Below are 60,948 nucleotides of genomic sequence, written 5' to 3'. Positions count from 1 at the left end.
TCTGGCTGCATGATTTTATCATCTCAGAAAAAAGCTGAACACTTGGACTTGCACAAAGGTCCCTGGGTTTTTCTGTACTGGTTTCTTAACAGTTCTGATGGGTAACCAAAATATATATAATTCCAGAATCAAAACACTGAAACAAGTCTCCAGCTTCAAAACTTCTCCAAAAGGGACAGCTTAAGTCTTGGCTGATGCTTGGCAGCATGACGAGCCTGGAATAAAAATGTGTGCATAGACCTCAATGTTCCTGAACACCTCCCTCCTCTGAAAAAGGATTTCTGTGAGGCATTTTGCTTTATCAAGATTGATAAATCTCTCTACAGTGACCTGTATGGAGGTTGTAGTGAAGGGGGAGGCTAGCCTCTTCTTCCAAGTAAAAGTGGTAAGATGAGAGGTAATGGTCTCAAATTGCACAAGGGAGAGTCCAGGAGGGATGTTAGGAAACATTTCTTCTCTGAAAGAGCGGTGAGGCAGTGGCACAGGCTGCCCAGGGAGGTGGTGGAGTCACCATCCCTGAGGATGTTCAAGAGCGTGTGGATGTGGCACTGAGGGACGTGGGCAATGGGCATGGTGTGATGGATTGGTGGTGGATCTTAGAGGTCTTTTCCAACCCTTGATTCTATTATTCTATAGAAGCATTAATTCAAATATACTGTCTCCAAGAAAGCACTCTGGCCAACCTCCAGCTCATAAAGAAATGATTAGAAAATAACAGACTTTTTAATTTAGTTTAATATTCTCATTCCATTTGGGGCTGAACATGCTGAAGTAACATATCTCCTTAATTTTGATTAGGTACAAGCACACATTTCGATTGTTTCAGATAATGACTGCACAGCCCGATGGAACTCAGCTCTGGAATAGTAGTTTCCACATCTGAAATTATAATGTAATTTCTGTTAAATGCAACACTGCTGTGCAAAGTGTTTTCTTACAACCTGGAGCATATGCAAAATAGTTAGTAAGCAGCCTGAGAGCTGACAAGGATGCCTCAATGCATTACTAATGCCCTTTCCTCCCCTCCTTCCCACCTAACCATTAGAGCATATACAAATGCGGGGTTGAATGCCTTGAGATGGTATTGCAGGAGCAGATTGAGCTGTTTGACAAACCCAACAAGCCAAAGGTCAGTGATTCTGCTGGATACTGCTTTATAGAATCATGGAATCATTTGAGTTGGAAGGAACCTTTAAAAGCCATCTGGTCCAACTCCCCTAGAATGAACAAGGATACCTATGGCTACATCAGGTTGCTCTGTGCCTGCTTCAGTCTGATTTTTAATGTCTCCAGGGATAGGGCATTCATCACCTCCCTGAGCAACCTGTGCCAGTGCTTCACCACCCTCACTGTAAAAAACTTCTTCCTTTTATCCAGTCTAAATCTCCCCTGTTCTACTTTTAAACTACTTCCCCTTGTACTATCACAACATGCCCTGCTAGAGAGTCTGTCCCCTTCTTTCTTACAGCCCCCTTTAGATACTGAAAGGCTGCTCTCAGGTCTCCCAGAAGCCTTTTCTTCTTCAGGATGAACAGCCCCAGGTCTCTCAGAGGTGTTCCATCCCTTGGATCATTTTTATGGCTCTCCTCTGGATGCACTTCAACAAGTCCATGTCTCTCTTGTACTGAGGACTCCCCATCTAGACGCAGTACTCCAGGTGAGGTCTTGCCAGTCCAAGGCAGAAAGGCAGGATCACCTCCCTCACTCTGCTGGCCACACCTCTTTGGATGCAGCCCAGCATATGGTTGGCCTTCTGTGCTGCAAGGGCACATTGCTGGCTTATGTTCCACCTGCCATCCACCAGTTTACCCCTCGAGTACTTTTTGTCAGGGCTGTGCTCCATCCTTACATTCCCCAGCTTGAATGCTTCATCAAGTCTCTGCTGTTCTACAGAAATGGAATCGATTAGACTCTACAAAGATACAATTGGCTTTCAATGACATTGCATCCATATGCAGATGAGACTGGGCTGTATGACTCTGTCCTACTTGCCATAGGTCAGGTAAACAGATCACTTGAAGATGGATGAGACTTCTTTCCTTGCAATGCTGGGGTCTGGAGTCTACAGAACTGGCTGATGCCAGATGAAATGGAGCTGTATATGTGGCAATTATTTCACTAGAGCCTTTCCACTACTGGATGAATATAAAAATTCCAAACAGAAAACTGTTGCTTACCAAAATCCGAACCTGAGTGAAAGTTTAATAGCCCATCACTTCTAAAGCAGAAGAGGTTTCCATCACGTATGTGAAAGCACAGCAAGGCTAATTTTGATCTACAATGGATGTAAGAGCGGAAAACAATTTTGCTTGCCCCTTTTGGCAATGCAAGAATGGAAAAGCAGCGATGCACCAGCACAGCACTGGGTAAGAACCCAATGGACAAGACCTTTAATGCGTATTTTGCAATTTATCACAGTTATTTAAAATTCTTTTTTGAGATTTTTCTAGCTCAGCTTCAGAATATATTATTGCTGCCGTCCATATAAATCAAGCAAATGAACATCAGCTTGCAAGCCCTCTTACACAGTTGTATTTTTGTACAGCTTAACTTAGCACTCAGCTGCTCACTGACTGCTTTTCCAGCAAGCACCACAAGTACCAAAACTTACTAGAATATCATGACTTTGTTTTCCTTTCCAATGACCACAAAATCATTGCATAACCTTTCTGTGTAAAGGACAGCCATATGCTAATATCCTGTATGTGTAGCTACTTCTTAGCACACAGTGCATTAAATTGCATCACGGAAGATTTACAGGACCCACAGTATGCCTGTTTGCATTTCTCCAAGGCTAAATATCCCAACAAAGCAGTTTAGTGCCTAATTATCATCAGCATTCAGTGGGAGGTAGAAGCAGCCTCATTTTATATGCACAGCACATCTGTGCCATCTGCATGAGGTTGGTTGGTGACAGTCTCAGGAAAACCTCTGGCCTTCTGACTCAGCATCTGGAGGTGAGACAAGTTGCCCTCAGGTGTCTGAGTGGCACCAGACAACAATTTCAGTGCCCAAATTGCTCTCTAGGTGGATAGTTATCACACGTTCATTGAAAATATCTAACTTTGCTGCTATTAAAGTCTTTGCAGAAGATATGAGACCTCCATAGGCCTCCTGCGGTCTGACACAGGCTGAGGCCTCACCCCACCAGGCTGTGATGCATTGCTGGTTCTGATACATTTCTTCAGGGATATATGCTTTTTAGTGTATACAGCGGATTAGTGGAGTATATTTGCTTTCACGGTATTTGTGTTCCTACATAACTTGCTTGTAATTCTGATGGTTCGGCCTACAGAAGCACTGCGTGCTTTCAATACGTTTCTCACATGGATGGTTAAGCTTTCTTCAGTACTCACAGACTACCTCTCTGTAGCACCGATACAGAGCTGCTAGATGAAATTATACCATTGTTTTAGCCTCTCTTTTCTTCCATTTATGTATTTATTTATTTGCATTTACACCACGCAGTATTTGGCATAAGGACTGCTTCTTCCCATGTTCAGATGGAGACACCCTAAATCCACCTGTAGCAATAAAAAATACTTCTGAACTGTGAGAGAGCTGGCTACCTATGTGCCAGGAAGAATTACAGCCAAATGTCATTCTCTTTCCTTACAGAGAAAAGTTAAAGATATCTCACATGAAATGTTATCTTACTAAGTAATACCCGCCATCACAGCCAAATCTACAGGGAGGTTCTGGGTCTGCAAAAGAAAAGTCTCAAACATTAATGTGACATGACGATATTTATTGATTCTAATTAAGGTTAAAAAAAAGGTTCACAGCTGTCAGATAAAAATATCTGCAGAGCCTACTGAAAAGGAAACTTAAGAAGGAAACCAAGGGAGACAGTCACCACAGAGGCACTTGAGAAAATGCTACAGTTATAAAAGGCACAGACTCATCACGCACACAGCATACATATTCCTGCAAAGCAAAGTCACTTTTTTTCCTTTTTTTTCCAAAACGCAGAGGCAAGCATCACTTGACATCGACCTGCACATGGTCACAAGAGACACACTAGAAGCAGCAGTCTATGACAGAGCCTAAACAATTTCACTGTAGAGATGCTTTGAAAGCAAGTCTGCTTTGGCCATCTCATTTTTATCTCTATTTAAGAATGGATGGTTAGATCAAGGTGATCTTAAGGTGGAGAAGTGAGAGAGAATGTGAATCTATTTAAACACAGGTCAGGTTTATTCATGAGCATTTATAATCTGAAATTTAAGTGGGTTTGCTTCTTGCCTGAGAGCAGTGGCAGTTTTGTTGTCATTTAATTCTTAGTCCCTTTTGCATCCAATACTTCTGTAGCACACACAATTCCTTCTTCCGCAAAAACATTTTTCTTTCATGTCTCAAAAAAATAAAATAAAATCATAAATTCTGGACATATGTAAAATCTACCTAAAGGAGAAACAGTCAGTCCCACTGAGGAAAGAAGGAGATTATTTTAATAGAAACCCCTGGCTTCACCACCAGGTCTTGGGATCCAGTCATGGGACAGTGCTTAGACAGATACTTAAATGTGATTGATGTATTTGCCTTACTGACAGCAGATATGTTAATTGCAATCAAGATTTGCGTTGAGAAAAAAAAATGTACCAGTTAAAGGAAAGACAAGGGCCTACCTCAAACCGCTCACTTCCTAGTTAGTATTGAACAGCCTGTACAATTAACTTCCCAGTACTTTGGTTAACACAGATTTTTATGCCACATCTTGATGTCCTGTGCAGTAAGCAGTTACTATTACAACAGTCGACAAGCAAGTAAGCCATTTTTTTTCTTTTTTTTTGGTAGCAAACTCTAAAGATCCTTAAAATATATACAATTACACAACTTAGTTTATAAGAGACAAATAGAGTTATTTCCACAGTTGTGCCTATAGTGCATCTTACTAAGCTGGTAAACTGTGGAACCTTCTTTATTAACAGATTTCTCATCAAACATGTTAACAAGTTAAGAATATAGCACAGCACTACCAGCTGCCTATTAAACCAGATGCTATCCCTCTCTTTGAGGGTTGGCACGAAAGAACTTTCAAGGGTAAGTTAGTGCTAACAGTTCCCTCTAGCCATGTGAAAGCAGCTTCATTCTTTACCCGTATTTGTCATCAATGAGTTTTCTTGTCACACTGACATACACAATGTGCCACATTCATTTTACGTGAAAGATGTTGAGGAAACAACAGCACGCACTTCTTATCACACAGTGGCAACAAGTTCCACAGCACATTAGGAAGACGTGGCTATGGAGACAGAGAGACCAGTCCTAATACTTTGGTAGTCTGGGAGGAAGAAATCAAAGACTTTGCTGTGCTAATACATATGCAGCAAAACAGACCTGCTGGCTCTGTAAGTATTGGCTAGAAACCTCAGGGGATCCAAACTTTCAATTTCATGTCAATCCATCTGAAATGCTTTGTGGTTTCTTTTGTTGGCGTTTTGATTTTTGCATTTGTGTTTCATTTTAAAACTAAGAATGAGAAAGTTTTATATCAATACATACTTTTTTTTTTTAATGATCAATCTCATGAAAAGCTTTTGTTGCTGTATAATTCAGTTCAAACTACACCAAAAATTGTTTTTTCCTTGAGTTTTCTGCTCCTATTGCACAGAGCAATTTCTTGTTAGACTAGAAAAAAAAAAAGTGACAGATTCAGGAGAAAAAAAGAAAAATACACATTTTACACGTAAATAAAAGCAATTTGCCCTCATTAATCTCATAGATTTGCTCCCCTTTCCAGACACGCAAACTATTTCTAGGGCAGAAATAGAACTTGAACTCCAGCGCTGCAGTGAAATGATCTGCAAAGGTAGTGGTTCTTTATATGTTAAGTGTTTGTTCACTATACAATACTTAGAAATATTGGCCAAGACTTCAAGTACTCTTCCCAGATTTAGGTTCCCACACTTATTTTCAGCCCAATAACCATCTGAGTTGCAAAAGCTCTGAACTCATACAGCTCCCATTCTCTGGGTTTCTAATTCATTTCGTAAATAATTCACAAAGAAAGAAAGCCCATGCAGAAACACTCTGTGGTAGGCAAATGTCCTCGCCAATTAGTGCTCGGTGCAATACAATGAGGAAGGCTATAAGTACAGTGCTGCACTGTTCTTCTGACTTAAAGATCTTTATGTCTGAAAAGTTCCCCCATGTATTTTAAAAGGCTGTTATGAGGATATTCATTTGTAATAAAATCCAAGTTGCTGCTACAAGAAGATTTTTAACTGGCACATCAAGATAAAAAGAATGAAACCTAAGGGCCAGAAACCGATGCACCGCTCACAAATATTACAGCTTTATAGGTAGTTTGGTGGATTTCCATGGGACTATTTGGAGAGCAAAGTACTACTCAGCACAAGCAAGGACATCAGATGCTGGCCCAGAAAGTCTGCATGAGACTGATGGTAAATGTCCTCTACTGTCTGTTCATCCCCCTTTGCTGACTATATTATTATGCTTTATACTTCTCTTCACAGCTTTTTACTGAAATGCAATTGGACTTTTTTTTTTTTTTGGCAAATAAATTACCACTGATTGAAGGCAGAAGTGCAGCAAATGGACTCGGAAGAATTCCATCCAATTTTTCTCATGTACCGTGCCAAATCCTTTTCTTAATTATACCTCTGACTTCCTCTTTTGTCATGCACAGATGTTAAACAGTAGAAATACTGAGATGGCAGGTTGGCATCTAAAGTACTGCTGGGGTTGATGGGTTTGTTTCTCTTCTGGCTTTTTTTTCCACTTGTTTCTTGCCCTTCTTCCCCCTTTTCCTTCTGTTTCACGTTGTTTGAAAGGTATCAAGCTAGGAAGAGTAGAAGCACTAGTATGTGACTGTCTTACCCGTGATTCCCTTTGATCTTTTCATCATTTAGATCCCTGATTAGTCAACAGCAGCGCACAGTCAGTACAACACTGCACAGCAGGCAGAAGTGGAAGTGCTAATCACGTCAACATGGTTGTTAGGAGATACTGGAACTCTGAATCAGCTGAGCTGTGTTCAGCATGAAGCAGTGCTGAGGGACAGATAAGGGTATTATTTGTTATGGTAAAGCTACATTTCTGAACCCATTGTGCCTTACTAGGCAAGAGCTACCCTTAAGGTGTTCAAAGTAAAAATTTAAGCAGTTGAAAGAAAGGAAGGAGATAAGAAAAAGTGGTAAAAGTATTGTGTGGACAGCTGTACAGCTTTCAGGAATAAGCAGAAGTTAAGTAGTTCTCTTGCTATCTTGCAGTTCCCTTTAGGGAGCTGAAAAGGTAGGGGAGGCTTGGAGTCAGAAAGAGGTCAGATGGTGACAAAGGTTCAACATGCTTTGTCTGTATTATCACATTTAACCTAAGGCCCCTGATTCACACTCAGGCCCAACAGCCTGACCAGCCATGCTGCTCACTACATCGGGTGTTGTCTGGAGACTGTTGGTTTTCCAGGCCAAGAAGGTATGATCCTGGACAGGGAGGAACTCAGACACAGATAGGAAGCCTGAAATTCATCTTCATTGCAAGAGGCAGTAGAAACATTCTCCTTCAACTTACTGTAGGACAATGACACCATTGGAAATACTAACAACCCGAGGCCACGCTTGCATAGCTGGGATGAATGTATTTAGACCACCATTTGAAAAGGTAGCCTGACTTCTTGTTTAAGTACTACCTGGGCTCTGGACATTTGAGAGAGAAAAAAAAATCACTAAAAGGATTCTCACAAAAAAATTACATTAACTAATCAATTATTCTTTAAGCTATGGATTTCTTTTCTCAGTCTACCACAAAGGAGGGCAGAAGTGTTTTTTTGTTGTTTTTTTTTTCAACTAAAGATGGAAGTGCTAAGAAGACTCATAATTTGGGGCTTGGTTATGATATATGTGTAAAAATCACTGGAAATCTTATCAAAACAGGTGTTATCAAGGCATTTTGTCACCTGTGTTCTGAGATCTGGATGAAAATCTCAAGGTGATAATTCTTTGCAAGGTTTCCTAGAAATTCAAAAACAAAAAAATTACTGCTAGAAGGAGGCCTGGATTCAAGGGGCTCTTTTTGAATATGAATCCCCTTCATTTACCCTCCCCTCTAGAGTCTTCTCTCTACTGTTTTCTCCTCTTCCCTAGTCCTGGCCTGTCTTTGAAGGCAGGGAAGTACATGCCAAAAAAACCTCAGAGAAAAAGAAAATTGTGAGTGTGAGGCTTTGCACTGACACATTTTTCAATTTCGAACCAGAAGTCCCCTTCTGTAGGCAAATAACCCTGCAGCAGCCACAGAGGTGAAGAAAGTGGAAAACCCAATCAGCTTTAGCAGTCCTGGTACAGATGGCAAGTTTCTCTCCCAAAAGGTGGTTGTGATGGGCAAAGCTGGAACATCCTGTGGAGAGAAAGCATCCATTACCAATATAACATCTCCATGGCAAGAGGCAGGATACATATAAAAAGATTCTTGAGCAGAAATAGAACTGGGCTGAAGCCATTCATGTTATTAAGAAGTACAGAGTATGGAAGTTTTCTACTCAGTTAAAAGGAATAGGAAGAGGCACATGAAAAAAGATTAATTGACCAGTTAGAAGTGCAATTTTTTCTGATCTGATGTTTCAGAGTTGTCAGATGGATGACTTCTCTTAGTTTCTCTTACTCTCCTGTTAGAGAAGAGCAGTTTTGTTAAGTAAGAAAAGATTATTGTGGCTTTGGTTTACAAAGCTTAAAAAAAGCCACTTTTTTTTTTTCTCATCCACAATACCAAAGATAAAATAATAATCTATTTAATCTACATAAAAACTTACAATCGATTCAGGTTCTGGCTTCCAAATTTCAGTGTCTGGGATTTTCCTCATAGCAAACAGTACCTGAAAGTAAATAGAATTTCCTAGTAAGCACCACTTGTTCTTTGAAAGGGAAAAAGACTGGCTTTAGTGTTTGTTTTAAAATAGCATGATTAAGACAACAACTCAGCACATAAATCTCTGCGTACTTAAATTTTAAAGAAAATGTGATCTTTTTACAACACACTTGGGGAGGCCAAATATTTAATAAGACACCTCTCTTAGTAGAAAACAGAAAATATAACAGAAGAAGCTCTCAGTGTTTAGTTGCTCCATGTCAGATACCAGAACTTGATCAGTCTTATGTGACTAAGGTAATATGAATACGACTAGGAGTTAAGTGTACACTCACTGCAAAGCGAGGTGTGCATACAACAAAAGCAACAAATACAGTCTTGAGTGGTTTATTTAGTTTTACCATGATGCAGGGAGAGGGACACAATCCTATAACAAAATACCACTGCTTTCAGCCAGAAAAAAAGTAAGATTAAAAAGGAAACCTTCACAATGAAAAAGTAACTATTCATTGTATCAAAGACACCAGATACAAATAGGAAAGCAAAGATTGTCTGAATTGAGAGCAATAAAAGACAGCAAGATGAACTGCTACAGTAAAATGAAACGGAGGTGGTGATATTAATGTTCTTCCTGTTCTAGTCACTTGTAGATTTAACAAGATTTGCTGTGTTTTACAATAGGCTTTTATTCTAGACAAGATTCAGGAACGCTGTCAACTTTTCAATAAAATAGAGTGGGAAACATCCCTGTACTGGATTTTAAACTTACTTTCCGTCCACAAGTAAATGAGGGAATGAAAAACATCACATTTTTACTGATCAAGCTCACTTGCCAACTTCTCCACTACCATTTGTTGAGGTTGTGCTGCAATGGATATTCTTACATTAAAGAGGTCATGAAGCACAATCTATGGGGATTTTCAAAGAGCCTTTCCTAAGCATTCCAAGTCTGATGTTTCTTCATCCTTTTTGCAGACTATCCTCTTCTTCAGAATGTCTAAAATTTTGCCTCCAGCCAGAATATATTTCATATTCCATAGACTATTTGACAGCATCCCCAGTTTTGGGCTTGTGCCTCTACCTCTCTGGCTGCTCTTTCTCCAGCCTGTATGGCCCCCTCCATGTATCCACTCCATTCTGTGGCTGTCTCAGTGCCAGCAAAGTAGATCCTGCCAATGGGCTGTCGAAGAATCCTTGAGAGAGAACAAGCAATAAATCACATCAGCCATATCAGATAAGAAAACGGAATCTTTGGATTGACATTAGAATAAATGTGTTTTAAATAATAGCAGTTACTTAGAGATATTAACTTTGAGTGAGTTGAGCTGGATGGGTAGTTGGCATTGCAAGACATTAGGGTAAACAAATCAGTGCTCATGTTTTCTAAAATGTCACACTGCAGTTCTTGCAGCGCTATTTCTAGACGTGAATTTAGTGCTTGTGTAGATGTAAAAGACAATTAGTTTGAGATGAGACTTTTTATATCTCATAATTTTATCCAGTGTCTTAAATACCAGGGATAGGTGATACTGGCTCTTCATACTTCACAGTGCAGCATTCTGAAATATATCCCCAAAATACCTAAGTAACAACCAGGAAATAAAAGATTTTATGCTGTATTTTTCCATCATTTACAATAATTAATGTCATTAAAATTACTTTAAAAACTAAGGACTCCTATGTTCTTCATTACAGCTGTTTTGTTGGCCTCAGTGTTTTTTTCTTTTTTTTTTTTTTAATTGTGAAAACTTATATTTCAAATAAACTAAAAACTATGTATCTGAAAGCCAACCACTGCTCTGAGCATCCAACCCTTTTCTTCTTGGTAAATCTTATTTTCATGCAAAAATGTTTGCCCAGGAGGACCATATACAATTGCACACTGTTTAAGGAATTAAGCTTTGTCTGCTAAAAGAAACTGTCCAAAGAAATGACCAGAATGTCGTTGTTGATAGGAATTAACTCTCCACAAGTATTTACAAAACACCAGCTAAAGATGGTCTGGAAATGGTAACACTGATCTCAAATACCTAACGTCTGTTTTGTAAACAGAAGCTGAAAACTTCCTAGTTTGCTTCCAAAAATCTACTCAGTTGCATTCACCAAATAACAAAAAGGGGAAAAAGAAATAACAGCAAAAAACAAAACAAAACAAACAAACAAACAAAAACCCCACACAACAAACTCTAGTGATACTGTACTCATCCATCATAAAGCCCAACTGAGACAAGTGGAAGGTTATAAGATCTGTGTAAAATATTCTCTAGCAATCTCAAAGGTATAAAGCCAACAGAGTGACAGAGGATTTATGACCCTTCCTGAGATTATTTATTAACTTGGTCTTATCTTGCTACTCCGAAGCCCACTATAAATAGATACTATACCTTCCATACTGAGTCATTACGCCTGGTGGGAAGTAGGCTGTGTAGCAGCCTCCAGAATACTGCTCTTCACACCAGTTCTTCTCTTCATAATGCACTGGCTGTAAAACAGACATTAATTCACTCAAGGAAAGGATAAAGTCTCAGAGAAGCTAATAAGAGAACAGAGGAGACAGCAGTGAAAATAGCTTATGATTTGTTGCATGACAAGATGAGCACATTTAACAAGTCTGTTAATGCAGTATGGATCAGACACAATAGACCTTAATTTTAGACACTGCTAGCTGTTTAAAAAAATAGCCAATCTGAGCACTGCAGAAGATAATCCTCTTAATCTGTCAATGTAAATTTATGCTCTGAGCACACATTTATGCTTTGAGCCATGAAAAGCAAAATTAACCTCTGGTATAAACTGGTGTAATATTTGTAATGTGTACATTGGGTACAAAAACATACTGTTAAAAAATGCAAAGTATTGTACTTGCATGGTTTGACATACAGTATCGCTATGTTTAAAATGATGTAATCTTGAGATTGGTGTCTACAACATTTAGCTCATGTAAAATTGCCCTTAAAGGATAAAGGGCTTTGATCACATAACCTAAGTTGGAGATGACATAAATCCTATCAGTTATTTACCGTTACAGAGAAGAGAAGAGAAAGCAAAGACAAAAATAAAAATGTGTAGTAGTGGATCTTAGCAACTTGTAAGAGAGAAGAAACATTGTGCTCAACATGGAGTAAGATGGAATCTCGGAACTGTTGATATTTATGGTGGTAAACACAATGAATCCCACCCTCAGCAATGCAGAGAATGAGAATATATTTGTATTTTTAACTGCTTCATGAAAGTATTCATATCCTCTCTGTCAGGTACAACACAAGATTTGCTGTAACACAGTCTCCCCTTCCCCACAGAGAGCAGCAAAACCTCCTGTATCATGAGCCACTTCCCAAATAGTACTGTGCTCCAGCACATCCCAGTCTCATTCTGCCCTTCCCAATTGCCAGCAATACTGTTGAGAGACACCAAGATTTAGATTGTGTGCTTACATGTAAAGCTTCTTCTGATCCCAAAACTTTTGCATAGAGTTCACACAGCCTTGTCTTCCTGCAAGAGAAAAACAACGAAAGGCTTCTGGGTAAGAAAAGAGAAAATACACTGCCCCTAAAACGTTCAAGTTTCAAGATAGTAAGTGTAAGTATTTGCTAAAACTTGAGGTTCCACTTTTGGGATCTATTCTAATTGCTCAGACTCTGGAGCAGATCACTTTAGGAATATCTTGCACTCAATAAACTTCTGTGCTGCATAAATGCCAATTTTACCAGCAGTTATGCAAGCTGTTCCCTTAAGATAACTCTAGCAGCCCAAGTTCATATATTACCCAAAGGTCCTCTAGGCTGTCAGGAAAAAAAAGAAGTAAGGGATTGCACTTTTTTTTCTTGGCACGTAGTCCAAGATAAAATTTGTTCTTACAAAGATGCAGGTATTGATAGCCTGAGGCTCTCAGAGAAACAGTTCTTTATTTCTGTATCTATAAAATCTCCTCCTGTTTTAGTTTATGAGTCTATAAATCCATGAACATAGTTCATTCTGTAGCAAGCCCCAAGTGCAATTAAGTTTGTTCTTATAAGCTTCTGGGTCTTACATTTAGCTGCACTGCACCAATTTCCAAAAAGAAGATCAAGATGAAATAATAGTTAAGCCATTATGAAAACCAAATAAACACACAAACACAACACTGAAAAGGTGTTTACTTCTGGAAGTAAACCCTGTGCTCCACAGAAAGCCACGTTGGCCACAAGTCACAGCAATGCAGCAGCCCCAGCTCCATATCTGCATGGGTCCCCTTTCCAACCCTATGAGAGTATGAGAAAATCCTACTGATAGAGCCCTAGGATGCAGCCCAGCTATACCCACGGGCAGCTGAACTCAAGGAATACTATAAAAAGAGGACGAGAAAAAGAAGAAGGCCTGAAAGCCCTTGAAGAAGGTGTCCTTCTGTGCAGGCTAGGGCAGAGCTGTGGGCACTGGGTGTTGCTGCTACTGGAAGGCAATGAGCCTAGTGGCAGTAGATGAAAGGGAAGCAACTCCTTCCTGAAGCTCCTGGACAGAAGCAGAAATACAGAGTAACTGGATATGGGACGTAGAGAGCTGTGGGGCCTAAATATGACCATCTCCTTGTATTCAGGGATCTAGCAACAGCCATAACGAAAGATACCAGTTCCTCTGCCTCTCACTCTCTGAGTGAACTGACCACCATGCCCTACATTCCACTAGCACCTCTGCAGTGTCTCAACCAAACAAAGCTATTTTAACAGCAGGAACAAGCAAAAACCCTCTGTTAGGATCTGCCCACCATCCCTCATAAATGCCCACTGGGCTCCTGCTCTTTGGGCAGGTCAATAACACTGCAAGGCTCCATGGGACCCATCTGCTCCTGTTTCTTCCAGCACCATGATGAGGATGAGGAGCCTCCTCCTCAAGATCCACATGTGCCCTGCCCCTTTTCCACATGTGACGTGTGGACCCTCTCAAAAGCCCAGAAATGGAAGAGCAGAAGGTGGTAAGGATGCTCAGGTATGGACATCTGAAGGGTTCCACGATGCTGCAAGTTCACTGCTGTTTGTCAACCACATTGCAAACACACATAAAGTTAGTTAAAGATAGCTGTGTAAGAGAAAATATTAAGCTTCAGGTCAAGAGCATCTCCAGACTATGAAGAAACTGATCTTGGAAAGAATTATTTATCAATAACACGGTATTCGAAAGAAAGAAAAGCCACCACAAGACTGCGCACAGAAAAGTAGTTTCCAAAGGGCTGCAAATGTACCAACAGTAATCTGTTACTGAGATAATTCTCCCTAATAAGAGCAATCCCTGCAGATGCACTGGCCTCTCTGTACCATCTGTCTCCTTTGTTTCTGAATAGTTTAAATAAATTCTTATTTATGAATTTATTGCTAATGCTTGCATGGAACATATGGAATATGTAGCAAGTAAAATCCTTATTTCTTGGCTTTGGACTCAGCTGTGAAATTGCCACCAGTACTAAATAAGAGGAATGTTATCAATGGAGCTGTTTAGGTAGGATCCTATCAAGAGTGACACACAATGATTTCTCCCTGCAGTGAGGATGAAGTGCACGTGCAGACATGCAGTCCCTTGCCCTGGTCTTTTATCCCAAGGCTATGTGATACCTTTGTTGTGCAGCAAAGAAAGGTAGGGTAAAATCTAACCTTGTCATTACTCACTGGCACCTGGCCTAGCTGGAAGGAAGTGGTGAGATTCACCCCCTTACATCTGGTTTAAACTGTAAAGCATTTCCCACACCCTCCCACCGATGTTTACAGCCATGATTTAGGATAGCTGCAACAGACACTATATCCCACTCCTCACATCCAGTACTAAAAACCTGACTCTCTTGATCCTGTGACAAAGCTGGAGCCTAGCTATTGCTCATAGTATCTGTGTACATAGAAACATTAAGGTTGGAGAAGACCTGTAAGATCATCTAGTCCAACCATCCACCTATCACCAATATTACTCACTAAACCATGTCCCTCAGTACCACATCCACACATTTCTCAAACACCTCCAGGGATGGTGACTCCCCCACCTCCCTGGACAGCCTGCCACTGTCTCACCATTCTTCCAGAGAAGAATTTTTTCCTAATATCCAACCTGAACCTCCCCTGGGACAACTAAAGGCCATTACTTCTCATCCTATTGCTGTTCCTTGGGAGAAGAGGCTGACTCCTACCTTGCTACAACCTTCTTTCAGGTGATTCAGCGATAAGATCTCACCTGATCCTTCTCCTGATTGAATAATCCCAGTTCCCTCAGCCACTCTCCATAGGACTGCACCAGAACATCGTAACCTCTATCTAAATAACAGAAACCATTCGCACTGTGCCTTCTCCTGGATCCCAGTTTCCAGTGGAAGGAGACTTGTGCTGGTGTAGAAGGAAGGAGCTACAGGCCAAGAGGCTCCTGCCTGGACTGGCAGTGACCAGGACCACATAGGTCAGAGAGGCACACTTGATCCCTACTCCAGGGTGTATCTACAAACACACTCATGTTTCATGACCATTCTTTACTGAAACAAATTCCTGTCTTCAGTTGCGACTTATACATCACTAGAATAACCCTTTACAGAAAAAGAATTTCTTCGCAGGTATTGCTCGGTAATATCTCATAGGCTGACACAGTGTAAGACGTCATTTGGTGTTTATGTTGACTGAAAACACTGGGCATGCTGGATTTCAGAATAACTACATTACTTCTATCCACCAAAGCCTGAATCCAATACTGACAAAATGAAGAGAGCCTGTGATTTCAGGCTGTCACTTCAAAATACTAGGATACTAACAGCCCTAGATAGATCCATTATCCACAGACTGCTAGACTACCCGCAAAGCCAATTTGAGATGACTACATCTCTAGTTAGGCTAGCCATTACTCTAAAAATATTTGCTTATTTGGATACGATATTCCTTGTGGTATGCTTAAAATACAAATACATTTTCTCTGTGTCAAAATCAAACTCTTCTCATTTCCACAGTCTACATATAGCTTTTAGTTTAATCTGATCCTGTGAATCAGTGTGATAGAAAAAAAGTTCATTATTTCGTAAATTCTATTTTCATAATAGACAAAAGAGCAGTTTTGTATGCACAGATTTGTTTTCAAGACAGTAACAAAGACCTTCATCTGTGCCTGAAGGGCATTTTTGTCTGCAACTGTGGGAGGAGAGCTGGAGGCAGCTTTTTGACCTCTTTGTGATCCTAAGGTCTTGTTCACAGCAGATACAGCAGCATTAGGGTTCAGCAAAAGATGCTGAAAGAACCCACCAGGATGACTAGCAAAATCAAGCACAGTGGAAAGACCTATCCCTTCTGACAAGCTTTCTAAGAGCTCAGAGCAGTTGCAGGAAGCTAGACAGGTAGCAGTGGAGGATGAGGCTGCCCTAGATCCTTCCCAGAGAGCTCAGCAGGATATATACACTACTTCATAGTCAGCAGCTTACAGCAGTTCTTCTATTGGTGACACACAACCAGAGCAGCCCTGCTAGAGTCTGAGAACCAGTTCCAGAGTGTTTCCAAACAGAAGAGACTGGCTGCCACATCAGCTGCCACTTTGGATGAAGGCCCCACATGATTCCCCCCAAAAAACAAATAGAATTCTTCCTGAAAGTGACACTTTTGCCTATTGCCACAAGGTTACATCTTCCTTCCAATCTGGGCACCTTTTCTCGCTCTGGTTGTTTATAACAAAAGCCAGACTCTGAACCCATTCAAATTTCCAACGTTTCTACTCACCTTTCTTCTTTGGTGAGATTGGTCAGTCTTCTACACTTTCGAGCAAGAATGAAACTGTAAAAAAGGAAGACCACAAACAATTTGTTTCCATTATGTTACTACATTTCCTGCATTATTTAATACACCCAAACTTTTTGATGAGATGATGTGATTAGTAATATTGGCTTTAACCCTAACCCTAACCCTATCCAAAATATCCATTTCACCTCATGTAATGATGGAACTCACAAGCTGTAATATCTGTATGAGCTGTTTCCCAATGACCTAAATTTTATACAGCAGTGCATGCAGTGTATAATAACAATAGCTAAAATCTGAGATTGACCAGGAAATCAGTAACTTTTTAAGATTGATCTGCCAGATTTAAAATAAAAATAATGAGTGCTAGAGAATTTAAATTTTCATTTAAAGAGCTGCAAGTTTTGGGGGAGAAAAATATTTGGAGAAAACATTAAATCTGTGCATTCACTCCCTTTTTTTCCTCCTCCTTTCTTTCTGCTTCTCCACTTTTATATTTTGCAGTATGACAAGGCAAAATATGACAGGGAGAAAAAGAGAAGAAATAGTATTTTGTATTTTAAAATTTGCTAATAAATCCCAATGAGAATTTTATTGGAAGTAAGACTCGTGGAAAATATTCACCATACACTGAGATCCAACCCTTTAACTATTATAGAATCATAGAATATCTACAGTTGGAAAGAACCCACAAGGATCAAGGAGCTTATTTTATCAGAGCATTCAAAAGTAGCAGATTTTCTGTTTCAGTTGTTGCTTCTAAGACAAAATAAAAAGGCATGAACTGTATGTCTTTTCTGTCTCTTACCCTATTATAGCAGGAAAGCTGCCATCAGGTTTAGTATCATCAAGTGTTAAACCAATTGCAGCATCCTCATCTTCAATCATCATGGTACCACAATACCCTGTAAGCATAAGGGGGAAAAGAAGATAGGACCTATGCATTTGAACACAGCAGTGAGCTTCTGAGATGCTGGGAAATATTCAAAATTTATCTAGACAAAGCCCTAAACAACCTGATCTAAAAACACACTGCTTTGAGCAATTAACTGAATTAACTGACGTCCAGAGTTCCCTCCCAAAGCATATAGTTCTCTGATTCTTCAATTCTAATACAAGGATATATGAAAAAGAAGGAAAAGAGAAAGAAAAAAAAAACAACACAAAACATGCAGAGTGATCTCCATCAAGTGACAAAAACTAGCACAGATCCCTTGCTGACCTGCAAGGCAGGTCATGGAAGTGCTAGATACTATCCAGAAGGGATCTGCTGACAACAATTTTTGGAAGTGTCATTTAAGAAAAGGCCAATAAAAGAATCTTCTACTTTTGAATTTAAGTTGTAAAAATAAGTTATTCTGCAACCCAGTTAGTAAGGTTGCACAGAAATTGCAGAGAAACAGATTGTTCTCAGGTACTGAAGGCATTCAAATGCCCCTAGCACAATTGTTTCCATATGTGACATTTATGTCAGACCCAGAAGGAGATGTTTGTACATGGTTTTGAAAATGCAGATGTTCTTAAAAGAACAATCAGAAGAAAAGGAGAGTATGAAAACTATGGATTCTACCAGGAAATGGAGTCATCTCTTGCTAATACATTCCAAAACCTAATGGCCAGAATACGTCAAAATCCAGAACTGTTAAAATCATTCACAGAGATGAAGGGTGTGTGAAATTTCTACACAAGTACAAATGGGGACTCATAACCACTGAAGAGAAATGAGTGCTTATTATAGCACAGTTTGTTTGAGAGTACGTTGCAAAAGAAATCTGAGGAATCAGGACATAAATGGAGCAGGTAGGATGTCTATGGGAAGATACTCTAAGTGAATGTTTCCCAATGCATCCAGAAGGCAGAGGTTTTGCAGGCTGATAATTGATAAGACCTGTCTCCATCATAGATCACTTGTACCTCTAGACTACTGTACAAGTGGGAGAGACTCATCTCATAATCATGAATCTCAAGAATCTGAAGGAAAAAGAGAGGACAACAAAGAACAACCAAGGTACTAAGCAACAGGCAAGAGTGCACTTTGCTTTCCCCCTCACATCTACTCCTCCTTTTTCTTCTCCCACCCACTCTCTTTTCTAAACCTCTTTCCCTCAAATTTCTCAAGCAAGGAAAGGCAAAAATGGTATAGAAGTATAAGAAATTTCCTAAGACCCATAATTCTCTGAACTCAAAGCCTGCTCTGCTCCCACGTACCTTCTCCCTCTCTCTGTCACAATTATTACTACTAGTCCCTTTAATTAAAACATAATACCCTTCTTCCTCCAGAAGGTTTCCTTATAGTACACAATGCACTTGATGACTGAGCCCATCGGGATTCGGTTGATGAGCTGGTTTCTCATTGGGGGCAAAGGTGGGTTGAAATGAATCTTCAAACCAAGAACTGGGGGAATGGCACTGATCACATATTTGCCCTGGAAAAAAATTATACATAAGCCAAATACATTCTCCACTATTTCATCCTAAATACTGCTCTAATGATCTCAGCAGACTTCTAGAGATGTTGCAGGGTTTATCTTTCAAAAGCAATTTTGGCATTTAGCATAAGAATTGTGAAATCAAACCCTCACAAAATCCTGGTTGCCAAAACAACAAACAAGCATTATATAAACAGCCATCTGTTCCAATGATGGGCAGCTGCTCTTTTCCCAGCCCCTGAAAAAATCCAGGGGACAGATTTTGTTGCAAGAGTTTGTTGGTCTTCTTTCCATCTGGTCTCTTTTCTTATAACTTCGAAGCCAAAATGGAAATGCTTTCATAGGAAGTTTACTACCAAGCTACATTGCTGTGTTCACCCTACTACTACCTGTTAATTCCAATGGTAACAGAACACAAAATAGAGATGCTTGTGAGGAAGGAATTTCAATATAAACTTTGCTTTTTAGATATCACTATAAAGCTCTATCATTGGTTACTATTAGGCACAACCAGAAAACGTGACTTGTCATAGTTATTTCAGTCTCTGTTATATTTTTCTACAGGATTTTGGAGAAATCACAGAGGAAAACTAAAATTTTCTAGCTGTCCAAACAAAAATGGTTGCTGAGATGTAAGAGGTTTCATCACCTCGTATAATTCATGATCCAAGGTTTCCACTACGACATTTTCACCCGACTGGTCAATGCGGATTACTGGTTTCTTCAGCTTCACTCGGCCTCCCAAGCGTTCCATTATTTTCTCACTGATCTGTCCAGAGCCTCCAACAAACTTCCTCTCCTGAAACATGGAAAACAACAACATAGCAGAGAGAAATCAGCAGAACAATGCCTCCAAAGACTGTATGTATCATGACAAGTCTTTTGCTTGAGATTCAAACCAAACTCTATTCTTCTGTTATTGCCAAATCTTTTTAATTAAGTTTAGCAGTTTCACTTGGAAAATGTCTTCACATTACTTTTCCTCTCAGTGAACTTCTACACCTCCTATGTCTGACTACCAGCCAAAACTAGAAGTATCAGTAATGTCATGAGAAAAACTTATTCTCATGCAGTCTCCAAATGGATTCCACAGAAATGTGTGAATAAGCAACATTTCCCGTAAGGATTTAAACTTTTAAACCTTTCTCTGAGTTCACTCTTTTCATTGCTTAAGTCTATATGAGAAGTAGAAACCCTGATCTACCTAATAACAAAATATAAGAAATGAAATAGCTCACATCAAAAATGTATCCTGCAGTATGTAACTTAACATAAAAACAAAAAAAAATCACCTCTAAGATACTGGAGAAATACAAACAGTATTTTATGAAAAGTATTTATAATCAAATTATCTACAATTATTGATTTATCTGTGCATATCTACCGATGTATTTTAATGTGCTGTAATGAATTCTTCTTATTTTTATTTTTAGGTATTTATTTATGACTAAAAAGCTTTTCTAAAAATACAATTGTTTCTAACATACTAAATAAAATTTGCATTTCTAAAGTAGACCATTAATAGAGCCTTCACTTTCTAGAAATGCAGAAGTAGCACCAATGTGCCAATCACTTTAGAGCGACACTATACTTCAGCATAGGTGTTCATTTTCTTCAGACTGATTTTAAAATCTTTACAGGCTTAACCCTTGAAAGCTTGTGTTTTCAGGAACTGAGCTCTTGGCTACAATTCCAGTATCCATTTGGAGTGCTTCTACATGCTCCTGCAGTTAGCATTCCCATCTTCATGAAGTAGTTCTGAAGTGGTAAGGCTTGGTTCAGCCCCACAACATTCCAAACTGAATAAACAATGTGTTCTGACCAGAGCCCAAAAAAAGAGACAGAGTCAGGAACTGCTATAAATGCACTGATCCCTAGGTCCATGACTTCAGCGCACAGCCTTCAACACAAGTTTTCCAAGAGTCTGATTACTGTGTAAATGCATGCAAATAGTGCTGTTGCTACTGTGCTATTGGTCAAAGTCAGGGGTGTACCAGCTTGCCCTCTGAACTTAACTATATATAAGCAGAAGAATGGAACTTAAAGAAAGGTCCATCAACAGCTGCAGAAGGTGATGGCTGACAGTACCTGTCCTCCATTGGTTGTTGAGAAAATCCTGGCTGTCCCCCCACATTGCTTCACGTACCACAAAAACCAGAGAGCAGACACCTCATGGGGTTCAGAAGTGACATCCACATTTACAAACAGAGTTGCAAAACTTTTGGCAGCCCTGCAGCAAAGATAAGAAAGTGTGTTGCTTTAAAAACTGAAGAAAGATGTCAATCTTGTTCTTTGGTTGGGGAGATAATGACTTTGTCAACTTCTTTTTCCACTGGAGTTGAGGGCAAAGAATTTCTTGATTTCAAATGAAAGAGAAAACAGTAGCAATTGGTTGTATGGAACATTTTTCAAGAAACCCTATAAAAAACGTTAATCAAATACTGCTGTATTCCAGCAAAATTAGGAAATACAAGAACCAATGAAAACTAATGGCATTTTAGGCTACTGATACAAAATCAGCTTGCCATCCCAGACTCGAGATTATGGGAAGGAAGCTTTCCTGTCTTCACAGGACAGCAAAACCATCATGTCCTCCTTGTTCCTGGATTATATCCAACATCTGCTGTTCTGTTTGCACTTGTGAAATGCCTACCCCTCAAGCACACAGCATACGGATTATTCAACATTTGCCATTTAAAAAGGTTAGGTATCTTAGATGTTAGTTATCTAAGGTCTCTGGTTAGTCAGCACTCCCCCACACTGTTCTCTGCTGTTGTGCTTGGGGGGAGGGGGTGGGGCTGCTGCAGCAGGAACATACCAAGGAGAGAAATACAAGAAGGAAGCCATAAAAGAAGCCACAGTATATACAGACTCAGGCAAATGTCCGCCAAAAAAAAAAAAAAAAAAAAAAAAAAAAAAAAAAAAAAAAAGTAAAGGACAGTTTTGATTGCACAGTTCAGTATTTTAAATGGTGGTTTCTTACCCAGCAGTGACGAACACAGAAGTGGAAAAGTGGTCTGTGTCTGAAGAAGGATTACTGCTTTATGTCCTGCTGTTGGTAACTTTCATTAGTGGAATAAGTAAAATGGCAGCACAAAATGGGAATTACGGTATAATCTCTACATTTTGGATTGCTCTAGGACAGTTAATTATGGCTCATTCTTCCTGTTAAAAATAAATGCTTCTTCTACCCTCATTCTGAGAAAGATTTTAAAATGACATTTAGAATAGGACCACAAGATGCTCAGCTTAATTGCACCATGAGCAAAAGCTACTGGGTGTCTAAATGCATTTCATATACTAAGCACCAGATAATGAATGAACTCCAAAGCCAGCACTGAAACCACTTTCAGCTGAACCATTTTCAGCCTTTGAACTTCCAATACAATTAAAAAAAAAAAAAAAATTGAGAAAAGCATAATTCAAACATACTATTCCAAACTCATTTGCAGTTCTACATAGAAGAAAAAGTCTCCTATCCCTGCTAAAAATGCACACAGCCCTGCTGAAGTGAAAAGCTAACCCACTTTCTGAAATGAGTGTGTTCTGACTTCATTATTGACCGTTAAAAAATAGCACAGAAAATATTTATCATTTTTATCTGCATAAACACATACTATAAAATATGATCAGCACTGAAAGATGTTTTGTTTAATGGGAGAATTAGTGCATGTGTTTACTAATATCTCATAGGCAGAAGCTACTAGGCAGAAGTTAAAACCTTATCATTTCTGCTGCCTTCTCCCATTGCTTTTCAGCATTTCAGTTCCCCAGTTTCCTCTGGTGTTTTACCTAGAAATGGCAATATGATTTCGGCCAAGAGCACATAGGGCACTTCCAGCATATGAGACTAGCCAAAAGCAAATCTGTACGGTCTGTTAGATGAAAGGAAATAGTAGAAGGCTACCCTTCTGGATCACTACCCTTCCAGAGTGGGAAGTTTCTAAAGCATGTTATCCAAATCTGGGCAAATCAAGTTGAGATGCACAAATAAAATCTGAAAAGCATCTTGGAATTAAGGGAGCCTGACAGTCATGCCAATACTGAAGTAAAATGTCAAGACTTATTCCATCACAGAGTTCGAAAAATTATGATTGTAGAGCTATCAGATATTGACTACAGCATGTGGTGTTCTGATAACTTGAATAATTCCTTACCAAAACAGAGTTTAAGATGGCCAGCAGGATGAAAGCATGTATTTCTATTTTGTTTAACCAAATACAGATGGTGGCACAAATGAGAAAGGCTTTCTATATATGTATGCACAGTTATCATTCTTGTTGCAAATGAAAACAAAATGACCAGAACACTGAAAATTTTGGACAAGACCCTGCTGTTGATTAACAAGACTGTGTTACCCTCTGAAGACTGGCTGAAACCATAGAAATGCTCCCCAGATGCCACTGGCAGAGCTAGGCTTTTCCACTAAGATTGTTCAGACACCCTGCAGCAGAGTGTGGGGTGCTTAGAAATTCTGAAGCTGTTGCTGTTGAAATCAATCTCCTTTACAGCAAGGAAAAAATAATGTATTTTTGTTTCAGTGAGAAGAAAAACAATGAAACTGCTCTTGAATGGCAAGTAAAGAAAAATTACTTTGATGTATACATAAAAAAAAGGAAGCATTCATTCTCAGTTTTTCCCTGGGTGGTATATAGTGCAGCAGTTAAACAACAGAGTGATGGGTGTTAGACTGATTTAGTGCCATTTCAAGACAAATGTTATTCTTACAGTACTTTTGTAAAATCAGTTGGTCCAGTACAGAATAAAGGTAGGCTCTTCCATCAAAGGTGTGATTCAGAAACCTGCTGTAGCCAGAGCATTTTCTCATGAATAGTCAAACACATTTTGACATATATCAGATGAAAATACCCATGTATTCAGAGGTAATCCCTTACACAAAACCCATTTTCCTTATATATTTATATCAGCCTAAAAAGTTATGGAAATATAATATAAACTACTACATATGCTGATAGATATTGCAGTCTATCATAAAAATTTTCTCATCTCATTTCCCTAAAAAGGCTGTATTGTAGTGGTAGTTATATCTGTTTGCAAAGCAGTAGAACCTATTTGTAGTTCTAAGGTATATAAACATAAATTTTTATATCTACTTCCATATTGAAGAGTTTCTTACTTTGTCCAGCAAATTTTATCTATGAAATCTTGCATAGTCATTCTGTCCCATTCTTCTGCATGTGGAGCCTTCCACGGGGCTTCGTTGGGAATCTAAGGTAACATAAAACAGTGCTCATCAACAAATGAATGGATGTCAGAAGAAAAAGATAAAAAGTGAGCAAATTGTTTTCAGGTTAAAATAAGGAAATCTGGAGTTTTGTTTAGGTCTATTTTCAAAATAACCTTTATGTAATGTTTTTTAATATTCATTTTTAATAGTTCATTCTGAATGTGTTATCTTCAGAAGAAATACCATTTTGGGTTGGAATTAAAAGTTTGGGCAAAAAAAAAGGAGAGAATTAACATTGTAAGCTGAATGACTACATGAAAGAGAAATATGTAAGATGGAAGGTAGGGAACAGAACTTCTGCTTTATCCACAATATTTGCAACATCACCAATATAATCTCATCTTTATATGATTATTCAGCTTGCAAATTCCTGATAGTAGTACAGTGAACTTAATTTAATATGCCTTGAGGGTAGTTGTTTTTTATGTATTTTTGTAAGATTTAACACAGACTAATTTTAGAGTTAAGAGCTAGAACATAAAGCACAATAATGAGAGATGACTCTGGTTTATCCTGTGTCTCTCTTGTTCATTTATGGAAGTTACAGTCGCTTCTTTTCAAAACTGTGTAACTAAATGGAAATCATGAACCACTGGTAAAAAGCTGAAATGGTTGGGTTGAATTTGAGTGTGGAGAAGGATACATGTTACAGGCCAACAAATCTCTTAAAATGCTAACTCCTCAGTGACTGTGCAAAACGCTAAATCACAAGATTAAACCTGGATGCCCATATATAAAAAAACTGCAAAGGTACTACTGTAGACAGGCTCAGCAGTATGGCTTTCAGAAAGCTTGCCAGGATGCCATTTACACATGTGTTCTGACTACCAGTGTGGAGCAAAATTATGTACCAAAATATTGTTGCTCCTGCCAGCACTACACACATTCAAGCTAGAGCAGATCAAGCTATCTGCATCCTGGTTCAATTTTTACTATATTCCTCTGATCAGACCCTCACAGAGCTAAAGAAGTCAGCTGCAATTTCTCAAGCCATACCTCCTTTCCCATTTCATCCATGGTCCTCCACAGATTGTTGTAGTCCAGGTAGGCCAATGGATTCCACAGAGGAGGGAATGCACCTTTAAAGGGGTAAGATTTACCCTACAAGATGGTTAAAAAAAACAAACAATAAGATAATAAAAATTAAAATTAAATCATAATCATATGTGCAGGAAACCACACTAAATGGTTGAATGTTCACTAGAAGAACGCACAAATTTAATCACTAAGTCACTAAGGTCAGTCCAAAAATGAGACAGAACAGTATTGCTCAAATGAGATGATAAACTGGCTGTTTCTGAAAATAAGAAACATATGTTGCATATTTTCCTAAGTGCTCATGAAAAGACTGAATTGGTAATTGCATTTAGTTTTTTGTTTTTCTTTCAAAATCAGATCGAAGCAGCTGTGATGAGCTCTATCAAGCACTAAAATCATTGCTCAGAGACATTCCTGGAATAAATTTATTTTAGCTGCAAGAAAACATAGCATTTAATAACAAAACCCCCATTCCTCTCATTCAACAACCACATCTCTGGCAATACAGAGATTCTGGAGAGTGACAGCATGACCAATAACAATGTCCCAGTTATACCATTATACACTTAATAGTTAGATTTTATAAGTTTAGCCACTACAATGAATTCAGAAGGCCCAGCATAATTAAGGGCAGAATATGACAGGTAATTGGTAGAGCTATTTCATTTATGAGGCATTTCCCTGTCTGACTATACGTCTGGCAACATAACAGTTTTAAAAAGTCACAAAGAATTGCTCATTAGCATTATATGGTTACTCATTTCTTCATAACATGTTCTGGACTCCACCGAGTAAATGAATAATTAAGATCATATTATGTGCCACAGCTTATATTTCAAAACTTATATTAATTTACATATTTAAGCGGGCAGTGCATTTGCATGAACATTCATTGGCAGAAGTACTAACTTTGAAGTGATACTTGATACAGTGCCACAACAACTGATCACTAAAAAAGATTTACTCGCTCATTCTTCAAGAGAAACACTGCATCATGATCAAGTATTTAGAACCAGGTAAAAATGAAAAAACAAGACTGTATCTCATTGAAGGTAGCATCCAAAGATCACCTGCATGAAGAAGGGTCGAGCTAGGTTTGATTTAGCCTCTTTACGTGAAAGGACATTCAAAACTGCAGGTGTTGCAAACACCGAAAGAGACAGTAAAAGAGCAGAAAGGGATATTGAGAGACTAAAAGAACTTGGTCTAGAAATAACAAAATCAGATATAACCTTGAAAAATGCTGGCTTATAACTTTGAGGGCTTCTAATTCAAAGAGAAAGAAACTTAGAAAGCAGAAATCCCAAAACCCAGGGGTAAAAGGAAAAACAGATGAGAAATTTGTTTAAAAAAACACAAACAAAAACAACAGCAAACACAACCAAAAACCAAAACTCAAACAAATGAAAAACACACAAAGCCCCACAACAGATTAGAGGAAGAAACTGTTTTTTCACCTAGTCTTTGTAAGACTAATGAAATCCTCCTAACAAACACCAAGGTAAGGAAAGTCAGATAAAAAGTGAAGTGTAAGATGAAAGAAATTCATTTTTGTTACAATGGCATGTGAAGAAGTAACTGAAAAACAGCAACTCCACTTTGCTGGGCTTTAGAAGAGAGACTATGGTTTGTAACATGCCAAAATGTCAATATAAAAAAAGTTTTCAATCAGGAGTTTTGTTACAGTTGAAGTTGATTCCCAGTCATGAGGCAGAGGTACGAAGGTACAGAACACCTCACTTTCAATCTGAGAACGGACTTTACAGCACACATTCAGAAATAACTGCAGAAAATGTCAGGAAATAACTTTTCATTCAAAGTGGAAAAAAAGTGCATCTCTACAGTTTTCTTATTCACTCATATAAAAATACATTACTCCAGAATAATGAAAGATATATTCCTGTAGATGGAGATCATGAATGGTAGTGAGTTTATCCTTCTCTTGGCTCCAAAATGGATATTTTGACACTATTATGATCACTCTTAATGTGAACTTAGTTTGAACTGGGATGCACCCTCGTGGTCTATTCACCAGGGGGCATCATAACAGAAGAGCAATAAGTCACAGAGTAAGTAATCTCCTGTCCCAGCTAGTAAAATCTGAACCTTACTGGTAATTACCTTTTAGCTTTCTGGTGCACATAAAAATTTCATGCCAGCCAGCAGTCAGCTTTGCTGTGCTTTGTTCTGAGCACTGGAGGTGGAATACTTTGCATAGGTGTTTCAAAAAAAAGAGTGTATCAGTTTGGTTTTTAGTACCTAGCATTTCCAGATTGAGATTTATGAAATATGTATACTGCTGTGCTCGAGAAAACCAGGACAGCATCAGAATGGGTTATTCCAATTATTGATTTTGTTCTGAGCTTCCCGCCCTGCCACAGGCAATCCTAACTGAGTAATCCCCTCTGAGTTAATTCAACTCTTACAAATTCCCTGTGGTGTTTCTTCATGAGTGCACAGCTAAGAGACACATAAAACATATCTTTGTTTTAGTATTCTTCTATTTCACTGCATTTGAACTGTAGAAAGGGAAAACTTGGCTATACTTCTGTAGAAATCTGGGGTGACAAGTCTCATAAAGCACAAAAGCAAATCTCAAAAAAATAAAAACAATCACAAAAGAGAGGGAGTCTACTGTAAAAGTTGCATTTAATGGGTCCAAAGGCATTATCTAAGGCCTGATTCTTATTTCCTATGCAGACAAAATTCCAGGTCCCACATGTCAGAATTCTGTTTGCAAAGAGACTGCAAGACCAGGATCTATACAGAAACACAAACACTACCGAAAAACTGCTTATAGTTCTGAGTATTTTCCAAAAACTAAAACAATTCAGTTCTATAGAGTAATTTGTACTTTTACAAATACAACAAGCTTTTTTATATTTATGCCATACCTACCAGTGCTGCATGATCTCCAAAGAAAAACAAGAAATGTAGATAAAAGTATGCCTCAAAATGCACAAAACATTTACTTTTCAAATGTTTTCAATACCTAAATCAGAGCAGTATACTGCAATAATAACTACCCCTTCTGATCATCTGATGCAATATTTTTATATCACAATTGTAATAATGCTCAGAAGTACTTCTTACATTTTTTTCCTTTTTTTTTTAATTTTTTTTGAGGGAGGAGGAGCAGGAGTCCTCTCAATGGATTTAATAGAGAGCATGCACAGTCTTTAGAAACTGATTCATAATGTAAGTTGCAATGCTTCCAACATCAGCATTGGCAGTTGGAGGTCTACCTGCTATTGTACTTGCTGCTTGAAAAGACTGTTGCTGTAGCATGAGCTAAAGCATACTAAAAAAGTTGAAACTAGAGGGAGCAAACTGAATGAAGGAACACGTCTCAGGAATAAGCAAACAGGGAAATGAGGAATCCAACTTAAAATGTCAGAACTATTATAATTCCCAACACGTTTTCTCATTCATGTTTTGAAGAATGTCATGTCAACCAACACTGGGCTTAGTTATACTGGACCCACATAATAAATTGTATGGAAATAGACTTCCTATGTACACCAGGTCAAAGAGATGACATAACAAGAAATAGGTTACTACTACGGGGTAAAGGAAATATATAGCATGGCAACTCAGCAGCCCCTTGCATATCACTTCCAGGACTTGGGAAGCCACAGGGCTGGTCCCACACACTTTCCCTTCAAAGAGTGGCAGTGGGTGAATCGTTAGGGAAGAAAAGACATGCTTTACCAGCAAGTGTCATCAGTATCTCTCTGCACACTGGGATCTCTGAAGACTGCTGCTTTTGCATGCACAATACCCCTTCATGCTCCTCTAAACGTAATGTGCCTAGGTAGAACCTCAGCAGCATTCAACATCATGACCTGCAGCTCTTTGTCCGGGTTTTATAGCTGGTATAAACATCTTACCAATACAGTCAGCTTTCATGGTAGAAAACGTGACTCTGTGATGCAATCTCTGCATCCATGAATAAGCACAGATACTCCCTCAGCTAAGCCCTCTAAACCTCAGAGTAGCAGCTTCTAACTTCACCAGGATGCCACTCTGCATGTTAATTCTCAGTTACACAGCTTTGCAGGCATACAGTGCCCTCTGCTGATCTGCAAGCATGGGTACATCACGCACCTTGTTCTCTCAATTGAAAATCCTAGAAACTTCATTCACGTAAAGCACAGAAACAGCCTCTTCTCCCAGGTAACAGCAATAGGACAAGAGGTAACGGCCTCAAGTTGTGCCAAGGGAGGTTGAGGTTGGATATTAGGAAACATTTCTTCTCTGAAAAAGCGGTGAGGTAGTGGCACAGGCTGCCCAGGGAGGTGGTGGAGTCACAGTCCCTGTAGGTGTTCAGGAACCGTGCGGATGTGGCACTGAGGGACATGGTTTAGTGAACGTGATGGGGATAGGCTGGTGCTTGGACTAGGTGATATTAAAGGTCCTTTCCAACCATAATGATTGTATGATTCTAAGATATAAAATCCTGAGGAGGAAAATGAGAAATAGCAAGGAGTCGCATCAGGCTGGAACTCAGTACCTGACTCTTGTATTCATTTTCTCACTTGCTATACTGTGGAAAACTGTTCTCCTTGTTGTTTTCATTTTATTTATCTAATAATATGTGCCTCCAATGTAATCATAATTCTAAGGAAAACTAGAGAACTGGTGGCAACTAGTTGCACCAAATGATATCTCTAGCAGCTGAGAAAGGTAAGTAAGCCTACAGAGAAAACTGAGACGGTGAAGTCTTTTCTTTGAGAACCTGGCCTGCTTCTAAGTTCAGCTGGTTACTGTGCTGACAGTTATCATAAAAAGATACAAAGATTAGAAAATACAAATGCTGTGAAAGAAAATCTAGATAACTATGATGCAAACATATTGCAATATTAAGATGTGCCAAAATACCTTCTAATCATATTTCAATACTCAATTTGGGATCGTAAGCTTTGGATAATGAAGCATTTTGTGAAATTTGATCAGCAGAAGTAATTTCATTTTAAATGTAGCATAGCCATACACACTGGTCTGAAACACGCATCTTGAAAAAGAGAAGAAGCCAAGTGGGAGCAATTTGTTTCCAATGTATTATAGATGGAAAGTTCACCTTCACTCTGCCACCGCATCAGTCACACAAAAGCTGAGATATATGTCTTAACTGAAAAAAGCAGAATGAGAAAAAAATATAACACTAAAGTATTTAGAAAAAAAGCTTGAGGTTCTGCTATGAATTTAGAAGTGAATATAACTCTTGGATCCAAGCAGTTGAGAAAAGAGTGACTAAGTCTCTCTCCTACTAGAACCAGATTGTTTATTTAGAGATACTAAGAAACACCTTTACAAACAGTGTTCAGGTGCCTTAGGAAGCACAGAATTCAAGGGACTGCACTCAAAATATTCTCTGAAACTGGGGCTCCGAGGGCTTTCAATACCTGAATTAAACCTGCCAATGAAGGGGATAAAATCAAAAGAAACCTTTTCAGAATATTTCTGGAGTTTGACTTAAAAAACTTCCTTTCCCTCCCAGAAGCTGAGAAGTGGCAAAAAAGAAAAAAAAAAACAGAAGAAAAGACGAGTGTCATTTTGGAGTTAACCATGAAACCAGCACTCTACCCACATAAAAAAGCAACACAAAACCAACCCCTAAACACAAGGGCATCCTCGCCCTCTCAAAATGAAAACACTGTTTAAAGCAGAAGATAACATCAGCACCACTGGTTTTGTTCCTGAGATACTTGAGATTTTTACATTTTTTATCTAAAAACTGAAATCTTACATAAAATTTTACAGACATGTGAAACACAGTAGGCTCAGCCAGCTCTTCCAGTATATATTTAATTCTGTAGGCCTCAACCAGCTTCCCAAGGGAAACAAAAATCAGTTATTGTAATCAAATGCAATTGAAGCTTTTCTCCTAGCAGCCTGAATTAAACAATCTAGGTGGGAGTACAGATCCTTTTCCTTATCTTCTAGGAAACAGACCCTGTGGACTGGGAGGGCTGAGGCTGAGGAATTTTCTTTGCATTCAGTTTTAATTAAGAAATGCATATTTTATTTCCAGTTCACTTTCCTTACTGCTTTCATCCTGGTGCTGCCATTAGGTCACAGCTGTCAGCCTTCCAGTCAATTTTCCTGATCAGTAGACATCTCTTGAGACTCTTATTTATGGTCCCCCTTTGACAGAGATCACTTTGCAGACTTGCAGTACATTTTGACCCTTTTAGACTGCTGTATTGCAAATATTATTTTTTTCATTTTATTTTTAAAAAGATCTAATTACAAACTAACTTGTTGCAATTGCTGCTAAGTGACTGGCACTAAAAAAAGGGAAAACGTCCATTATTTACAGGGTAGGTATGAAAAAGAACAGCCTTCCCTCTACTCGGGCCAGTGGCTGCTTTTCATTCACAGCATGGAGGACATCCCTTGTGGGTTTGGCAGATGCTCTCACCTACTTCTGCCCGTTCAGTCCTCAGTCTCCCCTGAGGCTCTCAGTCAGGATGAATAATGACACTGCATTTTGTGACAGGAATGCTTGCATCCCTATATCTAGGATACATTTTAATCAACGCAGATCTGCATTCCAGCAAGAACATAGGAAACTACCAAGGCGCCGTAGTAATTTCACTTGGAATTTATATGGCTTCTTTTACAAGGTGCCAGATCCCTAGCTTCTTCAAGATTCAGAGGATTCTCCCTAAGTTCTTACCTACAAGCTGTCAGAGAAAAGGGAAAAATAAATACATGATGCCATTTTGCCTCACTTAAATTTTTGGTAGCTAATAGCCTTACAGACTTTTCCTTCTCTGGACACACTCTAATTAAGACAAACAAAATAGAAATGAAAGTGCTTTTATCTAATCATTCAAAATCCATTAAAGCTGTTACATTACATATTATACACTATGCCAGGAGATACTGCCCTTAGATTTGCAAAGAAGCAGGTCAAAAGCTTAAATAAATCATGTTGCTTTAGCGTATGCATCAGTGATAGCACAGAAGAAACACCAGTAAATTCCCCAATTATAAGCAATATATACTCTATAAGCAATCACTCTTCCTGCTGCCAGTTAAAGCCTAATAGAACAGGACCATCACATTTTTATTCATGAACAAGATCACAGCAAACTGCATTTTAATAAACACAATAGCGCTGAAAATGAATGACACCCAGGAGGTTGTAAAAAATTTTTTCTGCAGATTCACTGTAGATCAGCACATAACCTGCACTGATCTGCGGTTCCAGCTAAAAGTATTGTGTGTATAAGATTAAATGTTCAACCCAGCAATGCCCTGCAGGCTAGTCCTGTTCCCTTTGGCCAGTTTGGGTCAGGGTTCTGGTTCTGTTGCCTACCAGCTCCTTGTGCACTCTCAACTCCTTACTGGGAGGGCAGCACAAGAAACTGAGATGTGCCTCTGGCTCTGTGTGAACACTGCTCTGCAATAATTAAAACATTGATATGCTATCAACATTGTTTTCATCACAAGTCCAAAACACAGCACCACAGCAGCCACTGTGCTGCACTTAGCTCTGTCTCAGCCAAGAATAGGACAATTGGGTTCACCTTAGCATTCTCCCCAGTTGCCAGATTGTAGATAACTATGAAGGTTGTGCTGACCTTGGAAGGGCATGACATACATTCAGACACCTCTAGCCAGTGCTAGTGGAAGATGAGTGGGCGTGAGAAAAGCCCATCCCCCCCTAGGGAGCAGAACTATGGTAATGAGGTACAAGCAACTCACTGTCAAGAATCTGCCTGATGACAAGGGAGGAGATGTTTCATGTTTCACCCAACATTTGAAAGACCCCCATTTAACTGCCTGACTTTTGGTGATAATGGAACAACTAGCAGGGTTTATATCAATTGTCACCACGAGGAGTATCACAGCTGCAATACACAATCCCAATAGCCAGCTACCTAGATAATCTCTAGCACTATTGCCAGTTTGCATCAAGACAACACAGGGATGAAGAACAATAAATGGAGCAGCCAGTTCCCACAGTCTGGGGAAATTCCAGGAAGGACCAGGCTATTAATACCCCAACAACATTTCTGGTGGAAAGAAGATCTGGAAAAAAGTGACAATGAACCAACAGAGTAGGGGACCTACCATAGACTAATGATTAGATTTTGAGAAACAAGTTTTGTTGGTATCATGTAGTCAGTAAGAGGAGTCTTGTTGGTAGTCTGCGCTGTCAGATTTCATGCAAGCCTTCTGTTAGTGAAAATGGGATCAGAGTGTGCTCAGCTAGCATCATAGCAGGACAAAAGGCAGATCATCCATACCATATATGAAGGAATCAAGTTCTAAGAAGATTGATTTATTAAACCAGACATACAAATAAATGTTTAATTACACAGAGTTATGATAGCAGACCAAACCAAAACTGTAGTAACCTTACTTAGCAAAGGTACTGCTATCTGTTACACTTGATAGCAGGGATTTGTGCTTTAAAAGACAAGAAGTTTGCATGGCTATTGGGATTGCACAAAAGTTAAATGCAATTTGGATTAGCCAAGCAAATCTGTTCACAATTAATCCCATACAACAATTTGAAGTATTATATTTCAGTATCTCTCCAGAGAGTCTTACATAGCAGAAGTAAAAATTATGTGAGGTGTATACGGTTTGGCTTGTTTTTTGAAGACAAAACCTGTCAATTTAATGAGAGAAATAAAAGCCAGTGATGAAAAGCTGTAGATTTACTTATCTAAGATAAGGCCCTGAAAACTCTCTTGAGTAGGTAAGGAAAAATTACCTGATTTTAAGAAGCATTTAGTATCTGCTTACTAGTCCAAAGGGACAACTGTTAGGAGATACTGATATCTCAGATACTTTCGCTTCTTAGATCTGGATTTATGAACCTAACTTTTATTACGCTACTGAAAAGCAATAGTGTTCAGATAGCAATTTGCCCACTAAATACAACTTGCAGAGCTATACTAATTTTCTCACTGAGACTGATGAAACCGTGCTTACACAAATGAAAAGAGCACACTAATCTCTCTTCAAAGACCATAAAAGAGGATGTTTAACAAGTGGAGGGAAATAAAAAAATATGTAGCGCAAGAAATATAATTTTGAGTTTCTGTGAAGATATCAAACACAATATAAGTTAGCTCAAAAATACACTCACGATAGAACCTGGCATTAAAAAAGATTAAAGGGGAAGAAAACACACAATCCAATCAAGCTGGTAAAGCTTAATTAGCACAGACACACCCAGAGATCAACAAAATGCATTCTTTTCATTTTGTAGTACAAAGAAGCTGCATATATTACTTGTATTAAAAAGCCTGTAAAATGAATTTAATTAACTATGAAAGGCTTGATTTTGCCTTTGGGTACTTGTAAAAACAGCAGCTGATTTTCCAAGATGCACTCTGATGCCTGATAGTGTAGTTAGACAAAAATTAAAACCTTTAGGTTTCATTGCCTCTCTGGATTCAGAGAGAATGTGGTCCAGAATTTAATTAGATTATTAGTCTATAGTCATGAAACTTCAGTCAGCATGTGAATTTAAATTCACACAGACCTTTGTATATTTTGAAATCTGTTTTACAAGGTATGACTTGAGAGTAGAGCTTGGATTTTATGAAGCACACAAGAGTGTTGTCTATTTGCAGGGAAAGTGAGGACAGCACATGGCTAAAGTGAGAGATCTGCAAGGACTGTATTACAGTTACATGAATTGCAAAACTTCAAAGATTAGTGCACCCATTTGTGCATGCAATTATGTACGTTTACTATATAGCATTCATATTCTAACTCTCTAACTGTGATTCCTTGACTATGATAATATTTTTCCATAGTTATATAAACACAGCAGTAAAAAAGAAATAAAAGATTAAAAATGAATGAAATTAGGAAATTCTGAAGAGAAGCTACTGTCTGTGTGATATTTTCCCTCATTAAGCCTTGCGTGGCTTCCAGAAAGTCTTGGTGCACAGTTCTCTCCCTGGCCACTTCTACCCTATCTCCCTTCAGGAGCTCTCCCACAAGCAGCCACCACCAAGATATGCAATATCTCTCCTCAGATGATTTTTAGTAATTCACAGGACTGGATATGGCTCTAAGCAGGATGATAAAACTGTGATGCATTGGAGTCTCAAAGGATCCTGCTACTTCCAGGGTCTCTTTTTCCATAGGTCTGTGTAAGTCATGGTGCCAATCCCACACATACCTGACAACTTCAGACCACCACAGTTCCAAGTATAAAACTACCACATTTGCCACATCTCCCTTGTGTATCTAAGGACACAACTTGCATTCTACCAGCAGGTCACAGCACTAGCACACGAGTGCTAGAGTTAGCCCAGGCTTTCAGTCTTCTTGCAGACCTCCCAGGTTCTATTGGCATCCCTAACTCACAGATGTAGACCTTAGCCAAAGTGTCAAGTGTCCCATATCCCCAGACTTGGATGGCTTAAATGCCTTCTGGAGAAGAGTGGCTTCTCTCAACTCTGAATCTCTGGACACAAGTTGTACAGCTGCATAAATTCCCTTGACTTGAGCCTTAATGCCTGGACAGACTCCGCTGGCTCAGCCCTATGTTTGAGAAGAGCCTTACTGCCACAATGCAAAGCCCTTCCTATACCCAGACAGAGTTAAGGCACATCCTTTACTGCCAGCCTGGGATACACCAGCAAGTTCTGCCAGTGCTGGGCAGGGAGGAAGGCTGAGAGCCTTGACTCACAAGAGCACTCTCAGCCCTGTGCTTAAAGATGTCTGTAGATGATGGCAAAAGGCTGTTTGCAACCCAACCTACCTCTAGCAATCCATGTGTTAAGACACTTGTTGTCAATTGAAAGACAGATTATCTTTGGAGAAAGCCCAAACTTCCACTTCTGTAGAAATTTCCCTCACTCTAGAGGTCTGTTGGAAAACAAAAGGTCATTTCAACCATCACACTAACACCAGCATCCTTCCCTATAAATTGGCTCCTAAAGATCTGAAAAGAAAATAGGGTCTGGCCTACAAAACAAGCAGCCGTGCTTGTGCTGGTTGCTGACAGACGAGGTCCCCATATTGACTCCAGCTCTGGCAATACCAAGTATGTTTCACTGACTTCTGACAGTATTTTGGAACGCCACCATGCTAGGAGAGCAAGGTTATCCTGACAGTTGATCATGCAGATCAGCCATGTCAGTTGTCTTCTACCATGAACTTCCCCCTCACAGCGTGACTTCCTGCTACAATTGAGGAGACCCTGAAAGCAAAATAGTGTGAAAATGCTTTGAGAACACACTTCTTTTTCATAACAATTGAATGGGAAAGATACTCCAAAACATATTAGAGCTTTTTTTCTCTATTGCTGTCAATTTAAATAGATCAACATTTTCTTTAACCTTTGATCATACACCAACTATCATCATGTCTTTTCATAAGCATATAGTGAATCTCAATGTTAATTTCCTCAGAACTAACACAGAATGTTGCTCTTCTATGAGAGTGCAACACTCACGTAGAATAATATCAAGCAGTATAAAGAAAGAAGGAAAGAATTTAGGAACCTTACTCTGAAAAACTTTCAGTCTGACTCCAGATACTCCCACTTTCCAGACTTGTGAAAAGGCCTTTCAGACACCTCATGTAGAATATGTAAGAGAGCTGGCACATATAGAACAGTTGCAGTTGTACTGTTTGGAAACTGTGAAACTTTTTTAGAGCTTTTAACCACGAGCTCAGACTTGAACCAAAGCATCAGTCGCCAGGATGCATCTACAAAGGTACACATGTAGATATGCATGCATATAGTGATTTGTATCAGTTCTTCATTACCAGCATACTTATTTTTGTTCAGGAAACTCAGAGGATGCATACTTGAACTAGTCTGTCTACAGCAACAAACTTGAGAACATCTTACCTTGACATGATGTATCAGCTGCTCAACTTCATTCACTTTATATGTCTCTATTCCTAACTCTTTAGATAATCGTAGAAGGCGATTCTGCGTTGGCCCCACATAGGCTCCTCCAAGGTCCACATATTTCACTTGTTTATTCTAGTATATCACACACACACACACACACACAAGATTAAAAAAAAAAGATGTGACTTTTGCAAACACCACACAAATTAAAAGAGCAATCTAGAGGAATTATTCAAGCACTCTAGTAAAGATTCTTCTCCCCATAGAAAACACTGTTTGTCTTGGTTAAGTTCAGGAGTAGCACTTACTAAGAATCTCATATGTGGATTTCATAAGCAGCTTAAGGCTGTAAAAGAACAGGCCTCCCAACAAGCATGAGAACAAAGACCTTAACAAAGAAGATGGAGTCAGAATGGTCTGCACAGTTCTTATCTGGTTGGACATCTCAGCAGAAACTAGTTTAATACAGAGTACACTAGGGAACAGCACAAGTAAGGTTTTTTGATGTGCAGAGTACATGGAAATCTCCTGAGTCGAGAGAGCACGTCGTAAAGGAGTGAACAACACTGGTCCCCAGTCACCTTTGCCATTCCTGTAATCTATATCATTCTTCACAGGGCTTGTTAAAAGTTCAGCTCAAGGATTTTCATCACACAATTGGTCTTTATGGGTGTTTTTAAATAATGATTTCTCCTGAATCACTCCATAGGAAATGACTTTAAAACTTAGCTAATAATTTTCTCTTCCCAGAGGAAAAGATTAATGACTCCAGTGCCTGCAGATAACATGGAAACATTCTGTCCCCATCATTCTGCCAGTTTTTTCCTATTCTTGTTTGTATGGTATCAGGAAACTTCCCTTCTGCTACCACTCCGGCAATTTTCCCACAGGGGCGTCCTCTAGCAGGTAAGTTAAATAAATATGCATAAATACATACATACATTTATACATAATATTCATATAGTGTATGCATAATGTACATACATATATGTCATGCATATGCATTAATCATCAATTTCACATTATACACATGTAGAATACAAAATATGTGTGTGTATATATTGCATAAGTGGGTTTGGAGACAATTACCTTTACAGTGAAGGTTCTTCCACCAACCCTGTCATTGGCTTCCAGCAACACAACATTCAAGCCTGACTCAGTCAATAGTTTGGCAGCTGAGAGACCTGAAAGATAAGAAAAAGAAACAAAGTAAAAATGAACTAGGAACTACCTTCATTCCATAAAAATTTTCTTTATATATTTTTTCTTCATTTTGCTTTTCTTAAAGCTGAGACACCAAGAAAGGGAGCAATGGGAATACAGGAAAGAACATCTCATTTTAGTTCTGATGCCATAAATCCTCACAAATGCAGAGAAGATATCAGTCAGTCTCTCCAGCAAGTGTGTCAAGCCACCATGGGAACTAAGGGAAATACAAAGGTTGGGTAAGACAAAGGGAATGCAATTTGCAATGTCTCAGCTTTTTAGGATCACCACTGCCTTACATTTCAGTATGAATAAACCGAGATTTGTATAATCTGAGTTCTTATTTTGGTCACATGAGGCTGAATTTCCAGTGGGACAGCAAGCAAGATACTCCGAAGGGCAGCGTGGTCTTCTTGCGTGATAGAATGTGCGAAATTAAGCTGAGCACACAATAGGCTAGAAACCATGCTCACACAGTATCATTTTCTTACCCATTCTGGCACACCATCTCGCCGCCATTGGAAAGCAATCAGTTACTTCTTGATGTTTAGTACATGCAGTTTTTGAGAAGGAGGAGGGAAATGAAGGGTCAAAGGAGATTGTTCTAAGTATAAGTCAGCCATGAAAGAAATGCCAAAAGCACTGGCAGGAAAAACAGATGGCCAAAGCTAGCATGGCAAGACTGACTGAAATGACAATGATGAAAACACGTTATATAGCAGTCCTGGATAGAAAGAGTATTAATGAGAGGCACTAAAGGCACTACAGAACATCCTGATGGCAAACTATAAGCCTGGGAGTAGGAAATCCAGTTCTTGCTCCCTGCAGATAAGCAGCTGAGAAATGCTGGTTAAATAAATTAGGCTCTTCATTTCCCAGTGAGATGATGCACACCTATTTTTAAAGGACTTAGGCATTTCCTGGAAAATAAATAAATAAGTAAAGTAGTATGAGTTTCGTTAAAAGATCATATTGTCCTGCTTTTACTTCCAGCTTCATGAACTTAATTTATCTTAAGTTTTCATCTAAGTGCTGGTGAGTAGAGAAAACCATCAATGATACTGGTATTTCCATACTTCCTAATCAAGGAAATTATATTATAAAAACATCCAGCTGGCTTGCAGCCTTGACTACTCTCACAAATATTTAAGGAAGCCAAGGAGAACAGAATACAGAAAACAGTCATAGTGCGCAAACTGTATTTCCAGATTTCCAAGCAACTTTTAAGAACAGATTGGTTCTATGAGAAAAATAGACAAAAAATTTCCTAAACAAATACAGTTTACCATGCAAAGAGAAAAAAAAAGAAAGAAAAAAAGAAAAGACAAATATTTGATCAGCTGGGACAAGTTCAATAGTATTTATTAATAATTTACAGATGAATATATAATCTCAAGGCTGCTATCAGGGAAGATTTCTGCTTATCACGCTAGCAGATATTGACTTATCAATTAATACTACTCAGTAACCAACACTGATTAAGCGATATGAGATCTGACTTTTTTTATGAAAATCTAATGAATAAACATCTCAGCCCAGCTGGGAAAAGAGCAAGCTTATTCCCAGGAGCTGAACAGACAGAGAAGCCTCTGAAGAGATGGCTCCCCAGACTCAAGTGGAAGGCAGCTGGTTTCACAGGGCTCAGCACAGACACCACCGTGTCATTTGCCTACGCACATCTCAGCCACACTACCGCTACTCATCTCTCAGCTATCCAGTGTTCATTCCCTATTGTTCATCTGGGGGCAGGTGTCACTTTCCTTTCCCATATGTTCATAGATGTACCTTCTGAGGATGGATCAGTCTTTCCTGATGCATAAATAAAAAATAAAAATCAGTGCCAGGGTGTCATGCTGGAATGGGCTGCTCAGGGAGGTGGTGGAATCGCTGTTCCTGGAGGTGCTTAAGAAATGTTTAGATGTTGTACTAAGGGACATGGTTTAGTGGGGAAATATTGGATGGTAGGATTGGATGATCTTGTAGGTCTTTTCCAACCTTAGTGATTCTATGATTCTACAAAGGAGGAAGACCAAGCAGAGCCTCGCTCTCCACTGACGTTGCACTGTCCCATGCCAGTTTCCAGCAGATTGGATCTCTGTAAGGACAGGGATGTATCCTTGGGGCTTGGCTCTACAGTGACAGTTGCAGGCTACAGGCACCATCTGAGCACTTACTTCTTATCAATAGCTAATAGTCCACCTCCTTCTCTCTTGTACATACCAGAATGATCCAAAATTTTGCTGGAGAAATGATGCGGAGAATGCAGCCACCCTCCAACTCCCCTGCCTCAGTAACAACAGAAATCTAAAACTGGGGAAGATTTTCTGGGATTGTTTAGTTTAGAGGAGACTCATCTCTACAATTACCTGAAAGGAAGTTGTAGTGAGGTGGGGGTTGGCCTCTTCTCCTAGTTAACAGTGACAGGATGAGAGGTAATGGCCTTAAGTTGCATCAGGAGAGGTTCAAGGTTGGATATTAGGAAAAACTTCTCAGGAAGATCAGTGAAGCACTGACACAGGCTGCTCAGGGAGGTGGTGGAGTCACTATCCCTGGAGGTGTTCAAGAACCGTGTGGATGTGGCACTGAAGAACCTGGTTAATGGAGATCAGTTAATGGTTGGACTAGATGGTCTTAGTGGTCTTTTTCAACTCCGATGATTCTATGATTCTAAGAAGTGAAGGCAGAAGCTCAAGATCCAGATGGCACTGCTGAGAACCAAATCAGGTCTTGCAGCACACAAAGGACAGGATAAGGCAAGACTGCTGTTGCAAATATCACGTTTTAGCACGGTATGAATACGTAAGAATTTTGCTGTGCTTTGTATCTCACATATTTGACATCACAGTACTGCCATAGTACAGCCACATCATCCCTTACCATTCCCTTCTCTGGAGCTGGATCTCAGACCCCCAGAAGGGCTCTTGGAGCAACACTGCAATAACAGTGAGAGGATTGGATGATGCAGAGAGCTCTTGGTCACAGTGATACAAGGACAGATAGGGTGCCAGAACAGCAACAAATAGATATTAATATTAGTACACAAGTATCGTGCACAAGGCTGGGGTGTGCTTTCAGAATTAAAGAATTGGGAAAGTCCTACAAATTACAATCTCTTTTCTGGCTAAGAGACAGAGGCTGAGCAAGAGGCTTCTCTGTGATTAACATTCCATAAAGCATTCCATAAAGCACGCACAGAGACTGACTGAGAAGTTTAACCTCTCACATCTCAGAACTGTTCCCAGCTCACCCAGCTCACATCTTTCACTCATCACTAGGCAAGAGGCAGATTTTCACTTTATCCCTGTTGCTCAAAAGGGAGGCAACCAACCATATTCAAACATAAAGTTCATCCAAAAATGTGGCTAGTGCTGTTGTTACTCCCATTTCTTAAACAATGTTTTGTCATACAGCAACATCTTGCCCTTCTCTCTGGGAATATTTCTACTAAAACTGATGTAAATTGCAATATTCAAAATATGAATACATGAATTGCAATCTGAGACATTTTAACCACTTGACTGGGGACAGGAATTTAGGATAGCATCCCTTGCAAGACAGCTTACAGAAGTACAACAGAATATATATATACATGCATACTTTTACATATATATATATATATACACATACACACACATATATATAAATAGCTAAGCAGCCCCACCTGCAGTTCTACTCAGTGAACTGATACACAGACAATTAGTGCAAACAACAAAGAAGCAGAGATGCTAGGTTTTATCTGAAACCTCAGACTGAAAGCACCATTGTGCTTAGATTATGGCAAAGCAGGCAAGCCTTCATCAGTTACCATGGCAATCCGTTATCTAAATGCAGCCACTTGGAGATGTTGGTAGGAGATTGCTTTCCAGGGGATGCTATACTGTAAGTTCAAGCCACAGAAATTGTTTTTCCATCACGCAGCACTTTGCATGCACACAGATCTTACTTGGACATAATAATCAGAAGAATAATTTAACATTACTTCCAATGTTAAATTGGAAGTAATTCTTCCCTGTTTGATATCTATGTGCCTACTAAGCACCCTAACACACCATTTGATGAAAGGGTTTCATCACCAGCTCACGTTCTAACCTTCAAAATTTCCTCATACTAAGAGAACAATCAACATGTGTTTGTTTTTTAATGGTAATCTCAAATTTCTGTGCTAGGGCATGATCCATATTCACATTTGGACTGATAGGTGTGATGAGTCACATTTTCCAAGCATTACGGACTACAGTGAAGCCCTAGACTCAAAGAAATCTGATTATTCAAAAAATTTCTAAGCACAATTTTTGAAAACTGATCTCAATTTTGTGACACCAGATTGAGTCCAGAGGAGGGCCACTAAGATGATCAGAGGGCTGGAACACCTCTCCCATGAAGAAAGGTTGAGGGCACTGAGCTTGTTTAGTTTGGAGAAGAGAAGATTCCAGGGAGACCTCATTGTGGCCTTCCAGTACTTGAAGGGAACTTATAAACAGGAAGGGGAACAGCTGTTTATGAGGGTGGATAGTGATAGGACAAGGAGGAATGGTTTTAAACTGTGGCAGGGGGGTTGGAACTTGATGATTCTTGGGGTCCATTTCATTTCAAACATTCTATGATATGATTCTCTCTTTATCTACTTGCTTGTTTTGGCACCAAAGGTATGTTTCTGACATGCTAGGCAGGGGAGTTGTAATATCTGTACTATGTGCCACACACATGGAGCTGTATACAAATGTTGGTTGTATAGACAGGCCTACAGGCAAGCATATCCCTGGAGGTATTCAAGAGATGTATGGACGTGGCAATAAGGAACTTGGTTTAGTGGTCGGACTAGGATTGTATGACCTTAGCAACAGGCAAGCAGCTGATCAGAGGGGCCAGAAATGTAATTTCTTTTCTTAACGAAAGCAACAAGTCTCACATAATCACAAATCTTGAAGTAGCTAGTAGCAGTGATTGGAGGCGAGGAAATATCACCAAATTCTGCCAGGGGAGAGTTAGATTGGACATCAGGAAGAACTTCTTCATAGGAAGGGTGGTGAGAAATTGTAACACACTGCCCATAAGGGTGGCGGAGTACCTGTCCCTGGAAGTGTTCAAGAAATGTGTAGATGCGGCACTGAGGGACATGGTTTAGTGTTAGGTTTGGTATTATCAGGTTGATAGTCAGACTTGATCTTATGGGTCTTTTCCAATTGGAAAATTGGAATTGCATTGTACCCAGTAAAACAAAATACACCCATCTGTCAAAACACACAGCAGAAGACATTTCAAGGAGAACTACCTTGCTCATGGCTAACACAATTGTTATGTTTGGCTGAGAGCAATAGGAAGAAACAAAGACGAATATGCACTAAGAAGCTGAGTTAAATTTAAGGGGAAGCAGAGAAACACTCCCTCAGTGAGGAAAACCCTCTGTGCAAGTTCCTAGCATCTAAAACTTAGTTCAGTTAAAAGAAAAATTCCATTTGCTGGAATTAAGAATTAGACCAAATTACTCTGAAATTCAAATACAAAGCCTCCATGCTTACACTCAGGGCTCAGCTCTCTGACCTCCTTTTCAGAGCTGTCATATATGTCACCTGTGCCAGCAGCACAACACAGCATATCACTGCAATGCTGAAGCAAAACGAGGGATGGGGAGCAGAACCAAGGAAAGACATTTTCCTGCCTGCAGCTGAGCAGCCATTTGGCACCTGTGAGTTTTCTCCTTGAAATCTTCCCTGGTTTCTTTACTGCATTATTGTATTACTAACAGCAATTTAATAGCACTGTTTTTGTTTGTGTTGACCTCTCTAATGAACAAAATCCAATTACTGCTCTGCTGCTGAGAGATTGAACCTGGCATTGGTCACCTTTACCTCTGTCACTTGTGATCATAATTAAGTTACAATATTTTAATTGAGATAATGGTTTCAGACAATAATGTCTGCAAATCATTGTAAGTAAGGACTGAAAGCAAAGAAGGCAAAAGAAAACAGTAGCCTGGGGTCTGGGTGAGATAAGGTGGTACAGCCATTTTTTGCACCTTCCTACTCATTATAAAACAGCCAAGCAATTTTTGCTCTCGTGAAGAATACTTTTCCTTTGTAAATTCGAGAGACATGCTCAAAATTGTAATGGGAGCCCTAAAGCAGAAACAGCTAGGACTACACAGCTTGAAACTCAGCTCACATCAGACTGTCCAAGTGTTTTCAAAAATGATGGCATGCATAAGAGAATAATAGTGAGTTTTCTTTCTTCACTGCATCCTTAGTCCTTTGCAATATAAGGTTTGCAGCATGGAGATTGCTCCAGGAGTTCTAGATGACAAAAAAGCCAAAAAGTGATAAAATGCAAAGGTCTATATGGACAGCGAGATACTGCAACCCAACAGTACCTTTTATTAAACAGCTCTTCACTTAGATGTCTTTGAATATGAATGTACTCTTTTAACCTCTACAATTTGAGTTACATCTACAAAAGTACTTTAGATATTTTACTAAATCTCATGCAAGAAAGACAAAATCACAGTTCAGAACCTCATTACATCGTAGAGCTGTGTCTAGCAATTGTTGCCTTGGTTATTCTCAATACCTTACCTCCATGCACAGAACAGCACAGTGAAAGGTATCAAAGCAACACGTAGTTTCATTGTAAGGGGAGACTCTCTTTCTAGGCTGTATTACTGTGCAGTGATGAATGCCACTTACGGTGTCTGAGAATTTAAAAAAGCAGCATTTTCTGAAATCCCAGTGAACAAATAAACATAGTATCATTCTGCCTGTCTAAAATGTGCATTTATTTAAAATATTGATACATAGAGCATAACATTTCTGCCTAGGATACAGCACTTTATGAGCAAATATAACATTTGTTAACATTGTAAACATTTCATTGTTGAGCTGAGGCAATGAGTTTTTCCATCCTGTGAGCTGGCTCCATAACCTTGTCACTAAGGTCAAGATGAACGTCCCAGTGAGTTAATGCAACTTTACAAGAGCATCAGTTCTAGTCCCAGCCCTCAGGCTCATGTGATCTTTCCTTTCTGGCAATGTTTCTAGATGATTAATCCATAGTGCAGGGAAGTGTATTTATTAAGCAGCCTAAATTTGTCCAAGGCTTCACACCTTGGAAGCGATACAGAATCTGGTTAACAATGAGTGAGACAAACAAACTGGTAGCACCTTAGTTCAAATTCTTCTATATGTGGAATGAAGACATTGTTGCATTTCTATGGAAAACCTCTGTCTTCCACACAGTTCTGCCTCAGCTCTAGCACTGAAACCACAGCTGTCCTTCCCTTGACCAGGGCTTCTGTTTAGTTTTTGTTGTATTTTTACACTTGAGGTTTCCAATGAAATTTCAGAGTGACAAACTGGGCACTCCAGCATTTTAAAGGAAGAGTACTTCTAGTATCAATCATTTACAGTATGCTTTGTTTATTCTAAGGAATTCTAGTATCTTACACATGGAGTGATAGATCTGTTCAGTGCCCAACTCACACTTGGGTCTCATGCTTAAAAGAGTCAGAAGGTATTTTGTATGCTCCAGTGAGGTAAATATATATATATATATGCATATATATACACACACATACACACATATATATGTGTATGTGTATATGTGTATATATATATATATATATATATATATATATATATATATATGCATATATTCCCTACAGGAAAGCTGGAGAGGGACTTTTTATAAGGGCAGGTAGTGACAGGATGAGAGGAAATGGCTTTAAACTGGAAGAGGGTAGATTTAGACTAGATATTATGAAGACATTCTTTACTATGAGGGTGGTGAGACACTGGAACAGGTTGCCCAGTGAGGTTGTGGATGCCCCCTCCCTGGAAGCATTCAAGGCCAGGCTGGATGGGGCTTTGTGCAACCTGGTCTAGAGAGAGATGTTCCTGCCTACAGCAGGAGCTAGATGATCTTAAATGTCTCTTCCAACCCAAAACATTCAACGATTCTGTGATATGCTGAAGAGTTAACATTAATTGCATTTCTATTATTATTATCTGTACTGCAATATTATCCAACAATTTCAATCTCAGGGCCTCCTTCAGCTTGGATAATCCTAATACTTTTCCTACTACTTTACAACTTATGCTGCCTCAAAATGCAACAAACAGAGGAAAGAACCAAAGCAGACAGAGATAACTGAAAGACAAGGTAGCACTACATCAAACATACCATGGCATTAGAACAAACAAAGCTTAGCACAATGACCTGGAGCATGACTCAGCCCCTTCCTGGCTGAGGCCCTACAAGGGCAACTTACTAAAAGCATCCTTTTAGGCATTACTGTTACATAAATATATAAAAGCAAATAAAATGTCAGGCAGATTTACTCTTAAAATGATTTTTTCTTTCTACACTATAATGTGGGGAGAAAAAAAGACTCAATTAAGTTTGGAAAATTTTGCAAAATTACGCAGCACTTGCCTTAGAAGAGAAATGTTCATCTGTTTTAATAAACCTTGCATGTTCTTAAACACATCATTATTACTTGTTTATTTGTAAGCCTTCTAAAGAGAAAAGTAAATATAACATCAAACACATTTAAATTTATTAAAAATAAAAATAAATAAAAAAAATCACCAGACTATCACTCTCAGATCTTGACATTAAGGAACACATGTAATTTCTCACATTTCTCCAGTTATTCACAGGCATCCATCTAAAGATGGTCACTTCACAGAGAAACTATCAAAGCCCCCAGCTAAGCAACCACATCCTCATTCTATGGTTGTTCATTTTAGTTTACCTTTCGCTTGATCTTCCACTAATTATCTTCATCCGATTGCACCTATTAGTTACAGATTTACATTGCCAGGGCTTGTCTGGGTGTCACTTTCAAATATCCACCATATCATGCTCTGGCATTCTCTGAGAACTTGTGCTACATGTATGTATACCCTCCATGCATACAAGTAGGTACAAACACATACATGCACAAGCTAAGTACTGGTAGCTTGTGCAGCTTACAAAGATGTGTGAACTCTGTCTCCAGTTGAATAACTGAAAAGTGTTTTGCTGCCCAGTATCCTGAATAATCAACTGAATAATCATACATGCCTAACAGCTTTTTGTTGATCACTGCATTTCTTGATAGTTGGTTCAGGATGAAGGATTGCCTAGCAGAACTAAGACATCAGCTGGGCTGAGACACCAAAAACTGAGGACACATATGTCACCCAGGAAAGCTCAAAAGAGAACCACCAAAGATTTCCAATTGACTGTCTTCCCTCTATCTCTAATTACAGGCAAGAGAAAGCATGTAAAATCATTAAGATCATTCCAAAATCATTGGAAAAGACTACTAAGACCATCTAGTCCCACCACGCATTCATGTTTCTTGAACACCTCCAAGGACAATGACTCCACCACCTTTATGGGTAGCCTGTTCCACTGCAAAATCACTCTTAGCCATATGAGCTAAGCAGCTTATTTAACGTGTTATGAAAAAAGAAACACATTACCACTGTATTTGCCCCATTCAGACAGAATACGTGGAGGAAAAAGAAGGTGAAGGAAGTACAAAGGAAGCACAAAGGAAAAAAGAAGCATCCAAGCTGTAAAGCAAAAGAATTTACACTCTTTCCTCAATTCTGCTCATTACTTAGCATGACTCCTGATTCAGCCTCTAATGAAGCTAGCCTCATACTATTAACTCATACTGGAACAAAAGGTGTCTCGGTCCAATATTCAAATAGATCAAACACAGATCTATCACTTGAGCAAACAGTGCAAGTTTATAGGCAAGCTATCCAGGCCACCAGGATATTATATAGTATGAACTGGCTGTTTGATCAGCTGTTGCTGTGTGCAGTCTACCATGAAGACTGTATTCAATGTTCTATCTTGATGGCATAGTTCATCTACAAAAACAAGCTGGCTGAGAGGCAGAAGGCTACAGAGGCATATTTGAGGTATTTTTTGCTTTTTACTCCCAGTTGAGTCATATTGTAGAAACTGGAAAACACAGTCTAGTTGAATAATAAAGACATGATGTAATAGAATGTAAAGTAATAGTACAGGCATAATGTAATAGATAAAAAGGCATCGAGTGAATTAAAACTTCATGGAACTCTTGAATCATTTGAAGCAAGGGATATCAGAGGTCACTATCCTAATTGTTGCAATTGCAAGACGCCAGAGGCCCTAATGAACCACAGCCAGACTCTTCATTCACTGCTTAGCACAGAGCACGCAGAGCAGAGGCATAGTGATGAGGGAATGGTACAGCTGCACGCCCACCTTGCTCAGGCATAATTTCAGCATCAGCATCATTCCTCAAAATTAATTTTATTTTAAATAAAACAAGAGGTAGCTGAGTCAGACTCAGAAATCACCCAAGCTTACTCAGCTCACCAAGACAGCTGCCTGTTTACCAGGTCTGTACAAATTCTCAGGTGGGTACATTTTACTGGCAGCAAGGGCAGCATGGAAAGGGGTAAGGAAGAAAAAGAACAGATGGAGGAAAAGATGCACTGAATTCCTTCAAGCAGATCTGTCCCTAAAAATATTTTACTTTTCTTCTTGTAAGCCTGCTATACCCATAAGTAGCATCATCATGGTTTACTGACTTTAAAGTCGAGGCAACACTGGTGTGGCTTGATAGGCACTTTCCAATCTTTTTGCTAAGCCATTCAGAACTTGGGATCTCCTCAACTGAGATACTGAAAACTGACAGGAAAGAAGAAGCTGGGCAAAATACAAATGCACAGATGAGTTATTGAGACATTCATGGTTCAAGTAACAAGGTACTGTAGCGTGCTCTTACTGACCACTGAGATCAGAAAAATGGATCTTCAAACGAGGATCCTACATAAACATTAAACACATCAGCCTCTACACAGACTAGTGGATTAGATGAATGACCACATTTTAACAAACCATCTCATAAAGCAAGAACCTTAATATCTAACATAAGTTTACAAGGATAAAATAGATTATCAGCCCTGAAGGAAAACCATGTTAAGTTCAAAGACAGCTACATAAAAATTAAATGATTGAAACTATAATGACACGAATGCAATTTCCTCATGTAATTAAAGCCTAACTAAATGATGACTGATTTCAGAAACAGTATAACTGAGTGCTTTATAAATACATCAAGATAAATCCTCTGTAAAGGAAAACTGAAGAAAGGTTTTTTAATCCACCATGGCACTGCTTAAAAACTTTTATAACCAACATAAACTTTACCACTGTACCACTCTATGAACTAGCTGCTAAGAAAGGGAGACAAAACACAAAGGCAAGCTCCTCCTGTTCTTGAAAGGAGCAGTGAAACAATACTGCTTTTTGTCTTTAATTAACAGAACTATTTAACTATAGCTGTTGGTTGTGCTACAGAGAAGCAAAATGCATCAGTGGGAAGCATGCCAAGATCACACAGATTGTTTACATACATGATAGTAACTTCTGAAGAAGAGAAGCCTTCTCGGTTGACTGAATTATGTGTAAGACCTAATTCATTGTCATTAGCTGCTGTGTGAGATGTGTAAACAGAGCAAACTCTCTGCTGGTTTATGATACTACACGCAGTGCTAGAAGTTTACTTCTGGGACAATCGGGCTATCTAAGCTTGCATTGCTCAGGCTGTCTACTAAAGCAATACAAACAGGCCCACTTAGCTTTTTGTCACAGCTCTCCACCTTTTAGAAAGACTAACACCACTCACCAGCTCTCTTTAAGTCCTTAGATACTCCTGAGATCACATCAGACACCCTGACCAAACCAAGGATGGAGCCAGAGGAATGGGCTGCTCCTCACAGCCTCTAGTGCTTTGGGAAACAGAGTTTGATCTGGATTTGTGTCATAGTGGTGAACATCTCTGTCATTTGGTGGAGATTGATGCTACAGCCACGCTGGAAGGAGCATGCTGAATTGTGTGACTTTAAAATCACTCCTATCCTTACTGAATCCAAAGAGTAAAATGGGCAAATCAAAATTCATAGGAATGCAAAATTTACCTCTCCAAAATCTACTGACGCTACAAGACAATTATAGAAAGAAACAAGAAAACTAGGCAAGGAGAGGACGTAGAGGATGGAGACAAGGGATGCAGATGCATGTCTGCCATCATGGTGGCACAACAAATTATTTTTGACTGCACCTCCATAGAATAAGAACACAAAAGTGGAAAGTTTACTCCTTCGATGCTACTACCTTTGAACCGTGTAACTAAAAGTATTCCAAGACAGCAAGTTTGCAGTGCCTATGCTAGCAAATATTGCAGAACAGGAGATCTGCAGAGCAAAACAACTGTACCTTGAATATCCCACGTCATTTATGCAAAAGATTCTTTATTTCAGATTAGTTCTTATATCCTACAGACTGAACATCCTATTCAGGGGTTGGAGCTCAAATGGTGAGCTCCTAGAGCGTGACTACTCAAGGAAAAATTAGTGCAGTGTGTATGCTTTGAGACTGCCCCGTGATACGCACCACAGAGCAGTAAATAGGGTCAATCAGGAGATCTGTTTAAAGTACACACCTGCTCTGAACCAACACACTAATGCACATTAATATCTAGTACCACCCCCTGGTGTCATTAGGTGGTAGTTCAGTGCTAAACTAGATAATGACCAATCTACTGAACTACCAGTATCACAGCAGGAGGTTCCCAAGCAAACAACAGACTGAACTTTCTAACAAAAGACTTTCATCCTCTCCTATGTCTAATCTTGTTTGTCAAAAATACATAATTCAGCAGTACAGACAAGAAAAACAACAGTGAACTTTGCAGTCTATAATACTAACATGAACTACTACACAAACTTGCATTCTCCAGCAGTTATTTCTGTAACAGTTAGTCAGGAATCTCTTGAACAAAGTTTCAGTATCCTAACTTACCTTTTTTGTTGCTCCTGAGGTGTTTTTCTTGTTTTGCTGTCTGCATGTGATGAACTTTCCCTAGTACCAGCCTTTCATAACAGTTAAATAAGTTAATGGAAAAGCTTTGCTTAATGATGCATTGCTTCGAGCCTTGGGAGATGAGATTGCTCCTTCAGACAGAAGGGAAAGCTTCTTATCAAATCAACTTTCAGTTCAATTAGGAGGTATCAGTGAATGACTTACAACTACTGTCCCTGCTGCCTAGACTACCAGCCTATCTCACAGCATTACACAGCTGCTTTCTGCACTGTTTGTTATGTATTGCCAAGGTTTGTGAGAAAAATCTAAGTTGGCAGGCTCCACTTAATTGCTTTGTGTTCCTTCGCAGTAGCCATGAACACAGTTGAAAACAGAAGGAAGAGCTCCTGATGGCAGGGACAGACAATTGAAAATGTGAACAAAGAGCTTCAATCAATAGAGAAATGTCCAACATTCTCTTTGCCTGCTGCATCCTATTGAGAGTGGTACCTCTCTGCAGAGGGACTTGGAGATGGTCACAGTCCTCCCTCAGAAGGGTCCAATCCACTGTAAATATCCACCAGGGAGAAAAAGGAAAACACCAATAAGCAAGCAGAAGTTATGCATCTCACATACACTTTTCTTGCAATGCATCTTACATTTTGTTTCAAAAACTGATTTTGCCCTCTGCTTCAGTCTATTTTAAAACAAATGGAACATCTTCAGATAATGGCCCCCAGAACACCTGACCTGTTTTGTTTTGTGTTCTTTTCTAAGTAAATTGAAATTGACTTACAGACGGAATGAGAGATACTGTAATCATACAATGCATTAAACCTTCACACAGATGAAGAAAAAGACTTGAAGAGTACAATCACATCTCAATACCACAATGATAGGAGTGTAAATATTTTATAAATCTACCATTTCAATAGAAATATTTTTGTTATGGCAGGTTTTCAGTCAGAAACATACAGGAACACATCAGGTTGCTTGTGAACAAGAAAGCACTAAGCATACTTCAAATGACATTCGCTGTATGTCAAAAAAGACTTTGCCTTTCACAAAGAATTTATTAACCTCACTTTGATTGCAAAATCTATGCATTACTAACTTACGAGAAGCATTTTCTTAAGTATGACTGAGTATGACTAAAGTATGAGCAACTCCAGGTTAAAATCTGGTCTTTTGAAGAAAAGGAAAGAGGTCTTCACAGCAAAGGCAGGGACAGGGAGGCAGTTTTGAAAACACACAGAGGAAGTTTTTAAGTGAAACCTCTGAACAGCTTCCTAAATTTGGTTTAAGAAAATTAAGTTTTCCAATGCTTCTGAACAATCAGAAGATCCTGTCACTGTGCACGTTTTGAAATTTCCACGGAACTAATACTCCCTTACATTTCCAATCTAAATATTCCTCAGCATCAAGCATATTCCATACAGTCTGAGGCTAAGTCTTTTCATACATATGGGCACTTCTTTTCAATCTACATCATCCACAGAAATGTCAAGACTGCAGCAGTTTTGTACATAAAATAGAACCTACTGTTCAATAAATCCTCCTGTTGCTGTTCCTTGTCCTATTACATAGGACGAATTTTGCATATCCCTGTAAAAAGTCTCTGCCTACCCCTCTCGTAGGCCTCCTTTAAGTACTGGAAGGCCATAATGAGGTCGCTCAGGAGCCTTCTCTTCTCCAAACTGAACAAGCCCAGTTCTCTCTGTCTGTCTTCACAGGAGAGGTGCTCCAGCCCTCTGATCATCTTCATGGCCCCCTCTGGATTCGCTCCAACAGCTCTGCGTCTTTTTGTGTCGGGGGGCCCAAAGCCTGAATGCAGTATCTCAGCACAGAGGAGCAGGATCGTACCCTCTCCATGCTGGCAACTCCTCTTTTGATGCAGCCCAGAAAACAGCTGGTTTTCTGGGCTGCAAACATGCACTGCGTGCTAATGCATAATTTTCATCTGTCAGCACCTCCAAATCCTTCTTCACAAGGCTTCTCTCAATTCATTCATCACTCAGCCAGCATTTGCGTTTGGGATGGTTCCAACCCAAGTACAACACTTCTCATTTGGCCTTGCTGATCTTCACCAGGTTCACATGTCCAGTCTGTCCAGGTTCCTCTGGACAGAATCCCTTATCTCTGTCCTCTCAACTGCACCACTTGGTGTTGCCTCCAGACTTGCTGAGAGTGCAATTAATATCAAACTGTGGCAGTATTCAAATGCACAGTTTGTATTACCTTAAAAAAAAGTAAATAACTAGAAAACAAAGAGCTGAAAGCTGTCCCTGCAATGTTTGTTTGCATTTCTGCATCAGTACAGCAGCTTTTTGTTTCTTCATTGATCAGCTTCTGTGTTCACTGCTCTATCAGCCAAGTCAACAACACAGCCTGAAGGACAGGAGAGCACTCTGCTGTTTTACATCAGCACGCCTTCCAATGCTTGCCTCCTCTACAGGCAGAACAGCTAATCTCTGTCAGCTGCTCCTGGAACAGCTCAGAAACAGTGACTTTTTGAAGGAAATCAAACCTAGAGCACTAGGAAACCTAGCCTCCAAAGAGTGACCAATTTCAAAAATCAAAAGCTTCATTCTCCAGTCAACAGGTGACCAGCTCTCTGCAGCAGACTAGCATGCCACGGGCAGTTTTCAATAAGGGCAAAAAGATATAAAACCCATGGACCTGGGTGCAAGTCCAATGATTTACTAAAAGCACACAGATAAAAGACAGGTAAATCTGGAGTAGTAAATAACAGCTAAAGTAAAGTGACTGAAGAGAGTCGCTAGTAATTTTTGTGTGTGTTTATGTTTCAAGCCTCTGTGTGGGAGCTGGAGAAAAGCTGCTACAGCCCAAGAACAGAATACTTTGGAGCAATCTGGTGTAGAAAAAAGTAAATGGAAAACTGGTTTCTTACAACCACACGCCACTTGCTTCTGTTTGCAGGTAGAAAAGAGTGAAGCACATAAGTGAACACAATGCAGCACTGCTGCTCTGCTACAAGAGAAAACATATGAAGTCTGTGCAAGCTTGCCATGATAATATTCCCATAGCAACAATGAAAAGCAAGGACATATTAAAATCTGTTACACTAACTCCGATTCCAGCTCGTTAAAGAGAAGGAACTTGTAGCACTGCTTCAGTACAAAAACATGCCACTGAGGCTTTAGAAGACACGAATAAATAACAGTGGTTAATTTTCTGTAATGTTTTCATTATGAAACAAGGTGTAAGTTAAAAATTAGCCATAACAGTGTGTTATAATCAATTCTGTTTCATAAAACAGTGATTTTTGCTAACCACATAAATACACTTTAAACATTTAATAATTATTCAGCAGTTTCTTATCACAACACCATCCTTAGGAAAAGATATGAGAGTCTAAAGGCCCAGGCAGCTTATGGAAATAATCAGCTCTAAGGCACCAATGGTGGGTAAGCCCTGTGGAATGAGCACACTGTTATCCACTGCATATTGTACACCTTCCTTCTATGGTGCACACCTCAGCATAGTGGTTATGCAAAAATTAATACACTTTATATGAATAAATAGGGGAAATTAAAAGCCACATTAAATAAAAAAGGAAGGATGATCTTACTGGGCTTTCCAACCTTAATGATTATATGATTTTATATGTTTTGTGACATATCTTGATTAAATTGTTTGCAACGCAAGAGATGCTGTTTGGATCTGTGGACATGCATACTCATTATGCACTAATGGGACTAACACGTCATTAGTAGAGGAACTACCACATTGCATACCTTCCAACATGCACAGCCCAAATAGCAGCTGTTCCATATGTTAAAGGCACAGAAGAAAAACTAAAATAATCTGTCACACATAATGCAATTTAATTGGGTCCATGCATCTCAGAACAAAATGCACAAGCAAGATTAATTCTGGGCATGCACAGCACTCTTCCAGCAGGATTAGGCTAAAAAGCAGATTGCCACTGAGTGCAACAAAGCTCCCAGGCCTGCTGCTGCTTTCTGCAAGCTGCTGGTCTCACCTCCATCACACCTGTGCTGAGAGGGACTAGAGACTGGGGAAATGACCCAGCTGCTTTCTGATATCGTTCCTTTATGCTTCTACTTGCTCTAAACAGAAGACATCCCAACACTTACATCAGTCATTTGTGACCGAGGGCCTCTGCATGACATCCCTAGACTCAACCTAGAAGCAACAGAGTGCGTTCCCCTCATCTGTCCCAAACTTCCGTAGGAATGACGTCGGTTTGGAGGATGTTGGGGCAGAACATAAGTCTCACAACGTGTCACAGCCCGAATTACGGACACTTTACGCTTAAAGACTCGTAAGCTGAGATACCAGCGCTGCCTCCCCCGAGCAGTCCCCGGCAGCTCCCAGCTCCTAGGGCGGGGACCCCAGGGGCAAGGCACCATCCCGGAACCGCTGTCCCCACCACCCTCCTGCCGGACTCACCTGATATGCCGCCCCCGACCACGACCACGTCGCATTTCTGTGCCATGGCGCTGCCTCCCGCCCTGTCGCGGCGACGGTTCCGGACCGGCTCCGGTGGGCGGGCAGCACACCCCGCCCAGTCGCCAGGCACCGCCTCTCGTCGCCCCGGCTGTGAGGGAGCCCGCCTGGGGGGGCGGCAGGGGTGAGGCCGGTGCAGGGGGGTCACGGCACCTTGTTTTCGCCTACCTCCCGCGGGGTTGGGACCCTAGGTGAAAGGAGAGAAAGGACTGGCTTTTCCAGAAACAAGTGTCAGTACCTTCACCTTCAGTCTTTAGGCTGGTTCCATACAAACCCAGCACGGTTTTCCATCTCTTGGGTTTCTACTTTACTATAAGTGAGGCTCCAGGAGGCTGGAGATGGTACATGTATGCTAACATGTTTTCTCAGACATAGACTGTGGGATCAGGTGTACACCCAGCAAGTTTGCAGATGATGCCAAGCTGAGTTGTACAGCTGACATAATAGAAGGAAGGGAAGCCATCCAGAGGGACCTGGACAGGCTTGAGAATTGAACTTATTGAGGTTCAGCAAGGCCAAAGGCAGGGTGTTGTCTTTGGATCAAGGCAATCCCAGATACATACACAGACTGGGGGGAGAACTCTCTGAGAGCAGCCCTGCTGAGAAAGACCTGGGGATTCTGGTGGACAAAAAACTCAGCATCAGTTAACAGTGTACGTTTGCAGACTAAAAGGCCAGTGGTGTCCTGGCCTGCAACAAACTACAGGAGGCCAGAAGGGAGAGGGAGGTGATTGTCTCCCTCTGCTCTGCCCTTGTGAGAACTAAAAAAGGGGAAATTTAGGTTACGTTAGGGGGTAATTCTTTGCACAGAAGGCAGTGGGGCCCAGCATGGGCTGCCCATAGTAGCTGTGGTACCCCATCTCAGGAAGTGCTCAAATATGGGGCTTTGGGCAGCCTGAGGTGGTGCAGGGCAGCCCTGCCCACGGCAGGGGGTTCAAAATAAATGATCTTTAATGTCCCTTTCATCCTAAGCCTAAGTTCTGTGTTTCTATCCATACAGCTTACATCTAGTAGCCGTGTTAGTCATACCTGATCTTCCCCATGCAGCAAGCTCAAGGGATCCAACTCCAAAAACCTTCTGAACCAAGGCACTTGTCAGTCTATGCCCTTCTCCACTTCCTGGGGCCATACACTGGAAGAAACAGTCTGGACAGAATTTTCTCTTCCATAATAACTCAAATGATAGTTTCTGGTGTGCAGAGACAGGGAGAGCTGTGACAGGAGTCCCAAATATTGACTACAGCAGGTGTAGTCTTGTCTTTTTAAGGAGAATGGAAGGGAGGAAAATGTAGGAGTTAGGAGGCAGAATAAAGATGGGTCTAGATCAACTGCCTGCAACGTTAATCAGTTTGGACTCATCTCTTTTTTTCTTGTTGCCCTTGTGTTTATTGCTTGACATAGTGATTCAGGATGGCTGAGGATGAACTGGGACTTAGTGTTGCTAGAGGCAGTGGAAAACATGCATTTATGTGTTTCAGAGAGATGCTGGGAGATGATTGCTGCTGATCACCACATCTGCAGAGCCGTGTCACCTCCACGTAGCCTATGGAAGGCCTTGGCAGTTTTCTCTTCCATTCTTGTTCTTGATCAGTTGTCTCTGAGATTTTCCATCATTGTGGATGTGGATAGAAGTAACTGTAGTCATAGAACATCCTCCATTGTAAGAGACCTATAAGGATCACCAAGTCCAACTCCTGACTTCACACAGGACCATCTAAAAATCAGACCATGTGTCTGAGAGCATTGTCCAGATAAAGACATTTGCCTCATTAAAAGCATCATAAATATCTCCATCTGAAAACAGTTTTTCTGAGTGTTACCAGCCCTGCCAGAAACAGTTCCACCTGACTGATTACTTACAGGGAGAAGTTCCTTATTTTTGAGGAAAGTAGTTAACACTGAAGAGATAAATAGGTAAGCAATTTGAATAAAAAAGGTTATTGGGAGGCTGCTGAGGCTGAATTAACAGAAGGTGCAGTTTTTGCATTTCTTGTCAGAAATACATGTTCTTAATCCAATTAAAAGAGAATCTGACTCATTCAAGCAGATTAAATCAAACTCCAAGACCTCTTCATAGTGAGGGACACACAATTATTAAATGGCTGCCAGAAATAACAGTTGTAAATATTTTTTTTCAAATCCCATGTGAAATGTTGAATGCGGAGGAAGGCTGTTCCAAAAGCAGAAGACAGTCATTTTGTTTGGGCAGTTATCACAGATAGCTATGGTTACAGATGGTTAATATCCACCTTACTTTGAGGCTTGAGATTATCCTGGTCCCTGTCTTCCTCCTGGTGGCCTAAGGAATGATCAATATTTTTTAAATATGAGTGAAATTAAAAAGGCTGTATTGTCTGCACTGGATGACTAGAAGGTCATTTGAATCATTTGAATCATTTGAAGGTCCACAGGAGTGTTTGAAGACAAGAAACCCTCAAAGAGCTGTTGAGATGCAATTAAGTGAACATCTGGGTCACTAAGTCTGGTTTCCTGACATTGAGAACACATAATCCTGGTGAATAAATCTAGCTCTATCTAGAGCAAGCCAATGTCTCCTAAAGCCAGATGGGTTGTTTTTCCTCCTCTCTCTTGCAATAAATCCATTTCAAAGTTTTTCATCTCAGGTTCTTCTGCTTCAAAAATGTTTACAGAATGGTGCATTTAAACAGAGATCATATTCCCCCTTCTGCTTTCCCATTCACAAGGTTAACACTAATCAAGCCCTTTAGCATCCACCAGTGCAGGAAGGAGTATTTACTGATCCTAATAGATCCTTTCCACACCTGTCTTAGTAAAAGTGTGTTTATCTGCAATGTGTAGATGTAATCCTAATAAAGCTGCTTTGATGGAAAAAAGATTTGCTTATGCCTGGAAACATATAATTATATTAGGATTCTGTTTCTGTTTTATAATGGCCCCATTACTTCTCACATCCCATGTGGTTCTATCTAATTTAGCAGACAAAAGACTTTCCTACCCAGATTTTGGTACATTATCCTTTGTATGCACATTGTTGCAAGCAAAGCAAATTTCTGAGAAAACAGAGCAACTGAGAGCCTCCACATTTTATCAGCTTGGAAGGGAACTCGCCTGAGACCTGTACAAGTGTATTGTTTCCATAAATTTTCCTAGACACTTAGACACTGTGGTAATAAGATAGCATAAATAGCTATACTGTCTGGCAGAAAATGTACTGACAGCTGTGGACTATCTTTTGAGAAATTACTGGAAAGTTGATGGAGTAGGGGTCAAAGCCAAAGATCTCCAAACTTACAAAGACTAAGAGGTAGAATTCAGGCTCATGATTCATGATTGTCTGGCCAGTGGTTGGTAAAAAACACTGCACAGCGTTCTAAATTACACATCTTTTCAGCTTCTGTTCCTTATATAGCAGTGCTTTTAATAAGCAGGCTTTCTGTTGTTTATGTTACTGTCTCTCTTCATCATATTCAGCTGGAATGTATCCACTTAGGAAAAGATGGTTTTCACTGCTGAAATTTCCTGCTGGTAGGTAATAAACATTGACATTGACTTTAATCAAAGTGGCAGAGTGGATTCCTCTGTTAGCAGCAAGCTGTTTTAGCACCTCTATCACCAAGGTGCTTCAGCAAGAACAATATGATCAGAACCAAGAATCCTGTGTCTAGATGCCAACTCTCACTGCACCAGGTCCATATCAGCAAGCCTTGGGCACTCATCCTGTCTCCTACCCTTCCCCTTACTGCACCATCCCTTACTGCATAAGAAGGCAGCCCAACCACACAGACCAGAATGGCATAGCTCCCAGACCTTTGTAACTGTAGTTGGGATACAAAAACTACTAGATTTTAGTCTGTTTGAATGTCAAGTGGTCAGGCTCAGGAGCACAGTTTCAAAGTCTAGAAACAACCTTAAGGAGTCACAGTCACATGTGGAAAATCGATGCAAAGAGAAAGATGACAGATTGGAAAAGGTGAATTTGATGTTTGTGCTTCATTATTTCTGATGGAGAATTCTTTGAAGGCACATTGGACACTGCCTGTTACCTCTATTCTGTAACCACATCATGCAGCTCTTCCAATTAGCATTTTAGTTTCTGTTGAATATTGACATTATAGAAGATAGGCATACAGTTTTACATAATTTCAATTTCTCTGAAACAATTGGTGCATAAATTGTGAAAGCACGTCTGTGCTTTTGAAATACAGTGCAATTAAATGAGCGTAGGCTTCATGCCTGGCTTTCCAATAAATCAAAACGCCTGCAAGGAGTTCAGGAGGTTGTCTAATCAATCCCTTTGCCCTAAAGCAGCATCAGCCAAGATCAAAATTTATCTTGATTAACCTAAGAGCCTAAATGTTAGCAGCCAAGATTTTGAATCCAGCATAAAACAGTCTGACATTAATCTAGAGCTAATAAGCAAAACCTGGATATTTTATCAGCCAAATTCCTTTCCAAGTAGGACTGATTATTAAATCTAAAACCTACAAGATTAAGCTCATTAGTAAACTTGTTGTGTAAATACAAACGTGCTTCCCTTGAGCACAAAGAGCTGTAGTGCAAGACCAGAACAATGGTCTGAGTAGCAAGATTGTAGAATCACAGAAAGCCTTGAGTTGGAATGGATCTCAAAGATAATCTAGTTCCAACCCCCTGCCATAGGCAGGGTTACCATCCCCTGAAGATGGCAAGGATGGCCGCCGCCTTGGGCCTGGACCTCAAAGGTTCCCCATGGGGTTGGTCAGGGCAGAATCTGGTAGCCAGGCCTGTCCACCAGGAGCAGGACACTAGGGACATCAGGGCAGCCCCATTCTCTGGCTTCTCCCTAGGGGCAAGCCAAGGCTGGGCCAGGACATGAGCCTATGGATAGGTCCAGCTGGACAGGGGCCATGGCAAAGGGCAAACGGAGCTCAGAGAATATAAGGAAATAAAATACTTCATCCATTATGCTATATCCTCATTGTCTAGTTATGTCTTCTCCCCAGTGTATCTTTTCATGCCTAATTCCCTAGCAGTTAGCAGTTAGCAGTGGCATCATCACTATTACAAGTCATGTTCTTCTGAAAAATCCATATATATATACATATATATAGGAAGATACTCTGGAAGCACCTACAGTGCAAGCTTAGAAAAGAGTTGAAGAACAGACTATCTATCATATATCAGTATGGGGGTTATTATCATTGAGGAAGCTATTATGTATGTATTATGTATATAAAATATACCATACATCTGTATAGTAATGCTGCTGTGACTACTTGGGGAGATGCTGTTCAAACTTCTGTGGACACTTCCTAAGCCCAAGAAAGTACTGCAAAT

The 60,948-nt window shown here is 39.7% G+C and overlaps 1 protein-coding gene across 1 annotated transcript; it reads right to left on the bottom strand.

Annotated features, from left to right (window-relative positions):
• Positions 1-3,733: 3,733 nt before the first annotated feature.
• LOC100540209 (amine oxidase [flavin-containing] B-like) lies at positions 3,734-55,734 on the bottom strand. Its single transcript, XM_010724021.3, has 15 exons — positions 55,594-55,734; positions 38,197-38,291; positions 37,102-37,239; positions 25,218-25,322; positions 24,111-24,202; positions 21,062-21,203; positions 19,623-19,772; positions 18,811-18,970; positions 17,353-17,449; positions 16,527-16,580; positions 12,258-12,315; positions 11,208-11,305; positions 9,905-10,016; positions 8,768-8,830; positions 3,734-8,355 (listed from the first exon to the last, which is right to left on the bottom strand). Exons 1-15 carry the CDS (start codon positions 55,637-55,639, stop codon positions 8,200-8,202), a joined length of 1,566 nt encoding a protein of 521 aa, XP_010722323.1. The 5' UTR covers positions 55,640-55,734; the 3' UTR covers positions 3,734-8,199.
• Positions 55,735-60,948: the final 5,214 nt, after the last annotated feature.

Source organism: Meleagris gallopavo, chromosome 1 (genome assembly GCF_905368555.1).
Source record: "Meleagris gallopavo chromosome 1, MGAL_WU_HG_1.1, whole genome shotgun sequence".
NCBI classification, from domain to species: Eukaryota; Metazoa; Chordata; class Aves; order Galliformes; family Phasianidae; genus Meleagris; species Meleagris gallopavo.
Note: the sequence above shows the minus strand (reverse complement) of the source record. Positions and strands in the feature narration are given on the sequence as shown.

Bases quoted from the DNA above. Each gene is read 5' to 3' on its own strand.
- LOC100540209 (XM_010724021.3), bottom strand. From the start codon at position 55,639: ATGGCACAGAAATGCGACGTGGTCGTGGTCGGGGGCGGCATATCAG. The intron at 24,203-25,217 runs GTATGGCTTGAG...ATGTTACCTTAG, and splicing joins TGGATGAAATGGGAAAGGAG to ATTCCCAACGAAGCCCCGTG. The intron at 21,204-24,110 runs GTAAGAAACTCT...TCTTTGCTGCAG, and splicing joins GATAAAATTTGCTGGACAAA to GGCTGCCAAAAGTTTTGCAA.